This window comes from Theropithecus gelada, chromosome 5, assembly GCF_003255815.1.
Source record: "Theropithecus gelada isolate Dixy chromosome 5, Tgel_1.0, whole genome shotgun sequence".
NCBI lineage: Eukaryota > Metazoa > Chordata > Mammalia > Primates > Cercopithecidae > Theropithecus > Theropithecus gelada.
In genome coordinates this window covers 91,187,998-91,260,086 of record NC_037672.1, presented here as the reverse complement: position 1 = coordinate 91,260,086, position 72,089 = coordinate 91,187,998, and the positions used below count along the sequence as shown (strand labels likewise).

The window sequence follows — 72,089 nt, the reverse complement described above, 5'->3', positions numbered from 1 at the left end:
ACATGGAACTGTGAGTCCATCAAACCTCTCTTTCTTTATAAATTTCCTAGTCTCAGGTATGTCTTTATCAGCAGCATGAGAACAGACTAATACAGGTAAACTCAGGTAACAGTGAGGTGGAAAGAGGAGGCAAGAAGATATGAAGAAGTTGGGCTCTGTGGGACCAGAGGCTTGACTCAGACCCTAGTCCATGATCTTTTCCAAGGTTTATCTTCTAAATTTAGCTTTACTCATCAGCACTTTCCAGGTAGCTCCTAGATATTGCAAAAGCCACATAAAGGTATACAGACATAGTAATCTTGCTAGCCAATTAGCATAATAACTCAACAAAGACTTATAAATAAATATATCTGTGATGTCATCTATCACAGATATAGTGACAAAGATAATTTGGTCATCCAGATACTCCTCTTAAAAACAGCTTTACCATAATTATCTGAAAATTATTAATAATAGATTCATCCATTGAGTAGTGTTTGGGTGCTTTTTCATTTGTTCGAACCATTCAAATAAAAGCCTTAATGTTTTACTACCTTTCTGCAAGTATAAATCTGGCCTGAATTTTAGGCCGGACTTTGGGAAAACATGTATGTATGATACTAATTTATTAATTATGTAAACGATAAGCAGATTAGTAATAAAGTAGCCAGACTGGCAAAATGATAATGGAGAAGTCATTTTTTCCTGATGTTTATCACACCAGAAATTTTTTATCTGCTACATGTAATAAAGGGCCAACATACTAAAACAAACTAAAAAAAAGAAAATCCTCTTTCAGTAAATTAGCCTTTTAACATAGAAAAAAATCCACAATAACTGAACAATAATCTAAATTGTCCTTCAAAGAGACACCTTGCCTTTAAATCTAATTCAGAATTAAAGCTGATTACACTTTTCAAGGTCAAGAAAGAAGGGTTTGGTAAACATGCCATAATTTGTTATAGCTGAAAGCATCACTTGATCTTTTTAGAAAAAAAAAAGAAGAAGAATGAAAAGTGCTATTTGGTAAACTCAGGTAACAGTGAAGAGGAAAGACGAGGCAGGAGGATATGTTTCTAGAGAATTTTGCTCTTTCACTCAATCAATGAAGCAATATAAATCTTTATCTGTGAGGGGCCAACCCCACACAGGAAAATTGTCAGCTTTGCATGCCTCAGTATTTTGGCAGGTCACATTTTCCATAGACAAGTTTTACAAACCATATGTACATATCTGGTGGCTGTTGTGAAATCCCACTTAACACAATTTAGTATTTTGGATCTATTTATAGAAGTCCTGCTATGTGAACATTTTTAGCCTGTACAAATGTCAGCCTGGTAATTTTCATGCAAGTAAGGAAACAATTTGTTCTAGGCTCCAAAATGGTACTGACATCAAAAATGTCCTTCATATTGGGGAGCTTATGACTGAAGAATTTCCACAAAATCAGTAAAAATGGTGGCAATAGCACGTAAGTGGCAGTGCCAGTGAGACAGCAGTAACACATGGCCAAGATAGCAGAGGCAGAAGTCATTGTTGAGTGATTGTGAGAGAGAAAGTATCTGGGTTTCAAGTTCATCTCTTTCTCCCTGGATATGAAAGTTTTTCTTTTTTTTTTTGGAGATAAATTCATCTTGCTCTGTCACCCAGGCTGCAGTGCAATGGTGCAATCTTGGCTTACTGCAACCTCTGCCTCCCTGGTTCAAGTGATTCTCGTGTCTTAGCCTCCTGATTAGCTGGGATTACAGGTGCCTGCCACCATGCCCAGCTAATTTTTGTATTTTTAGTAGAGATGGGATTTCCCCATGTTGGCCAGTCTGATCTCAAACTCCTGAGCTCAGGTAATCCGCCCACCTTGGCCTCCCAAAGTGTTGGGATTACAGGCATGAGCCACCGTGCCCATCTATAGATGAAGGCTCTGCCAGTCTCAGAGAATCTGGGTGGTTGTTGTGATTATTGGTTTGTTTGTTTGCTTTAATGACAATTACATTACAGAACCCAAACTGTTTTTCTAGTGCCATCTCCCACTATTCTCTGATATTTTAATCAAACTGGCCTATATACTATTCTCGAGATTTGTTCACTGCCCTTGTCTACATCACAGAGAAAGGTCTTGGGAGACTGCCATCTAAGAAAGTTAACAGAAAATTGGAGAAAGCAAGAGTATAATATTTTATCATTGGCATTCTAGTTTGTACATCATTGTTACAAGTTTGAATAATGTCAGTGCAGTCCACTGAGAGCAGCTGGGGAGATAGAACAGTCTGGCTGTGTCCCCTACGAGTGGCCCTAAGAAACCTGTAAGTGAAGGCTGGGCGCGGTGGCTCATGCCTATAATCCCAGCACTTTTGGAGGCCAAGGCGGGTGGATCACCTGAGGCCAGAAGTTCGAGACCAGCCTGGCCAACATGGTGAAACCCTGTCTCTACTAAAAATACAAAAATTAGCCAGGTGAGATGGTGGATGCCAGTACTCCCAGTTCCTCGGGATGCTGAGGCAGGATAATTGCTTGAACCCAGGAGGCGGAGGTTGCAGTGAGCCGAGATCACGCCACTGCACTCCAGTCTGGGTGACAGAGCGAGACTCTGTCTCAAAAGAAACCTGTTAATGAATCTGAGGTGGGTGAGACTAGTACAGACAACAGAGTCCTCTTAATGTATTCGGTATCTATCAATGGGCAGGCCCACAGGGGCACAAACTATTATCAGTATTTATGGACCACACATAAGCATCCTTAAGGATTCTGGAAATAAGAGAGGTCTAAAGGTCATCTTGGAATTCATTTTAAAGCCAACACATAATGAATCAGAGAAGCCCAGAATCACCATAAAAAGACAGAATGGCTCCCAACCCTACACGGCTTATCAGGAAAGGATAATATGTGCCATTGTATCTAAAAAGATATGCATGTCCATCAGAATGGGAATGGTTAGCTACAGATGTATACAAATGGGAGAGTCATAGAAAATTGCTGGCAGCCTTTATTCAAGCCCTTATGGAGAGAGGATGCCACGATTGAAGGCCTCAGTTTGTCAATCCTAGTGGTAAGAATGTTATTATTACATGTGCTTTACATGTGTTCACTTGCTGACTTCTTAAAAATATCATGTAGTGCTGTATTGGTCCAGGTTCCTTTTTTTTTTTTTTTTTTGAGACAGAATCTTGTTCTGTTGCCCAGGCTGGAGTGCAGTGGCATGATCTCAGCTCACTGCAACCTCCGACTCCCAGGTTCAAGCAATTCTCATGCCTCAGCCTCCCAAACAGCTGGGATTACAGGCACACACCACCACGACTGCCTAATTTTTGTAATTTTAGTAGAGATGGGGTTTCACCGCATTGGCCAGGCTGGTCTCAAAGCCTCAAGTGATCCTCCTGCCTCGGCCTCCCTCACACTGGGATTACAGGTGTGAGCCACCATGCCTAGCTGGTCAAGGTTCTTCTGTTGCAAATGAGAAAAGCCAACCCTGACTAGCTAAAGCAAGAAGGGGAGCATTAGGAGAGGACACACGGACTTCTTAAGATAGGGGAAGACTGCTGAGCCTCAGAAGGGCCTGGAATAGGGAGGTGGCAGGCAATACTCCAGGCTCTCTCTCCAGTGCTTATGGTCCCAGTCTCTGCTTCTCTGGGCAAGCCTGCTTCCTTCCCCTCTCCCATTTTTCTTCAGACCTAGACTCAACTAACTCTAGCCGCATGTGAACAAGCATCATTAACTCCACAGAGGCAGCCTCCAATCCCAAGTTTACATGACTTCATTCAAGCAAACAGACCAGACTGGATATAATCTCTGGGTCCAAATTGCAAATTCCTATGAAAGGGAACCTGATTGGCCCTACCTAAATAAGGAGTCCACCCCTTATTTATTTCCCTGTGAACAGTGGTGCAAGGTCACAACATAAAAATAGCGTTACTAGAGGGCCACATAGAGGGAGGAAGTGAGAAAGGGGGGGAAAGTGTTTATTATTAGAGAAGTAAACCAGGGTGTCCTGTGAAGACATCCCAAAAAGTATCTAGTACAGGTAGGGACTATTCTTTTTTTTTTTTGGGGATGGAGTCTCACTCTGTTGCCCAGGCTAGAGTGCAGTGGCACAACCTCAGCTCACTGCAGCCTCCACCTCCCAGATTCAAGTCATTTTTCTGCCTCAGCCTACCAAGTAGCTGGGACTACAGGCATGCATCATCACACCTGGCTAACTTTTATATTTTTAGTAGAGACGAGGGTTTCACCATGTTGGCCAGGCTGGTCTCCAACTCCTGACCTCAAGTGATCCGCCCACCTCGGCCTCCCAAAGTGCTGGGATTACTGGCATGAGCCACTACTCTGGTTTGCTGGGCACTATTATTATTCCCACTTTACAGATAAGAAAATGAAGGCATTCAGAAAATAAGTAACTTGCCCAAGGCCACAGAGCTAGTCAGTGGCCAACTCAGGATCTAAAAGCAAGTCTGTCTGAGTCCTAATCTTTATGCTACAATGCGTCTCCAAATTTCTGCTCACCAGGAAACCTTCTTAGTTGATATGGCTTTTTATAAAGGTCTACCTACAGGCATGAACTGATTATACAGACTTCATATATTCCAATTCCTATAGTCATTATAGTTCTCATTATAAAGTAATAAATTGGCATTCCGGTTTATACACCATTATTACAAGTTTGGATAATGCCAGTCCAGTCCTAAAGAGTGGATCTCTTCTTAGAATGTTGACAACATTGGATTCCAGAGCCTGCAAGGCTACGCTAAGGCTAAAATTTAATAGTTGTAAATTTCACCATCATGGCCATTTCGAAGGTCTCGGCCTTAGCCTTACAGGAGTAATGTATGCTCCTAGGAATTTTCTTAAAGGACAGTTGCTGGACTTTCTGACATGACAATACCTGTCTTCAGGAAACATTTTGATTTCTACAAAGATGAGATCTTTTTTACTATTAGCTCCTAAGGTTGTCTGCAGCCTTAGCAATTTCCATTTTCCATTCACATGCTCATTCCACAATTATTTTTAGTGCCAAGTATATGCAAAGCAATGTGGTAGGTACTATGAAGGCAGCAAACAACACAAGCACAGTCTTTGCCCTCAGATTGTTTATTGCCTAATCTAGTTTAGATTAGGCAGGTACTGTGAATGCAGGAAACAACACAAGCACAGTCTCTGCCCTCAGGTTGTTTATTGCCTAATCTAGCTTAGAATTAGAGGCAAGTTGAATTCTCCTAACAGGTTTTGAGAGGAGAATGAGAATAAAGGGAAGAGAAAAGAAGGGGGAAAAGTGATTTGTGGGCATTTTTCCACAGGAGGAATGAAGAAAAAGGGAGCAGAGACGAAGCAGAGCCTTGAGTTTTTAAAAAAATAACCCCGAGATAGATTTCATGAATGCTTATTAATATATTAATCATGACAGCAATATCTTCCTTCTCATATCCCACGAGAAAAAAAAAGTAGTGCATTGTGACATGAATAACCCAAATCAAGGTGGACTTGGCTAAAGAGCAACTAGCGTCAGCAACAACCAAAGTACTATATGATTATGAGTCTTCTGACATGTCCATGGAGTTCATTGTCTCATCACCTTAACAATCAATCCACAAATATATATGAGATTATAAATGCAATTTGCATCAACTGATAGATTAATTTGGGCCACAGCATGCTTAATTAACCCAAACACTGCTAAGTTTTTGTCTATCCTAAAAGCAAAATCAGATTTTTTTACAAGCCTTGTTTTTCCTCTGTGACAGGAATAAGTTTGGCATGTTCAAAGAAGAGCAGTAGAAGAGGGAGAGTCATAAGGATGAGGTCAGAGAGGTGGATCAAAACATTAGGACCTTGTAAACATGGGTAAAGACTGGATGTGGGCTGAGTACAGTGGTTCAGACCTGTAATCCCAGCATTTTGGGAGGACAAGGCAGGAGGAACGCTTTAGTCCAGGAGTTTGAGACCAGCCTGGACAACAAAGTGAGAGCCTGTCTCTATAAAAAATAGAAAAAATTATCTAGGTGTGGTGATGTGTGCCTGTGGGCCCAGATACTCAGGAGGTTGAGGTGAGAGCATCATTCGAGCCCTAGGTGGTTGAGGATAAAGCGAGCTATGATGATGCCATTGTACTCCAGCCTGAGAGACAGAGCACAATCTTGTCTCAAAAAGAAAGAAAAAAAGAAAGAAAGAAGGAGAAGAAAGGAGAGAGAGAGGGAGGGAGGGAAGAAAGAAGGGAGGGAGGGAGGGAGGAAGGGAGGAAGGAAGGAAGGAAGGAAGGAAGGAAGGAAGGAAGGAAGGAAGGAAGGAATTAAGGAAAAGACAGAAGAGAAAGAAAGAAAGAAAGAAAGAAAGAAAGAAAGAAAGAAAGAAAGAAAGAAAGAAAGAAAGGAAGAAAAGGAAGGAAAAGAAAGAATGAAAAGACAGTCTTTAGAAGGAGTGACCAGTGAAGTAGAAAAAGCAAGAAGAATGGAGACTCTGGAAGCCAAGTAAAGATATGTTTAAGGAGGGAATTAATGATCGTCAAATCAAATACTGTTAAGAGGCCAAGCCGAATGAGAACTGACACGCCACTGCTGGATTTAGCAAGATAGAGGTCACTGGTGGAATTTTTTTTTCTTTTCTTTTTAGAGACAGTGTCTTGTTGTGTTGCCCAGGTTGAGCCTTGAACCCCTGGGCTCAAGCAGTCCTCTCATACTCAAGTAGCTAGGATTATAGGCATGAGCCATTGTGCCCAGCTTGCTGTTGAATCTGGAAAAGGGTAGGCTTGGAGAAATAGTCCATTCCAGCTTTCTAGGGTAATGCTGGAATGGATGCTGTAATACTGGAAAAGAAGTGAATCAAGTTGAAAATGCAAGGTGACAAAGTAAAGACAGTAAAAATAGACATTTTGAATGGACTATTTCTATAAAAGGAAGTAGGAAAACGTGCCATATTTGAAGAAAGTTGTGCCACATAGTTGAAAAAAGATGAAGACACTAGAGAAAATTTATATCCTGCTGTATCCTGATGGGAGTGGTCAAGAACAGAAGAAAAAATTGTGGATGCAGGGGATATTGAAATCGTTGGTGGGCCAAAGGGATGGGATCTAATGTGGAAATGTTGGCTTCAGATGGGAGCACTGATGGTTTATGCAAGGTAGCAGAAGGGAAGGCAAAGTGCATATCTACAGATCCTGGCAGGCTGATAGATTTAGTGAAGAAAAAATGAGGTGGTTTTTATTCTTATTGCTTCTATTTTCTCCAATTCAAAGGGTGGTCATTATCTAAAAGTTAGAAATGGAGTAAGTATGTTTGAGGTTTGAAGAAAGAAGAGAAGGTGTGAAATAATTATCTGGGAGGGTGGAAAAGGCCAGGGAAAATGTAGCAAGGTTGTTAAACAGAGTCAGGGCTGATCTGAGATGTATGGTTAAAACATTTTTGAAGGAAGACCAGTCAACATAGTTACCATTTTTTTTTTTTTTTTTTGAGACGGAGTCTCGCTCTGCAGCCCAGGCTGGAGTGCAGTGGCACGATCTCGGCTCACTGCAAGCTCCACCTCCTGGGTTCACACCATTCTCCTGCCTCAGCCTCCCGAGTAGCTGAGACTACAGGCGGCTACTATGCCCAGCTAATTTTTTTGTATTTTTAGTAGAGACGGGGTTTCACTGTGTTAGCCAGGATGGAGTTACATATTTTTTCTAGCAATGTTCAACTGCTCAGTGCTAGTGTGAAGTAGACAGAGAATTACATTTAAGACAGAGTTAGGTTTCTCCAGAAAGAAAAGAAAGTAATGTGCATGGAATGGATAGTGAAGAAGTGGTAGGTCACTGGATTGGCTACTCCAAAGGGTATGGTTGAGTGTGGTGATAAGGGTAGAGCTAGAAAGAGCTCCACCCTTTTAGAGACAGGGTCTTCTTATGTTGCCCAGGCTGAGCCTCGAACTCCTAGGCTCAAGCAATCCTCTCATACTCAAGTAGCTAGGATTATAGGCATGAGCCATTGTGCCCTGCTTGCTGTTGAATCTGGACAAGAGTAGGCTTGGAGAAATAGTCCATTCCAGTTTTCTAGGGTAATGCTGGAATGGAGTTGTTGGGACGCTGTAATACTGGAAAAGAAGTGAATCAAGTTGAAAATGCAAGGTGACAAAGACAGTAAAAATAGACATTTTGAATGGACTATTTCTATAAAGGAAAGTAGGAAAACATGCCACATTTGAAGAAAGTTGTGCCACACAGTTGAAAAAAGATGAGGACACTAGAGAGAATTTATATCCTGCTATATCCTATATCATGCTGTATGCTATATGGATATATTGCATAGTGAAGTCTGGGCTTTTAGTGTAACCATCAACCGAATAGTGTACACTGTACACATGACGTATAATTTTTCATCCCCCACTTCCTCCCACTCTTTCACCCTTCTGAATCTCCATTGTCTATTATTTCACTCTCTAGATCCATGTGAACACATTATTGATCATAAGAGTATAGGATTCTAGAAGTTAAGATTTTTGTTCTTGCCCATTAGGTCATGAACAATAAAAGAGAAAAATAAATAAATAAACAATATTTTGGGGGTGATATAGTGATATGGTAATAATAAATTCCCATTTATCAAGATATGTGACCATGATGGTGTTTTGTTGAAATGGAGTGGAGGAAAATAATATTGGAAATGAGAAGACTATATGTGGTAGCTCACACCTGTAATCCCAGCACTTTCAGAGGCTGAGGCAGGAGGATTGCTTGAGCTCAGGAGTTTGAGACCAGCCTGGGCAACAAAGTGAGACTCTGTCTCTACAAAAAAATAGAAAAAATTAGCTGGGTGTGGTGGTGTACACCTGTGGCCCCAGTTACTCAGGAGGCTGAGGTAACAGGATCACTTGAGCCTAGGAGGTCAAGGCTGCAGTAAGCTGTGATCATACCACTGTACTTCAGCCTGGGTGACAGAGCAACATCCTGTGAGAGAGAGAGAGAGAGAGAGAAGAGAGAAAAAGGGAGAAATAAAAAGAGAGAGGGAAAGAGCAAGAGAAGGAAGGAAGAGGAAGGGAGGAAGGGAGGAAGGGAGGAAGGAAGAAAGGAAGGAGAGAGAAGATTAAGGAACTGAGAGGGTAGGGTGTTTACAAGGATTGTTTTTTTGTGGATGCTAAAGTCACCAATCATAGCAGTATGGGATAGTGATGGACAGAGAGAGAGAAAACTCAATGCTAAAATATTTGTTGAATAAGCAAGAGTTAGTAAGTGGCTGGTAGATGACTCAATAAAGAAGAATAGTGGTCTGTTGACATGTGCTTCAAAAAAGTTAAGGGGTTTTATTTATTTTGTTTTCTTTTGTTCTATTTTTAGGGAGAGAAATCATAAAAATACCTAAAAGCAACGACAAGAAACAAGGATATCACCTCTAGGTCCTACAAAAATAGGATGTAGGAGAAAACACAGTGACCACTGAGAGAGCTGAGAATGTAGTTTCTTCAAAGGTGAGTCAAACTTCAGTTAGAGAAAGAGGAACCATGAATTCCAAAGCACACAGTGGAAGAATTTGTTTGGTTGGGGAGGAGTGGGAAATTGGCTCAGATCTATGAATATACTAAACTGTCTGAATGATAATGAATGAAGCAGCTGGTTTGGACTTCTGTTTGCTCTGAAGTTTATGACATTTGGCATAATGGGATTAATTCTGGTGGTCACCTAAGGGAAGGTGGGTATCAGTCTTCTTTTCTTAAAAAATTACAACATGTGGCCCCGTGCGGTGGCTCACAACTGTAATCCCAGCACTTTGGGAGGCCAAGGCAGGCAAATCACAAAGTCAAGAGAGCAAGACCATCCTGGTGAACATGATGAAACCCCGTCTCTACTAAAAATACAAAAATTAGTTAGGCGTAGTGGTGCACATCTGTAGTCCCAGCTACTCAGGAGGCTGAGGCAGAAGAATCGCTTTAACCTGGGAGATGGAGGTTGCAGTCAGCTGAGGTCATGCCATTGCACTCCAGTCTGGTGACAAGAGCAAGACTGTCACTAAAAAAAAAAAAAAAAAATGTTTCTTCTTTGGTTCATATTACATGAGTTTACAGCCATAAAAGACAAATGTAAGCATGCTTTCTTTATTTTTAGTTTTATACAGATTAAAGGGCTACAAGTGCAGTTTTGCTATATGGATATATTGCATAGTGAAGTCTGGGCTTTTAGTGTAACCGTCACCCGAACAGTGTACACTGTACACATTATGTAATTCTTCATCCCCCACTCCCTTCCACTCTTTCACCCTTCTGAGTCTCCATTGTCTATTATTTCACTCTCTACGTCCATGTGAACACATTATTTAGCTCTCACTTACAAGTGAGAACGTGGTATTTGACTTTCTAAGTTATTTCACTTAAGATAATGGCCTCCAGTTCCACTTGTGTTGCTGCAAAAGATGTGAATTCAATATTTTATATGGCTGAGTAGTATTCCATGGTGTGTATGTACCTTTTTTTTTTTTTTTTTTTTTGAGATGGAGTCTTGCTCTGTCACCCAGGCTAGAGTGCAGTGGCACAATCTCAGCTCACTGCAACCTCTGCCTCCCAGCTTCGGGTGATTCTCCTGCCTCAGCCTCCCGAGTAGCTGGGATTACAGGTGCCCACCACCATGCCAGGCTAATTTTTTGTATTTTTAGTAGAGACAGGGTTTCACCATGTTGGCCAGTCTGGTCTCGAACTACTGACCTCAGGTGATCCACCCATCTTGGCCTCCCAAAGTGCTGGGATTATAGGCATGAGCCACTGCGCCTGGCCTAATCCTAGCATTTGGGGAGGCTGAAGCGAGGGGATGGCTTGAGGCCAGGAGTTTGAGATCAGCATAGGCAACATAGGGAGATACCCCATCTCTACAAAAAAATTTAAAAATTAGCCATGTATGGTTGCACACGCTTGTGGTCCCAGCTACACTAGAGGCTGAGGTAGGAGGATTGCTTGAGTCTAGGAGTTTGAAGCTGCAGTGTGCGATGATCACGCCACTATACTCTAGCCTGGGTGACAAAGCAAGACCCTGCCTCTAAAAAAAGAGAAAAAGAGAAAAAAATAGTTGTTGTTATTATATTATTTCCTTTTTGGCAGTTGCAATATTAATTCCTAACTGTTAAACATTTATTAACATTCACCATTTATCTGGATATTGTTTAAAAATTCAAAGCAGCTCAGAGCAAATGAAATTAGCAACGATTTAAAACAAAACCAAACCGAGTGAAAACTTACAGGCTGCTAAGTGTTTATCCAACAATGAACTGTGCTGGATAAATAGAAGAAGGACTACAGTTCAAAGAATTTAAACTCATGTCCCAACAAGCTAAAAGGTATTAAAAGTCTGAGTCTAACAGCCTTTTACCCACCCTCCAATACTCTTAACATAAATTAATGACACAGAATGATATTTGAAACAATGGGTGTTTTAACATTTCAAGTCCAAGGTGTTAACGTTTATTATTGGAGTTTGGAATGCCCAGATGGCTGCACTAGGATACTGATCAAACCTCCTTGAGTCTTGTTGGAATGCTACATACGGTTAATATATATAGCCCCAGCTTTGTACCTGATTTCTTAGTCCTAAGTAGGAGAGAGGCAGGTAGCAGCCTTGCCAGCTGTGTGGCCTTCCCTTCTATCCTGCTAAAAGTGGTATGATAGTAGGAAGAGAGCTGATTTTACCAGTGCAGGTGGTCCAAGCAATTTTATAATATGCTATTATTATAGTGATTTTGAGTAAGTCTTAATGAAAGCTATATTCAAAGTATAGTGGAGAGATAGATGACAAATAAGATTTAATTAAAATGATTTAAAAACCAGAACATTTCTATAAAAGTTTGAAATAGGTGGCTCTTTTGTGCTCAATCTTTTCCATCTTTATAACTTCACCTATGTGCATTGTATAGTCATTACTCCCCTTGAGAAAAGCCTTGTTTCCAGATTTTTTTCCTCCTCAAGTCCTTTCCCAAAGCAGCTGCCAAAATCAACTTCCTCTGTTGCCATTCTGACAATGTCACTCCCTTCCTAAAATTCCCTTTAATGGCCCCTGTTGGTCTTTGTGTGAGAGGCAGACTTCTTGCACTGCCTTTAGGACAAACACACTATTTATTTATTTAAGGCTCAGATTTATTTAAGGCTCCTGCCTATTTTTACAAATCCACATGTCATTTCCCTCTCTATGTAGACTGATTACCTTTCAATGCCTTGACTTCTTTATGTTCATTAATGTTTACATTGTAAATATTTTCTCCAGTTTTGGCCAATAAGAGTTCCTTATTTTACTGCTATTTTCCTTTCTCATCTCTATCCCAGCGCAAATCCACACACACTAAAAACCTCTGGAGCTATTCCAAAATTTGATTATTTTTGAAAAACTATACAAGAAATCATGCAATAAAAATTTTTTTCTGATTAAAAACTAAACAACATCAAAAACAAAGTACTTTTAAAGGATAAAAGTAATAGTGTGGAATTTCCCTAAGGCATGAAAAGACCTTTCAAAATGAATCACACGGCTGGCTGGGTGTGGTGGCTCACGCCTGTAATCCCAGCACTTTGGGAGGCCAAGGCAGGTGGATCACCTGAAGTCAGGAGTTCAAAACCAGCCTGGCCAACATGGTGGGACCCCGTCTCTATTAAAAAAAAATACAAAAATAAGCCGAGTGTGGTGGCAGATGCCTGTAATCCCAGCTACCTTGGGAGGCTGAGGCAGGAGAATTGCTTGAACCTGGGAGGCAGAGTTTGCAGGGAGCCAAGATTGTGCCATTGCACTCCAGCGTGGGTGACAAGAGTGAAACTTCACATCAAATAAATAAGTAAGTCACAGGAAAAAATATCGAATGTTATGATCATGGGCAACTTCTAGGAAAAGGTTCTCCAGATTCTGAAACATACTAATGCTATGTTCTTTTTTTTCATCTTTTTTTTTTCTTTTTAACCTAGAAAACCTGAATTCAAGACCCACCTTTGTTATTTGCAAATTGTGTGATTTTTGTCATTTAATCTCTTTGAGCATCAGCTTCTTGTTGGTAAAGCAGAAATAACAATACCTATATGGGCTTTTTGGACAATTCAATGGCGTTTGTAAAGTAAAAAGCGCTGTACGAATACAAGAGATTATTATTACTTCCTTCAAGTGTTTTCTTTTGATTGTGAACTTTCCCAGGATTTCCCTCCTCATACACTTTTATTTATTTTATTTTTTAGAGACAAAGTCTCGCTCAAAGGCTGGAGTGCAGTGCTGCTGCAATAGCTCCCTGAATCCTCAAATTCCTGGGCTCAAGTGATCCTCCTGCCTCAGCCCCTGGAGGAGCTAGGACTGCAGGTGTGCACCACCATGCCTGGCTAATTTTTTGTTTTTTATTTTATATAGGTGGGAGTCTCACTATGTTGTCCAGGCTGGTCTCGCATTCCTGGCTTCAAGTAGTCCTCTTGCTTTGGCCTCCCAAAGTCCTGGAATTAGAGGCATGAGCCACCCCACCTGGCCCCACACATTTTTATCTGGGTGTAAATCTAGTAGTGCTGTTACAGACCTACCATCTAAATGGGAAATTGTGCTAAAGTTCTCTGAGATACTGATATTATTGCTAACATTTTTTTCTCTCAACCATTATTGCATTTTATAGGAAACCAGACATACTAATTTCATTTTTTCATTATAATTTTAAAAATATAGAAAGCTTATAGGATAAAATAAAATGTATTGGTAACTTCACCATCCCTTCCCCCCACCTCCCCCAAAAAAACCAACTATTACAATTTTGGTGTATTTTTTTCATATTTTTTCCAGGCACCTTAAAGGAATTATCTAATTTATTCTTCAAAACAACCTTGTGACCTAGGTGCTATTACCATGTTCTACTTTTCACAGAAGAAAAAAAGTCAGTTCAGAGACATGAACTTGCTCAAAGTCATATAGGTCAGGTGATCAGGTTAGGAATTGAGTCCTGGCCGCCTGCTGCTATATATATGTTCAATATAAAAAAAAAGTTTAAATAAGAAAATATATAGAAAGCAAAAATCCCCTGTATGCCATTCTCCAAAGAGAAACTCCATCCACTTTCTCTCTTTCTCTCTATTTTTGAGTTGAACACTCGTAATAGTTTGGTATAGATTCTTCCAGGATTATTATTTTTATTTTATTTTATTAGAAGTGTTTTTACCTTAATTTTAGGGGGTACATACTAGGTACAATTTTTAGGTTTTTTTTTTGACAAAAAAATGAATTCATCTATATGTGTCTTGTATCTTGCCTTTTTGGCTTTGCCGTATTTCACAGACACCTTTTCATGTTGGTCCATGTATTAATCAGGACTCTTTATAGCAAAAATTAGACACCAGTTCAAACTACGTTAGATTAAAAAAGGATTTCTTTTCTGCAAAGTCCAGAGGTATATCTGTACTCCATGTGCAGCTAGATCCAACTATTCTAAAGACAGCATCAAGAAACCTCTTTCTTCCATTCTGGTCTCTGCTTTCCTCTGTAGTGACTTCCTTCCCAGGCTCAACTAACAGTTGAGCAATCCCAGTGGAAGCAGTATGCCTTTTGCCAATACTGTCAGCTCAAATCTCAGTGTGGACAAGAGCCTAGCTTGAGTCGTGAGCCCATAGGTAGAACCAAGGGGTGGAATCAGCCTCAACATCACCACACTAACTGAAAGTGAGGAACACTTTGTTTTGCAAAAGAAAATCAAGGCATTGCTACCAAAAGAAGGAAGAGAGCCATCTGGGAAGCTGCAGCAATAAGCATTTGCTATGGTACATATCGATCTGCTTATGATGTGAGCTAGTTGTTTTTGGCAATTGGATTACAGTTTAGTTCAACTATTCTTTTTAGAGATGGGGTCTTGCTCTGCTGCTCAAGCTGGAGTACGGGGGTGTGACTGTAGCCCACTGCAAATAAATATGGAGGAAGTGACAGCGTGTGACCTCTGACACTAGGTCATAAAGGCATTGCAGCTTCCTCCTCTCTTTCTCAGATCACTCACTCTGCAGAAGCCTGATGCCTGATCATGAGGACACTCAATCAGCACTAAGGAGATGAACTGAGACCCCTGCTAGCAATCATGTTAGTAAGCTGCCTTGGAAGTGGATACTGCAGCCCCAAGAGAGCCTTCAGATGATTGTAACCCCAGCCTACATCTTGATCACAGCCTGGTAAGAGACCCTGAGCCAGAACCACACAGCTAAGCCACTCCCAAATTTCTGAGACACAAAAACTATGAGATAATAAACATATGTTGTTTTGAGCTGCTAAATCTTGGGATATTCTATTACACAGCAATGGATAACTAATATAGGGACTATACAGATGGTAAGCAATTTGAATCCTTGTTTGGTCAATTCTATAACTTACTTTAGATAAATGTGAAAAAAAACATAAGATTGATAATGTGGTAATAATCCCAGCTACTCAGGGGAGAATCACTTGAGCCTAGGAGTTCAAGGCTGCAGTGAACTGTGATTGTGCCATCGTACTCCAGCCTGGGTGACAGAGCAAGACTCCCATCTCTTAAAAAAAAGAAAAAAAATTATCAGAAATCTCTCTTGTCCCTTTTATGCAAATTTTCCTTTGTATTGTATATTCCAGTCTGTTTAGTTAACAGTTGTTTAGAAAAAAAAAATTGTTTAATGCTGAGCAATTTTATTTTTGTATTTTGGGGGTATATGAATTATACAGTTGTGTGCTGGCTTTATAAACTAATGATCTCTAGAAAAGATAATATTCATACTCTTGCTTTCTAAAATTAAATCCATCTCAATTTTCCTCATTCAGTTTCATGTCTGGCTTCTTTAGCATTTGTCATTTAAATTTGGAAAAACAGGCCAGGCATGGTGGTGGCTCATGCCTGTAATCCCAACACTTTGGGAGGCCGAGGCAGGCAGGTCACCTGAGGTCAGGAGTTCGAGACCAGCCTGGCCAACATGGTGAAACCCTGTCTCTACTAAAAATACAAAAATTAGCCACACGCGGTGGCAGGCGCCTGTAGTCCCAGCTACTAGGGAGGCTGAGGCAGGAGAATCGCTTGAACCCGGGAGGTGGAGGTTGCAGTGAACCGAGATCATGCCCCCGTGTTCCAGCTTGGGTGACACTGACACTGTCTCAAAAAATAAATAAATAAATAAATTTGGAAAAACATTTTAAAGAAAATATTACAGTTTTTTGCTTTATTAGAACAGTTTTTTGGACAACTTTGGAAAAGGACTTTGCATTTGTTAGTTTTCATTCTTAAATCACTTTTATGATTTTTTTTCCTTTTTCTCTTTTCTACTCAGGAACACTCTACCGTTTTAAATTTATAAAGAATGTTTACAACTCACTTCAAATTCTGGATTTTTAAATTAGACCACAGATACACAGCATAAGATTGATTGGGCTCATCACACTCTGTTTGATAGCACAGAATTATCACTGCCCTTGCCTTTTTAAATTAACTTTTTTTTCTTTTTTTTCTTTTTTTGAGACGGAGTCTCGCTCTGTTGCCAGGCTGGAGTGCAGTGGCGTGATCTTGGCTCACTGAAACGTCTGCCTCCCAGGTTCAAGAGATTCCCCTGCCTCAGCCTCCCGAGTAGCTGGGACTACAGGTGTGTGCCACCACGCCCGGCTAATTTTTTTGTATTTTTAGTAGAGATGGGGTTTCACCATCTTAGCCAGGATCGTCTCAATCTCTTGACCTCATGATCTGCCCACCTCGGCCTCCCAAAGTGCTGGGATTACGGGCCTGAGCTACTGCACCTAGCCCATTTCTTTCTTTTTTGAGGTAGGATCTTGCTCTGTTGCCCAGACTGCAGTGCAGTGGTGCCATCATAGTTCACTGCAGCCTCAAACTCCTGGGCTCAAGCGACTCTCCTGCCTTAGCTCTGGGGTAGCTGGGACCACAGGCACACATCACCAACAGGTGGCTATTTTTTTCAATTTTTTTGTAGAGACAGGCTCTTGATATGTTACCCACACTGGTCTCAAACTTCTAGCCTCAAGTGATCCTCCCACCTCAACCTCCTGAGTAGCTGAGACTATGGTGCTTATGAATTTGTTTAAAATGCAGATTCTGATTGAGTAGGCCTGAGCGGGAGCTCAGGAGGAGTTCAGGTTTATAGTGAGCTATGATTGAGCCACTGCACTCCAGCCTGGGTGAAGAGCAAGCTCCTGTCTCCAAAAAGAAAAAGAAAAGAAAAATATCCGAGAGGCACTGGTCTAGAGCAGGGACTAGATCTAAATTCTGGATCTACCACTTATTAGCAATATGAACTACAGTAAATTATATGCCACCCTTGTATCTCAACTTCCTCATCTATAGAGTGAGGATAATACTACCAAGTATCTATCAGGTTGTTATAAGGATTCATATTATATTGCTCTAAAGTGTTTAGAACAGTACCTGACTCATACTAAGTGTGTAATAAATGTTAGGCATTATTATTAATTCCCTTTCTTGCCTCTTTTTAAAAGTATGTTTCTAGATCTCTTCTTTCCATCATTTTAATCACTGGTTTCCAGTTGCAGGCTGGCCCAAGCAAAATCAACTGAGAGCACTTAAAAATTTAGATTCCTCCTTCTCATCTCTGATGATTCTGCTTCAGTAGATTTGGGGAGAGGCTCAAGAGAATCTGTATTTTAAAAACTTCCCAAGGTGATTGGATGCTCAAAGCCACTGTTTTAAACGTGGGTGTTTCCCAGGGTTCATTTTACTCTTTTGCTACTACGACATCAGCTTCATCTGTGGCCTGATGTCTGTAGCCTGGATGTTTTCCTGAGCCCCAGATCAGGCACTGTCGCTTTGTATCAGAATAATTTTACACGTGTCATTTTATTTAGTTCTCAAAATAAGAGGTGGATACTATTAAAATACTATTTTTACAAACAAGGGGACCAAAGCACACTCAGTGTCATAGAGCTAGTAGCTCCAGACCAATACATCCAACTGTTCACTACAGCTCTTCACTTGGGTATTCTGCTATGTTTTGTGCATGCTCTCTCCAAAACCCAGGTATTGCAAATATGATGATATTAAGAGGTGAGGCTAGCTGAGGGCAGTGGCTCAAGCCTGTAAGCCCAGCATTTTGGGAGGCCAAGGCAGGAGGATCACTTGAGCCCAGGAATTCAAGACCAGACTAGACAAGTTGGTGAAACTTCATCTCTACAAAAAATACAAAAAAAATTAGCTGAGTGTGGTGGCATGCATCTGTAATCCCAGCTACTCAGGAAGCTGAGGTGGTTCAATTACCTGAGCCTGAGAGTTTGAGGCTACGGTGAATGGTGATTGCACCACTGCACTCCAGCCTGGGTGACAGGGTGAGACCTATCTCCAAAAAATAAAAAAATAAATAAAGAAAAAAGAAAAAAGATGGTGCCTCAAGGGATGATCCCTTGAGGGCTGCTCCCTTATTAATGGGATTAAGGACCTTATAGAAGAGGCATCGCAGCATTTGACTGGCTTGCCCTAACCCCTTCCTCCACATGAAAACATAGTGTTCCTCCCCTCTGAAGAATGCAGCCCTCATCATACAATTGAACCTGCTGGTGCACTGATCTTGGACTTCTCAGCCTCCTACAAGATATACATTTCTGTTTTTGGTAAATTACCCAGCCTGCGGCATTCGGTTATAGCAGCACAAAGGAACTAAGACAATTGTAAACTCAGCACATCCAACACTCAGCTGATATACTTCTCTCCCTCAATCAAAGTTTTCTCCCTCTAGTATTCTCTAGGGCAGTCAGGGGTTCTACCACCCAGTACTGTTACCAAACCTGAGAGTCATTCTTGTCCTCTTCCTCTTTAACAACCCTCCTTAGTTGGTAACCACATCCTTTTGATTATATGTTTTTATTATTTCTTAAATCTGTGAACCCATCTTTATCACCACTTCAACCATCTTAGTTCAAGCCTTTTTTATTCTTTTTCCTTGTATTACTAAAACAGCCTTAATTAATATAGCTGTTCTCCTTTCCTTTAATTTAATCTGTTACCTACACAGCTCATAGTGATTTTTCTACAATTCAAATCTTATTTTTATTTATTTATTTATTTTTGAGATGGAGTAGCTGGGACTACAGGCACACGCCGCCACGCCCGGCTAATTTTTTTGTATTTTTAGTAGAGACGGGGTTTCACCGTATTAGCCAGGATGGTCTCGATCTCCTGACCTCATGATCCGCCCACCTCGGCCTCCCAAAGTGCTGGGATTACAGGCGTGAGCCACGGTGCCTGGCCCAAAGCTTATTTTATTTCCATTTCCTTGTTTAAAATCCATCTGTGGCTTCCCTATTGCCTTCAAGATAAAATGTAAAGGCGAGGCGTGGTGGCTCATGCCTGTAATCCCAGCACTTTGGGAGGCCAAGGTGGGCAGATCACCTGAGGTCAGGAATTCGAGACTAGCCCGGCCAACATGGCTAAACCCCATCTCTACTACAAATACAAAAAAATTAACTGGGAGCGGTGGTGGTCACCTATAATCCCAGCTACTTAGGGAGGCTGAGGTAGGGAGTATTGCTTGAACCTGGCAGGTGGAGGTTGCAGTGAGTAGATTGTGCCACTGCACTCTAGCCTGGGTGACAGAGTGAGACTCCATCTCAAAAAATAAATAAATAAATAAATAAATAAATAAATAAATAAAAATTTTAAAAGTTAAAAAAAGTTAAAATGTAAAATCCTAATTATGACATTTGAGGCCCTTCATGATATGGCCTCTGTCTACCTTATCAGCTCTTATCATCTTCTCTCTGCCACCTTATTCTCTAGCTATTACTAATAACATTTGTAGGATGCCCAAGCACCCCACTCTTTCACCTGTTTGTGCATATGCTGCACTTTCTGCCCTAAGCACCCATTCCTTTATTCTTCCCTTGGCTAACTAACTGCAGTCCCTCAAAATCACCTCTCCCAGAAAGTTTGCCCTGCTATGTTTTCCTCTAATGACCTAGGTTCCCTTTAATCACAGTAGTGACTTTATTGTATTATAAATTGCAGAATCAGACTGTTTGGAGTTGAATGCTAGTATCACTGGTTACTAGCTCTGTGACATTGAGTGTTCTTTTTAATTTCAGTGCTTTGGTCCCCTTGTTTGTAAAATATTATTTAATAGTATCTACCTCTTATTTTGAGAACTAAATGAAATGATACATGTAAAATTCTTAGAACAGTGCCTGGTGCTTGGGAAATATTAGGTATTATTATTATCTCTGCCAAAAATATCTAGATTTTTAGGAGCAGAGTGCGTTAGCTTTTTAGGAACTGGGTGTGTGTGTGTGTGTTTAAGAGAGGAGATCTTACCACATTGTCTAGGCAGACCTCGAACTTCCTGGGCTCAAGGGATACTCTTATCTGTCCCTGGCATATGATATATACTCACTAATGACTATAATTTATTTATTTATTTAGACTTTTAAGAAATATTAGTTGAGCACCTGAGTGTCAGGCACTGTTCTAGGCACTAGGGATGCCTCAGTGAAAAAAAATTAAAATCCTGCCTCCTGGGGTTTACCTAGAGACGGACAAGGAATAAGTAAAATGAGAGGTTAGATTGTAGTAAGTGCTACCAAAGTGGAGCAATAAAAAAAAGGCAGGGAATAGAAGTGGGACAGGAAATGTCTGCAATGGGTAGTGATTGAGGATGGGAGAAAAAGAAGAGAGGAGTTGCAGTTTTCTTTTTTTTTTTTTTTTTTTTTTTTTTTTGAGACGGAGTCTTGCTCTGTCGCTTAGGCTGGAGTGCAGTGGTGTGATCCTCCCACCTCAGCCTTACAAGTAGTTGGGACCACAGGCACACACCACCATGCCTGGCTAATTTTTTGTGTTTTTAATAGAGAGAGAGTTTTGCCATGTTGTCCAGGCTGGTCTCAAACTCTTGAGCTCAGGCCATCCAACTGCCTTGGACTCCCAAAGTGCTGGCATTGCAGGTGTGAACCACTGCACCTGGCCTGATCCCTTCTCATTAGATCTCCCACTACCACCTTGATTCACATCACCATGATCTCTTGCCTAACTTATTGCAGAAGTCCCCTAACTGGCCTCCACGTCTTGCTTCACTTTACTCTTAACACAGTAGCCAGAGTGATTTTGTTAAAAGTCAGATAGCCACTCCTTTACTCAGAATGCTCCAAATGGCTTCCATTTCTCCAATAAAAGCCAAAGTCCTTACAATAGCATAGGAGGCCCTGCAGTCTTTCTCCTCCTTTCCTCCAGACCTTATACTCCACCATTCTTTCCCTCATTAATTACACTCCAGCAGCACTGCTCTTGCATTTTCTCAGACATGCCAAGCACGTACCCATCTTAGGCTCTGTGTAATTGCCCTCAGATATCTACATAATACAGTTCACCATTCCTGAGCCTGGGAGGTGGAGGTTCCAGTGAGCCAAGATCGTGCCACTGCACTATACTCTGGGCAACAGAGCGAGATCCTATCTCAAAATAATAATAATGATGATAATAATAATAATAATAATGAGAAGGGATCAGATTATGGATATACTTTGAAGATAAGTCCAATAGGAGTCACAAAGAAATTTTATGTAGAGTGAGAGAGAAAGAAGAGTCAAGGATGCTTCCACAGATTTTTAGTCAAATGAAATGGAAACAGGAACAGCCTTCAAATGAGATGAAGAAGATGAAGAAGACTGAAAAGAAGAGTTTCATTCTTTTTTTTTTTTTCTGTTGTGGTGTTAAAGACCAGGAATTTGGTTTGAGGTACGTAAAGTTTGAGATTCAAATTAGATACATGTAGGCAGACATATGCATCTGAAGATACATGTAGGCAGACATATGCATCTGAAGTTCCAGAGAGAGGTCTACACTAGAAAACTAAATTTGGGGCTGGGCACAGTGGTTCATGCCTGTAATCCCAGCACTTTGGGAGGCCAAGGCAGGTGGATCATTGAGGTCAGGAGTTCAAGACCAGCCTGGCCAAGGGTGAAACCCTATCTCTACTAAAAATACAAAAAAAAAAAAAAAATTAGCCAGGCTTGGTGGCACATGCCTGTATTCCCAGCTACTTGGGAGGCTGAGGCAGGAGAATAGCTTGAACCCAGGAGGCGGAGGTTGCAGTGAGCCGAAATCATGCCACTGCACTCCAGTCTGGGCAACAGAGTGAGACTTGGTCTCAAAAACAAAACAAAACGAAACTAAACGAAACTAAACTAAATTTGGCATTTATCGTATGGTATTTAAAGCCTTGAAACCAGAGGTTACCAAGAAAGTGACTACCGAGATGTCCAAGGTCTATCTGAGTCAAAGTGCACCCCAAAATTTGGAAATCAGAAAGACAAGAAAGAACCAGCGAAGGAAACTGAAAAAGAGTGGTCAGTGAGATAGAGGGATAAAAGAAAAGGGGGCCAAATTTTGGAACAAGAAAAGAGAATAAAGGAGTGATTGACTGTGTCAAACGCTTTAGAATAGGTCACATAATACAAGGATAGAGAATTGAAAGATTGATTTAATAACACAAAGGTCATGGAGACTTTGACAAGGACATTTGCCTATGGTAAAAGTGTTTGGAGTGAGTCCAAGAGACTGGGAAGATAGGAATTGGACACAGGAAGTAGAGACAATTCTTTCAAGGAGTTTTGCCATAAAAGAGCAAATAAATGAGGATGTGAGGTCAGGAAAAGCTTTGGGATTTTTGTTGCTGTTAAAGGTGAGAATCATAACTCATTTATAAGCTGATGGGAATTTTCTTATAGTGAAGAGAAATCAAGGATGGGAGACAGAATGGGTAGAACTGCTGGAGATGAGTACCTTGAGTAGGTGCTCAACCTTGAGTAGGTGAATACCTTGAGTAGGTGAGAGAGGATGGAATCTACCTCACAAGTACAGGGCTGGTCTTGGATAAGAGCACAGGCAGAAGAGCTGTGTGTGCCATGGAAGAAAAGATACTATATGGGTACAGGTGCAGAAGAATTCCACAGGCTCTTGTCATGACCTCTATCCGGCATGATGCAGGATGGGTGTCAAGTTAAGAGCCTGTGGAATTCCAATTGCATCTTTCAAGAACTATCACAACACTTTTTCTATTACATATTATAATTTTTCATTTAATGAAACATTTTCGAAAGAGCCTGGTATACGTGATACTGTTGATACGGTGGGGGGTCCCTTTACTTGTAAGAGTTGGTATTGTGGGCAAAACAGGTAAACACACAACTGTGATGCGGTAAGTGTTATCTTACAGGCATATGAAAATGCTGCAGGAACTGGTTGGGGGTGGTGGTTCACGCCTGTAATCCCAGCTCCTTGGGAGGCAGAGGTGGGTGGATCACCTGAGCCCAAGAGTTCGAAACCAGCCTGGGCAGCATGGTGAAATCTCATCTCTACAAAAAATAAAAAATTAGTTGGGAGTAGTGGCATGTGCCTGTAGTCCCAGCTACTTGGGAGGCTGAGGTGGGAGGCTCACTTGAGCTGGGGAGGTAGAGGTTGCAGTGAGCCAACGATCAGCTACACTGTGCTCCAGCCTGGGTGACAGAGTGAGACCCTGTCCCAAAGCGGGAACAAACAAACAAAAACTGGCCTAAAGCTGCTAATATTTCAGCTTTGTGGCCTGGAAACTTCTAGCATTCCTATAACCGGCATCAAACTTGCTTCTATATCAGAAAGTATTTGGCTCTTGAGTCAAAGTTGTAAAAACATTTTTTTTCATGTGACACTTTTTCTTAAGAGGAGCTCGTGAATAACTATAATAACTATTTAAATGTTACAGTTGACTTGAATTTTGAACATTTGATGAGAGTTGTAAAAATATATATTTTAAACTTTCAGAGAACAAAAATTTAAGACCCACTTTCTTAGAAGTTACTATTATAAATAAATTATTTTGTAGTTCTAATCTCATTAAAAATTTTTTTTTTAAGACTGAGATTGATGTGTAGGACCCAGCTGCAAAATTCAAACCAGTTACATGCAGCTGCACTCTGGTTCCCCTAATTCATCTAACAGCTCTTAGTGCATTCTATAAGTGGCAATAGAAAAGGCACAGCAGATGTGCAAGATGGCTCCTGAAATCTAAAGTAGGACAGATGATTCTCGGTTTGATTGACAGCATGAGGAGCACTGTAGTAAGGGTCCCCTCCTGTGGAGGGTTTTTTTTTTTAAATCCTTGCTTCTGCCTGAAAATGAAACTATCCAAGAAAGAGAAGTAGGGGATGGCTATTCAGAAAGCCTTTTTTTTTTTCCTTCAAATATTTGTTGTAGTGAATTTATAAAGTCACCTAGATGTGGAAAAAACTGTCCTTCTCTAACTTTTAACTAAGAGCTGACTCTGCATATTTATAACAAAGTAGAGAGATTGGTGTTTGAATGCAATACTCAGAATATTGGAGATACAGCTGGAATTAAGGCAAAACCAAAAATAATATAATTTATACAACAGCATTGATTAGAGCTAGAATAGTGATCATTGGAAGCCCTATTTTCCCTTTAAAAATGAACTATTTGTTTTAAATTTTAATCACAAAGTTAGACAAACTATTTGCAATAGTTTACCAGGAATGGTTCTAAATTAACAGTCTAGGGTGTGTCACTTTTATGCTTACCTCTGTCTCTCTCTTTTCCAGACTCCTTTCTAGTACTTTAAGTCTTCAAGAAAAACAAAAAAGAACTCACATTTTCTGCATGCAAACCAAGTCCTGGATGCTGTGTTAGGTACTTTATAACTTTATATGATTTAGTATCTCAGAGATATTAATAGATTCTTCTTAGGTTCATATAAATACTGACACACGGGCTCCATGATTTTATTGATGCTTCTCTTCATCTTCTGCCGAAAAAAGGAAAACAAGAACAAAATATACCTCAAAAGAATAGTCCATATATTCAGATACATTCTGGGAGTGCAGGATTTCTGAAGTCCTCTTAAACCATTTCTAGAAGAGGCTGGGTGTGGTGGCTCACACCTGTAATCTCAGCACCTTGGGAGGCTGAGACAGGCAGATCATGAGGTCAGGAATTCGAGACCAGTCTGGCCAACACAGTGAAACCCCATCTGTACTAAAAATACAAAAAATTACCTGGATATGGTGGTGTGCACCTGTAATCCCAGCTACTTGGGAGGCTGAGGCAGGAGAATTGCTTGAAACCAGAAGGCGGAGGTTGCAGTGAGCTGAGATCATGCCATTGCACTCCAGTATGGGCAACAGTGTGAGACTCCATCTCAAAAAAAAAAAAAAAAAAAGCAAAGCAAAGAAAAAATTTTTTCTAGAAGAAATTCACACAGTGGCAGATGCAAGATTTCTCTCTAGACAACACTTGGGATTGACAATGTATTTGCAAGAAATATCTGGGAGGTAATTGTCTTGAAACTTCATTTGCATGAAACTATGCTTTTTTGGAATGACCTGCAAAACTTGCCAGGGAATTTACATTTCTTCATAAGCCTGCTTTTTGGAGTGTCTTTAAGAAGTGCTGCACTTTGATAAAGAGTCTGAAAACTATAGTGGATCTTACATATGAACAAATCTTTACTTCCGTGGCTCAAGAACTAAACTAGGTTCTGACAATGTGGACAGGGCTGCCTCAGTTCTTGTAAAATTCTCAAATCTCTACTTCATTGGCTTGGAGGAAATCAAACTGTTGAACTAGCCAGCAGCTCAGAACCCCCAGGGTCCCAACATTACTTTCCCTTTCACTTCCCATTACCTCTGCTTTAATGACAACAAAGCTTTTCGTGGCCAAGGTGTAAATTCATTGAATATGAAATATTTACATTCCACCATCTAGTCAACAAAATATTCTTTCAGCTTTCCCACATAGGTAATCCCACACATACCTGTTCTTTGGCATCATACTGACTACCAGATCTTTGATACTTTTAACTTTATCCCTATCTGGTTATCTTCCTTTCATCCCTACTCAGCTTCAATTCCATTGCCCATAATTTCAACCATTCTCTTGCCAATATCCTCAACTACTTTGTCTTTCTATCACAAATGTATAAAGTAGCCTGTATTCTGTAACTTTCATTACCTTCTTCCTCCTAGTCACACAGGATGGGTCAGCCCTTCTCCCATTTATGTCTATTTATCCACCTGTGCATCTCTCTCTCTCTGTTTAGACATTCTATGCCAATATGTCCCAATATCTTTTATATCCTGGCACACATAGAAAAACGATAATCTTTGTGCAGTTCACTAGAATAAACTGGAGGTGATCGGGACATCTATATGGCGTTTAGTTGATATACGCTAATTGCAATTAAAAATACAAAATACAGTCAAGAGATTGAGACCATCCTGGCCAATATGGTGAAACTCCATTTCTACTAAAAAATACAAAAAATTAGCTGGCCATGGTGGCACATGTCTGTAGTTCCATCTACTCAAGAGGCTGAGGCAGGGGAATTGCTTGAACCTGGGAGGTGGAGGTTGTAGTGAGCCGAGATCACGCCACTGCACTCCAGCCTGGCAACACAGCAAGAGTCTGTTTAAAAGAAAAGAAAAAGGAAGATAATAAAAGATAATAAATACTGGCCTTTTATGAATAAATATGGAATTTTATAAAACTTTGAAATAATATCTTTTAAAACTTGGGCTTGCTTCTCAAAATACAACTTCTTACTATTTACTATTAGGCTTAAATTTGAAATGGTGGCAAGGCACGGTGGCTCACGCCTGTAATCCCAGCACTTTGGGAGGCCGAAGCAGGAGGATCATCTGAGATCAGGAGTTTGAGACCACCCTGACCAACACGGCAACACCCTGTCTCTACTAAAAATACAAAAATTATCTGGGCATGGTTGTGCACCTCTGTGATCCTGCTACTCGGGAGGCTGAGGCAAGATAACCACTTGAACCTGGGAGGTGGAGGTTGCAGTGAGCGGAGATTGGGCCAGTGCACTCTAGACTGGGTGACAGAGCGAGACTCCCTCCTCACCCAAAAAAGGGGTGGGAGAGGGGCCAAGATGGCTGAATAGGAACAGCTGCGGTCTGCAGCTCCCAGCAAGACCAACGCAGAAGGTAGGTGATTTCTGTATTTCCAACTGAGGCACCCAGTTCATCTCACTGGGGCTGGTTAGACAGTGGGTCCAACTAATGGAGAGTGAGCAGAAGCAGGGTGGTGTGTCGCTTCACCCGGGAAGTGTAAGGAGCCAGGAACCTCCCTACCCTAGCCAAGGCAAGCCATGAGGGACTGTAATACCCAGCTAGGTTACTACACTTTCTCCATGGTTTTTGCAATCTGCAGATCAGGAGATTCCTACCAGGGCCCTGGGTTTCAAGTACAAAACTGGGTGGCTGTTTGGGCAGACACCAAGTGAGCTGTAGAAGTATTTTTTCATACCCCAGTGGCACCTGGGACTGTGCTACCCAGCCGGGTTACTACACTTTTTCCAAGGTTTTTTCAATCTGCAGATCAGGAGATTCCCACCAGGGCCCTGGGTTTCAAGCACAAAACTGGGGGGCTGTTTGGGCAGACACCAAGCTAGCTGCAGAAGTATGTTTTGATAACCCAGTGGGGCCTGGAACACCAGCGAGACAGAACCGTTTACTTCCCTGGAAAGGGGGCTGAAGCCAGGAAGCCAAGTGGTCTAGCTCAGTGGGTCCCACTTCCACAGAGCCCAGCAAGCTAAGAACCACTGGCTTGAAATTCTTGTTGCCAGCACAGCAGTCTGAAGTCGACTTGGGATGATCAAGCTTGGTGTGGGGAGGGGCATCCGCCATTACTGAGGTTTTAGTAGGCAGTTTTCTCATAACAGAGCTAAGGAGACTGGGAGGTCTGGGCTGGGTGTGGCAAAGCAGCTGTGGCCAGACTGCTTCTCTAGATTTCTCCTCACTGGGCAGGGCATCTCTGAAGGAAAGGTGACAGTCCCAGTCAGGTGCTTACAGACAAAAACCCCCAGCTCCCTGGGACAGAGCACCTTGGGGAAGGGGCAGTTTTGGGTGCAGCTTTAGCGGATTTAATCATTCCTGCTTACTGGCTCTGAAGAGAGCAGCTGATCCTGACAAGAGGGATTCTCCCAGCACAGCACACCAGCTCTTCTAAGGGACAGACTGCCTCCTCAAGTGGGTCCCCGACCTCTATGCCTCCTGACTGGGAGAAACCTCCCAACAAGGGTTGACAAACACCTCATACAGGAGAGCGCCAGCTGACATCAGGCCAGTGCCCCTCTGGGATGAAACTTCCAGAGAAAGTAGCTGGCAGAAATCTTTGTTGTTCTGCAGCCTCCCCTGGTGATATGCAGGTGAACAGGGTCTGGAGTGGATCTCCAGCAAACTGCAGCAGACCTGCAGAAGAGGGGCCTGACTGCTAGAAGAAAAACTGATCAATATCAGCATAAAGGATCCCCACATAAAGACCCCATCCAGAGGTCATCAGCCTCAAAGATCAGGTAGATAAATCCATGAAGATGAGGAAAAAACAGTGCAAAAATGCAGAAAAATCCAAAAACCAGAATGATCTCCAAATGATCTTAACTCCTCTCCAGCAAGGGCACAAAACTGGACAGAGAATGAGTTTGATGAATTGACAGAAGTGGGCTTCAGAAGGTGGCCAATAACAAACTCCTCTGAACTAAAGGAGCATGTTCCAACCCAATGCAAGGAAGCTAAGAACCTTGATAAAAGGTTACAGGAACTGCTAACTAGAATAACCAGTTTAGAGAGGAACATAACTGACCTTATGGAGCTGAAAAACACAGGAGGAGAACTTCATGAAGCATATACAAGTATCAATAGCTGAATTGATCAAGAGGAAGAAAGGATATCAGAGATTGAAGGTCAACTTAATGAAATAAGGCATGAAGACAAGATTAGAGAAAAAAAATGAAAAGGAATGAAAAAAACCTTCAATAAATATGGGAATATGTGAAAAGACCAAACCTACAATTGATTGGTGTACCTGAAAGTGATGGGGAGAATGGAACCAAGTTGAAAAACACACTTCAAGATATTATCCAGGAGACTTCCCCAACCTAGCAAGACAGGCCAACATTCAAATTCAGGAAATACAGAGAACACCACTAAGACATTCCTAAAGAAGAGCAACCCCAAGACACATAATGGTCAGATTCTCCAAGGTGGAAATGAAGGAAAAAAATGTTAAGGGCAGCCAGAGAGAAAGGTCAGGTCACCTACAAATGGAAGCCCATCAGACTAATAGTGAATCTCTCTGCAGAAACTCTACAAGCCAGAAGAGAGTGGGGGCCAACATTCAGCATCCTTAATAGCTAGCCAAACTAAGCTTCATAAGTGAAGGAGTAATACAATCCTATACAGACAAGCAAATACTGAGGGATTTTGTCACCACCAGGTCTGCCTTACAAGAGCTCCTGAAGGAAGCACTAAATATGGAAAGAAAAACCTGGTACCAGCGACTGCAAAAACAACCCAAAATATAAAGACCAATGACACTATGAAGAAACTGCATCAACTAATATGCAAAATAACCAGCTAACATCATGATGGCAGGATCAAATTCACATATAGCAATGTTAGCCTTAAATGTAAATGGGATAAATGCCCCAATTAAAAGACACAGACTGGCAAATTGGATGAAGAGTCAAGATCCCTCAGTGTGCTGTATTCAGGAGACCTATCTCACATGCAAAGACACACATGGGCTCAAAATAAAGGGATGGAGGAAGATCTACCAAGCAAAAAAAAAAAAAAAAGGAGGGCTTGCAATCCTAGTCTCTGATAAACAGACTTTAAACCAACAAAGATCAAAAAAGACAAAGAAGGGCATTATACTATGATAAAGAGATCAATGCATCAAGAAGAGCTCAGTACCCTAAATATGTACGCACCCAATACAGAAGCACCCAGATTCATAAAACAAGTTCTTAGAGACCTACAAATAGACTTAGATTCCCACACAATAATAATGGGAGACTTTAACACTCCACTGTCAATATTAGACAGATCAATGAGACAGAAAATTAACAAGGACTTGAATATTCAGGACTTGAATTCAGCTCTGGACCAAGCGAACCTAACAGACATCTGCAGAACTCTCCACCCCAAATCAGCAGAATATACATTCTTCTCAGCATCACATAGCATGTATTCTAAAATCGATCACATAATTGGAAGTAAAACACTCCTTAGCAAATGCAAAAGAATGGAAATCATAACAAACAAGTCTCTCAGACAACAGTGCAATCAAATTGGAACTCTGGATTAAGAAACTCACTCAAATCCACACGACTACATGGAAATTGAACAACCTGCTCCTGAATGACTACTGAGTAAATAACAAAATTAAGGCAGAAATAAATAAGTTCTCTGAAACCAATGAGGACAAAGAAACAACATACCAGAATCTCTGGGACACAGCTAAAGCAGTGTTAAGAGGGAAATTTATAGCACTAAATGCCCACAACAGAAAGCTGGAAAGATCTAAAATCAATACCCTAACATCACAATTAAAAGAACTAAAGAAGTAAAAGGAAACAAATTCAAAAGCTAGCAGAAAACAAGAAATAACTAAGATCAGAGCAGAACTGAAGGAGATAGAGACATGAAAAACCCTTCAAAAATTCAATGAATCCAGGAGCTGGTTTTTTGAAAAGATTAACAAAACAGATGGACTACTAGCTAGACTAATAAAGAAAAGAGAGAAGAATCAAACAGACACAATATAAATGATAAAGGTGATATCACCACTGATCCCACAGAAATACAAACTACCATTAGAGAATACTATAAACACCGCTATGCAAATAAACCTAGAAAATCTAGAAGAAATGGATACATTCCTGGACACATACACACTCTCAAGACTAACCCAGGGAGAAGTAGACTCTTTGAATAGACCAATAGCAGGCTCTGAAATTGAGGCAATAATTAATAGCCTACCAACCAAAAAAAGTCCAGGACCAGATGAATTCACAGCTGAATTCTACCAGAGGTACAAGGAGGAGCTGGTACCATTTGTTCTGAAACTATTCCAAACAATAGAAAAAGAAGGACTCCTCCCTAACTCATTTTATGAGGCCAGCATCACCCTGATATGAAAACCTGCAGAGACACAACAAAAAAAAGAAAATTTCTGGCCAATATCCCTGATGAATATTGATGCGAAAATCCTCAATAAAATACTGGCAAACCAAATTGAGCAGCACGTTAAAAATCTTATCCGCCATGATTGAGTCAGCTTTATGCCTGGGATGCAAGGCTAGTTCAACATACGCAAATTGATAAATGTAATCCATCACATAAACAGAACCAATTACAAAAACCACATGATTATCTCAATGGATGCAGGAAAGGCCTTTGACAAAATTCAACATCTCTTCATGTTAAAAACTCTCAATAAACTAGGTGTTGATGGAACATATCTCAAAATAATAAGAGCTATTTATGACAATCCCATAGCCAATATCATACTGAATGGGCAAAAGCTGGAAGCATTTCCTTTGAAAACCAGCACAAGGATGTCCTCTCTCATCACTCCTATTTAACATAGTATTGGAAGTTCTGGCCAGGGCAATCAGGCAAGATAAAGAAATAAAGTTATTCAAATAGGAAGAGAGGAAGTCAAATTGTCTCTGTTTGCAGATGACATAGTTGTATATTGAGAAAACTCCATGTCTCAGCCCAAAAACTTCTTAAACTGATAAGCAACTTCAGCATAGTCTCAGGATACAAAGTCAATGTGCAAAAATCATAAGCATCCCTATACACCAACAATAGACAAGCAGAGAGCTAAATCATGAGTGAACTCCCATTCACAATTGCTACAAAGAGAATAAAATACCTAGGAATACAACTTACAAGGGATGTGAAGGACCTCTTCAAGGAGAACTATGTACCACTGCTCAAGGAAATAAGAGAGGACACAAACAAATGGAAAAACATTCAATGCTCTTGTATAGGAAGAATCAATATTGTGATAATGGCCCCACTGCCCAAGGTAATTTATAGATTCAATGTTGTTCCCATCAAGCTACCAGTGACTTTCTTCACAGAAATAGAAAAACTACTTTAAATTTCATATGGAATCAAGAAAGAGCCCATATAGCCAGGACAATCCTAAGCAAAAAGAACAAAGCTGGAGGCATCATGCTACCTGACTCCAAACTATACTACAAGGATACAGTAACCAAAACAGCATGGTACTTGTACCAAAACAGATGTATAGACCAATGGAACAGAACAGAGACCTCAGAAATAACACCATGCATCACAACCATCTGATCTTCAACAAACCTGACAAAAACAAACAATGGGGAAAGGATTCCCTATTTAATAAATGGTGCTGGGAAAACTGGCTTAGCCATATGCAGAAAACAGAAACTGGACCACTTCCTTACACCTTACATAAAAATTAACTCAAGATGCATTAAAGACTTAAATGTAAAACACAAAATCATAAAAACCTTAGAAGAAAACCTAGGCAGTACCATTCAGGACACAGGCATGGGCAAAGACTTCATGACTAAGACACCAAAAGTAATTGCAACAAAAGCCAAAATTGACAAATGGGATCTAATTAAACTAAAGAGCTTCTGCACAGCAAAGAAAACTATCATCAGAGTGAACAGGCAACCTACAGAATGGGAGAAATTTTTTGCAAGCTACCCATCTGACAAACATCTAATATTCTGAATGTATAAGGAACTTAAACAAATTTACAAGAAAAAACAACCCCATCAAAAAGTGGGCAAAGGATATGAACAGACACTTCTCAAAAGAAGACATTTATGTGGCCAAGAAACATTAAAAAAAAAAAAAAAGCTCGTTATCACTGGTCATTAGGGAAATGCAAATCAAAACCACAATGCGATACCATCTTACACCAGTCAGAATGGCGATTATTAAAAAGTCAGGAAACAACAGATGCTGGTGAGGCTGTGGAGAAATCAGAACGCTTTTACACTATTGGTGGGAGTGTAAATTAGTTCAACCATTGTGGAAGACAGTGTGGCAATTCCTCAAGGATCTAGAACCAGAAATATCATTTGACCCAGCAATCCCATTATTGGGTATATACCCAAAGGACTATAAATCATTTTACTATGAAGACACATGCACATGTATGTTTATTGCAGCACTGTTTACAATAGCCAAGTCATGGAACCAACCCAAATATCCATCAATGATAGACTGGATAGAGAAAATGTGGCACATATATACCATGCAATACTATGGAGCCATAAAAAGAATGAGTTCATGTCCTTTGCAGGTACATGGTTGAAGCTGGAAACCATCATTCTCAGCAAACTAACACAGGACCAGAAAACCAAACACCACATGTTCTTACTCATAAGTGGGAGTTGAACAGTGAGAACACATGGACACAGGGAGGGGAACATCACACACCAGGACCTGTTGGGGGGTAGGGAGGAAAGGGAGTGAGAGCATTAGGGCAAATACCTAATGCATGCGGGGCTTAAAACCTAGATGGCAGGTTGATAGGTGCAGCAAGCCACCATGGCACCTGTATGCCTATATAACAAACCTGCACGTTCTCCACATGTACCTCAGAACTTAAAGTAAAATTTTTAAAAAAGACATATTATCATACTTAAAAAATTTTGAAATGGCTATACAGATTTCCTTTTTTAAATGACGATCTCTTTGAATTTTCTTTTATTTTTATTTACTTTTAATTTTTTTTAGAGAAGGTCTTGTTCTGTTGCCCAGGCTGGAATGCAGTGGCATTATCATAGCTCACTGGAACCTTAAATCCCTGGGCATAAGTGATGCTTCTGCTTCATGCTCTCGATTATCTATGACTGCAGGGGTGCCACAATGCCTCACTTTTTTTTTTTTTTTTTTGTAGAGATGGAGTCTTGCTATGTTGCCCAGGCTGGTCTCAAACTCCTGGCCTCATGTGATCTGCTCTGGCTTCCCAAAGTATTCAGATTACAGGAGTGAGCCACTACACCTGGATTTCTTTGAATTTTTGTTTTGTTTTTAAGACAGGGCCTCACTGTTTTGCCCAGGCTGGAGTGTAGTGGCACGATCTTGGCTTACTGCAACCTCTGTCTCCCAGGCTCAAGTGATTCTCCAACCTCAGCCTCCTGAGTAGCTGGGACTACAGATGAGCACCATCATGCCCGGCTAATTTTTTGTATTTTTTTGTAGAGATGGGGTTTTTCTATGTTGCCCACACTAGCCTTGAACTCCTAAGCTCAGGGTGATCCACCTGACTTGGCCTCCCAAGGTGCTGGGATTACAGGTGTGAGCCACTGCGCCCGGCCTGAATTTTTAATAGTTTCCATTAACAAGAAATTTGGAATGCTATAACCATTTAGTATTATAAATACTAATGTATTTGATGTAATTCAAATACATTACATCAAATTACATCAAAGACTCTAAAATTGTTTTTTTTTTTTTTCCTTTTTCTTTTTTTGAGATGGGATCTCATTCTGTTGCTCAGGCTGGAGTGCACGGGCACAATCATAGCTCATTGCAACCTTGAACTCCTGGGCTCAAGTGATCCTGTCGACTCCACCTCCTGGGTAGCTAGGACTACAGGCATGCACTACCACACACAGCTTATTATTATTATTATTTTAGAGATAGGGTTTTGTTTTGTTGCCCAGGCTGGTCTCAAACTCCTGGTCTCAAGCGATCCTCCTGCCTTGGCCAGGTGTGAACCGCTCACTGCACTGGCCTCTTTTCTTTCATTAAGAAATGTAACAGAAATGTCATGAATGACAATTCAGGTGAATTTTGAATTCAAATGAACTTTTTGTTTTAGACAGAGTCTTGCTCTGTTGCTCAGGCTGGAGTGCAGTGGCGCAATCATAGCTCACTGCAGCCTTGATCTCCTGGGCTGAAGTGGTCCTCCCACCTCAGCCTCCCGAGTAGCTGGGATTACAGGCTTGCACCACTGCATCTGGTTAATTTTTGTATTTTTAGTAGAGACAGGGTTTCACAATGTTGCCCAGGTGGGTCTGGAACTCCTGGGCTCAAATGATCAGCCCATCTTGGCCTCCCAAAGTACTGGGACTTACAGGTATGAGCCACTGTGCCTGGCTGGAGTTTTTAATTTCAAGTAAGTCAAAATAATGATAGAACTTTAATTTGCATTATGAGATCCCCTGCAGCTGGGTGGACACCACAAAAACGACATTTCAAACCGAAAAGTCCAGACATGCCCAATTAATATGAAGACTGAGATATGGGGTTGCTCCTTGGGGTTACTCCCTGGAGCTGCACCTGCCTGGGGACCCTATCCTGACTCCTTGTGCCCTCACTCTACTAGCTGCACCTTGGGATGCCCGCCATCCCATGCATCCAGGGTATCTAGGGTATGCATCCAGGGTATCTAGGGTATGCATCCAGGGTATCTAGGGTATGCATCCAGGGTATCTGACACATGAATATCTCCAGCAGCCCCATAGACCCCTTGCCCATGCTGGGCAGCAACGTGCCCTTTGGCTGATTTTTCTGAGATTTAGTATGGAGAAAGAAGAGCTGAATTTTGCTTATCATTCTCATCACTTGTGGGGTACATAGGAATGCCATTAGACTTTGTTTTCCTCTAACTCACCTCAGAGGACCCTCAAAGAAGGTTGCTTATAATGCAGGAAACTGGCCCAAGGTCTCTGCCCAAAGACTTCTGCAAAGGCTGAATGAGTGGATCAATAGCTTGTGGCATACCTATAACACATCCTTGGGAATATTAGTTAAGAAATTCGCCCTATGCTGTTAATTATCCCTTATCGCTCTTGTATTTTATCTTTCTTTTCCTTCCTTCCTCCCTTCCTCCTTTCCTTCCTTCCTTCCCTCCCTCCCTTTCTCTCTGTCTTTTTCTTTCCTTCCTTCCTTCATTCCTTCCTTCCTCCTTCCTTCCTTTCCTTCCTTCCTCTTTCTTTTCTTTTCCTTTCTTTTTTCTTTTCCCTCCCTCCCTCCCTCCCTCCTTCTCCCTCCCTCCTTCTCCCTCTCTCTCTTTCTTTCTTTCTTTCTTTCTTTCTTTCTTTCTTTCTTTCTTTCTTTCTTTCTTTCTTTCTTTCTTTCTTTCTCTTTTCTCTCTCTCTCCTCTCCCTCCCTCCCTCCCTTCTCTCTTTCTCTTTTTCCTTCTTACAAGAGCCTTACTCTGTTGCCCAGGCTGGAGTGAAGCAGTGCAATCTTGGCTCACTGTAACCTCCACCTCCTGGGTTCAAGCAGTTCTTCTGCCTCAGCCTCTCTGTAGCTGCAATTACAGACATGCACCACCACGCCTGGCTAATTTTTGTACTTTTAGGTAGAGACGGGGTTTCACCATGTTGGCCAGGCTGGTCTTGAACTCCTGACATCTCAGCCTCCCAAAGTGCTGGGATTACAGGCATGAGCTACCATGCTTGGCCTCTCTCCTATATTTTCAACTCTTCTCTTTACTGGTTCTTTCCCTTTGTGAATTACAATTAAAAGTCTATGGAATTAAAAAACAAAAACTATTGAGGTAATGTTTAAATGTATAATGTATAAATGTATAATGTATACATTATAAATTATAATGTTTAAATGTATATGTATTTTATGCAATGTATAAAATTGTATACGTATTTCAAAATATCACACTGTACCCCATAAATATGTACAATTATGTCAATTAAAAATCATAAAAGCAAAAACCCCAAAACAAAAAATAACCTTCATCCATTTTTATTTTTTCCTCCAGCTACCACTCTGTCTTGCTTTCTCCAAACAGCTAAACTTCTAGAAAGAGTAATGTACACTTTTCCTCACATTATCTCCAATCACTCTTTTCTCAACCCATTGTAATCCAGATTTTAATAAAACTACACTTGCAAAAGTTATAAAAACCTTCTTATTACTGCATGTAATGGATAGCTCTCCATCCTTACCAGCATTTGATATAATTGACCATTTCTTCCTTCTTATAAGATTCTTTTCCTTTGGCTTCTATGACGCTACATTTTGAACAATAAATATGTGTTAAACTAGATAGTCTGGTGAACTAATAAAACACTTTCTCTGCTCTAATGGAACATAGAAATATACTGAATAATAATTTATTGAATAATGATTGCTTGAATAATCACTGAATAGTTATCAGTTATGGAAGTTCAAGAGTTCATTTGAAAAGAAATTTTTTATTGACACTGAAATCAAGTAGAAATTCACTACATTGATTTCATTTGTATAATTTAATGAGTATAAATTATCCTTTTATAATTAATTTTTAAAAAGTGATGTCTAATAAGTGGAAATTTCTTATGGTACATTTCATTAGATCTTAACTCAAGGGAGGTATCATGAATTGTGTTGATTTAATTTAATCCAGGTAGATTGATTTCTGGTGATCTCACCATTCCAGATTAGAATATATTAGTTTGAGTTGGCTAATAAATCCTACAGCCCATCTCTAGCAAATATGTATCAACTTCCAGTAAGTCTTTGGATCTTGCCCAATTTATATTTGAATTCTCTGATTGTTGCATTATCCAAATTACTGAAGGACTCAATAACCTCTAAATGCCAGCACAAATGCAAAATGACAGTTTACTTGAATGTTTTAGAATCCTATTTGTTCCCACAGAAAGAGCTCATACCCTATTATCAACAGAAACCCAACTTATTGATTAATTGCTGAGAAATTAGGGGGCGGCAGAAAATAGACTTATCAATCTACCATGTGCTATGTGTTAGGCCTGGCTCAGTAAGTATAAAGAATATGATAAAACTGGATTCTGGAATCTAGTCAGGAAGCAAAGAAAAATACTTTGCTTTAAGGTTGGGTGCAGTGGGTCATGCCTATAACCCCAGCACTTTGGGAGGCCAAAGTGGGCAGGTCACTTGAGGCCAGGAATTGGAGACCAGCCTGGTAAAGTGGTGAAACTCTGTCTCTTCTACAAATAAAAAAATTAGCGGGGTGTGGTGGTGTACACCTGTGGTCCCAGCTACTCGGGAGGCTGAGGCACAAGAATTGCTTGAATCCAGGAGGTGAAGGTTGCAATGAGCAGAGATGGCACCACTGTATGGTCTGGGCAATAGACCAAGGACCTGTCCAAAAAAAAAAAGACTTTGCTTTAACATAAAGCTCACCACCCAGAATGTCTTTTAATTTTCTTATTTTTGTTTCTTCTCATAAAAATGCGTTCAACAAATTTATTTAAGAAGTACTTGTTGACTTCATATGATCATGTGCCAATAATTTTGATGCTAGGCAAATGCGACTCCTACTGTCATAGACCTTCTTAGTGAAGAGAGAGAGACACTACACAAACAAATCATTGTTTTAGATCATAAAAAGTACTATGAAAACAATAAGCAAGGTAACATGGAGAGTGACTGGGGTGCCATGTTAATTGGGTGGTCAAGGAATGCCTCTCTGATGTGGTGACATCAATTGAAGTCTGAGGCAAGAAGCCATGTTGAACATCTGGAAGAACAGTGTTCTAGAAGAGGGAACAGCAATTGCAAAGGCCCTGGGCCCGGAAGGAACTTAGCATGTCCCAAGAACAAAATGAGTATTAGTTACTAATACTGATTATCTCAGGGATTTATTTGGTTCTACAAAGACTTACAAGCCAAAGTCTCTGCCCTAAAGGAGCTCTGTAACAGAGACAGACATACATAAAAAAGATCACTATATAGTGCAAAAGTACACTGCAGTGACAGCAATATGGACAAGCTAAGGACTAAAAAGGAAGAGTGATTAATTCTTTGGGGTGTGTTTCAGGGAAGGCATCACAAAGGTGGTGATGCAAAAGCAGAATTTTGAAATAGCAATAGAATTGACAAAGCAGGGAGTACAGTTGTGCTGGGGGAACAGTGCACAGAGAACACTGAGGGCAAAGACCTCCAGGCTGTTTCTTGTTAGTGAACACTGCAATAAAAGAAAGTGACGCTCAAAAGGCACAGGGGCCAGACCATGATGGGCCTTATATTCAGTGCATGACTGGAGCTATCAAGAGACTCCAAGGAAGGAAACACAGGGTTGGATTAATTTTACATGACTGTCTCTCTTAAATATGTCTTCAGGAGGGTAAATGTTAAATGATAAAATGGCAAAGGGGCTCAGAAAGAGATGAGAAACCTGAGAGGTTTGAGGGGTTAATAAAATGAGTAGGGCTGGGATTGCTCACTGTTTAGTCACTAATAACTTCCAGTACCTGGCACTAATAAATACTTAAGGAAGGAATGTATGAAAATGAGTAAACAGTGATTGGCTGGGTGTGGCAGCACCACGTCTGATGAGCAGAAGTCATGAACCCCACATTAATAGACATTGACAGAGCACGTAAGAACATTTTTAGATGTGTTGTTTTAATTCTAACAACCCTATATGTAATTCCACTTTTCAGGTGAGAAAAACTATAGGCTCAGAGAGATCACGGTACCCTGCCAGAGGTTGTAGAACTCGTTGGAAACTTGGCTCAAGAAGGTGTGACAGATAACTAGGTATGCATGCTTAAACATTACTTTCTACAGCTTTGTTTTTTTGGCTCAGGATTATCTTGGCAATGCGGGCTGTTTTTTGGTTCCATATGAACTTTAAAGTAGTTTTTTCCAATTATGTGAAGAAAGTCATTGGTAGCTTGATGGGGATGGCATTGAATCTATAAATTACCTTGGGCAGTATGGCCATTTTCACGATATTGATTCTTCCTATCCATGAGCATGGAATGTTCTTCCATTTGTTTGTGTCCTCTTTTATTTCGTTGAGCAGTGGTTTGATTCTCCTTGAAGAGGCCCTTCACATCTCTTGTAAGTTGTATTCCTAGGTATTTAATTCTCTTTGAAGCAATTATGAATGGGAGTTCACTCATGATTTGGCTCTCTGTCTGTTAATGGTGTATAGGAATGCTTGTGATTTTTGCACATTGATTTTGTATCCTGAGACTTTGCTGAAGTTGCTTATCAGCTTTAAGGAGATTTTGGCATCACGCTACCTGACTTTAAACTACACTACAAGGCTACAGTAACCAAAACAGCATGGTATTGGTACCAAAACAGAGATATAGACCAATGGAACAGAACAGAGCCCTCAGAAATAATATCACACATCTACAACCATCTGATCTTTGACAAACCTGAGAAAAACAAGAAATGGGGAAAGGATTCCCTATTTAATAAATGGTGCTGGGAAAACTGGCTAGCCATATGTAGAAAGCTGAAACTGGATCCCTTCCTTACATCTTATACAAAAATTAACTCAAGATGGATTAAAGACTTAAATGTTAGACCTAAAACCATAAAAACCCTACAAGAAAACCTAGGCAATACCATTCAGGACATAGGCACAGGCAAGGACTTCATGACTAAAACACCAAAAGCAATGGCAACAAAAGCCAAAATTGATAAATGGTATCTAATTAAACTAAAGAGCTTATGCATAGCAAAAGAAACTACCATCAGAGTGAACAGGCAATCTGCAGAATGGGAGAAAATTTTTGCAATCTACTCATCTGACAAAGGGCTAATATCCAGAATCTACAAAGAACTTAAACAAATTTACAAGAAAAAATCAACCCCATCAAAAAGTGGGCAAAGGATACGAACAGACATTTCTCAAAAGAAGACATTTATGCAGCCAACAGACACATGAAAAAAGCTCATCATCACTAGCCATCAGAGAAATGCAAATCAAAACCACAATGAGATACCATCTCACACCAGTTAGAATGGTGATCATTAAAAGGTCAGGAGGCCCGGCGCGGTGGCTCAAGCCTGTAATCCCAGCACTTTGGGAGGCCCAGACGGGCGGATCACGAGGTCAGGAGATCGAAATCATCCTGGCTAACATGGTGAAACCCCGTCTCTACTAAAAAATACGAAAAACTAGCCGGGCGAGGTGGTGGGTGCCCGTAGTCCCAGCTACTCGGGAGGCTGAGGCAGGAGAATGGCGTAAACCCGGGAGGCGGAGCTTGCAGTGAGCCGAGATCGCGCCACTGCACTCCAGGCTGGGTGACAGAGCGAGACTCTGTCTCAAGAAAAAAAAAAAAAAAGGGTCAGGAAACAGGTGCTGGAGAGGATGTGGAGAAATAGGAACACTTTTACATTGTTGGTGGGAGTGTAAATAAGTTCAACCATTGTGGAAGACAGTGTGGCAATTCCTCAAGGATCTAGAACTAGAAATACCATTTGATCCAGCCATCCCATTACTGGGTATATACCCAAAGGATTATAAATCATGCTACTATAAAGACCCATGCACACATATGTTTATTGTGGCACTATTCACAATAGCAAAGACTTGGAACCAACCCAAATGTCCATCAGTGATAGACTGGATTAAGAAAATGTGGCACATATATGCTATGGAATACTATGCAGCCATACAAAAGATGTGTTTATGTCCTTTGTAGGGACATAGATAAAGCTGGAAACCATCATTCTCAGCAAACTGTTGCAAGAACAGAAAACCAAACACTGCATGTTGTCACTCATAGGTGGGAAACGAACAATGAGAACACTTGGACACAGGAAGGGGAACATCACACACCAGGGCCTGTGGTGGGGTGGGGGGATGGGGGAGGGTTAGCTTTAGGATATATGCCTAATGTAAATGACCAGTTAACGGGTGCAGCACACCAACATGGCACATGTATACATATGTAACAAAACTGCACGTTGTGCACATGTACCCTAGAACTTAAAGGATAATAAAAAATAAAAAAATTACTTTCTACTACGTAGCCTCCAGGCTCGAAGAATGAAATTATCTCATAAAAGAGATAATTTATAAAGTCACTAACTCTGAAAAAAGGGACAACAGGGGGTTCCAGAACGTCCCCGCCAGCCTGCCAGGAGAAGACTAGAGACGTGCGTCACAACAGTCCAAAGTGAAGCCTCCCCCCAACGCCCTTCCCCGCCATCCAGCGAACTGGCGGGGCGCGGTTCTTGGTCCACCGCTGTCGCCTGCGCAGTCGTAGTAAGGCTCGTGAGCGCCACGGCCTGAAAGAGAAGGGCGGAGGGACGAGTATACGCATGCGTCTGTTCCTTGGCGGCTAGCTCTTAGACCCCGCAGTGAGGTCTGACGTCATTTCCTGCCGTAAGTAGACTGTGCCTCCGGGTCGCGGTCATTTTGAGCCGCTGTCTGGGTGACTTCTTGCGGCTGTCCGCCCCCTCCCCCTCCCCGCGGTACCTTGCACTTTTCTCTCTCCCTGCCCCCTCTGGAGTCCCCCCTCCGGGCCTTCTGTCCCAGATCGCTTGGGTTCGCCTTGCCATCGCCTGCTGCTGTGGTCGGAAGGTAGGTGAGGTGCCCCAGACAGCCCCGTTGTTGCTCTCCGCGTATCCCCTCACCACCTTCGCGGCCATCCACGACTTTCGCACCTTCCGCCATTTTCCAGCCTGTGAGGGTGGACAGATCGCGCTCGGGTCTCGGCCTCCTGAGTGCCCGTGACCGCAGGAAGCGACGGAGTGCTTCTGGGGGTGTGAGCTGGGGAAGTTCGTGGTCACGGATGCATGTGGGGTTGTTGCTCAGTCTGTAACAGCAGGTGGGAGACGGACACAGTAGTGGAGGATGGAGTGCGGGAATCAGCGGTTATAGGCCGCTTAGGCTTTAATCCAGCTTTCTTTTGTGTTGAGAACTTAAAATGGTATTGTCTCAAGGGCCTTGTCAGCCCTGACAGTCTTCCTGGTGTTTCTGGGAAGGATGCTGTTATGGGAAGTAAGAGGGTTTCATTTTTTCTCATACGATTGTAGGGTAAAAGTAGTTAATTCAGCAGGCTCCATCCATCCATGAATTCAGCTGACCCTTTTTATTCCTTTTCTCTATTTAAGGGATTGGCATGTAGTAGGCCCTCATGGCTTATTGACTAAATGAATTATGGAAGAGCTCACTTGCTATCCTCATTGTGTATGCCATTCCTGTTTCCATGCAAATTGTTTTTAAAATGAGAATAATCATGATCCGACGTAAACATTCTGTAAAATGCAGTTACTTGATCTGTTGATCTAAGTCCTAATATATGAGTTTTAAAAAACGAGCCAAATAAAAAAGATGTATATTCTTGGAATTTTTGCATTTTTTTCTTAATATTCTTGGGGAGGAAGGAAATTTGGAGATACAGAATTTGCTGTTAGTTTTACATCACAGAGAGAAGGATATGATATCCTTGTTATTCCGTAATTTTTGAGTGCCCATTTGTAGGAGAGGTTGAATGTTTCTCATTATTATTTCATTTTTTAATATGGAAACTCACAAATGACTTGAAATTTTTTTCTCTTCTATTTTGGGGAATTACCCTAATCATTGGGCATAGATTTGAGAAACAACCAAAACATACTATGTGAAAGAACCCATTTTCAGGAGGAAAAGATACGTCTGTTATTTTATTGATATCTAGATAGTAAAAAACATTATTAACTTATAAAACGCTTATGCTTTTTCAATTAAGGGACTTAACCTGAATAGTGAGTTCCAAATTAATCAGTAGGTCTGTTATTTTTTCATCTAGCTATTTATATGTGAAGTACTTAAGATATAGTAGTGTTTAGTAAATATTTGTTGATTGGTTGCTGTATAGACTAGTAGTTTTACTATATCATATGTCTTGATTTACTTTGACCTATCTAGTGATGGTTTCTAATACTTAATATGTAATGTTTTTGATACAGGAAAAATGAATGGGAGGGCTGATTTTCGAGAGCCGAATGCAGAGGTTCCAAGACCAATTCCCCGTAACTATCTATTAAGTATTTATAATTAGAAGCACTTCCTATGTAAAGGAAATTTCACTGCCTTGAGTAACAGTGGCAGGTGGGCTGGCTTCATGGGCATGTGCAGACAGTGCCCCATACTTGGTTTCATGTTCTAGTCTTGTTATCTTGAAATTTGTAATCATTTGGACAAGGAGTCCCACGTTTTTATTTTGCACTGGACCCAGCACATTAGGTAGCCAGTCCTGACTAGCAGATAGTAGCATTAATTCTATTTGAAGTCAAAGTTTGTTAAAAGTGTATAAGTGGCCTGGCCCGGTGGCTCATAGTAATCCCAGCACTTTGGGAGGCCAAGGTGGGTGAATCACCTGAGGTCAGGAGTTTGCGACTAGCCTGGCCAACATGGCGAAACCCCGTGTCTACTAAAATACAAAAAATTAGCCTGGTGTGGTGATGGGTACCTGTAATCCCAGCCACTCGGGAGTCTGAGGCAGGAGAATTGCTTGAACCCGGGAGGTGGAGGTTGCAGTGAGCCGAGATCGTGCCATTGCACTCCAGCTTGGGCAACAAGAGTGAAACTTTGTCTCAAAAAAAAAAAAAATGCATAAGCCAGTTGTTTTATTATTTGAGTTTAAAAAAAAGTGGGTGCCTCTTGTTAATATTTAGGCTAAGATAATTTTTCAGACTTAGTTTTATTGTGGATAATTTAATGTTTCCTGATTTTTCTCTGATAAAAAGACATAGGACCTGATTACATTCCAACAGAGGAAGAAAGGAGAGTCTTCGCAGAATGCAATGATGAAAGCTTCTGGTTCAGATGTGAGTTCAATTTTCTAATTAATATAATTTGATCCAAAATTTGTACCTGAAATTTTGACCTGAATTTGAACCTGAAATTATAATAACTCCGTATAGAACAAATTAGCAAACTTTTTGCATAGTGTGGTTGTTATTAAAAGAGATTGATTAAGGAAATAAAGGAATTGCACACATTTTAAAGTAATTATTTTCAGATTTTTTGTTTAACAAAACCATGAGGTAAGTTTGTTGATAATAGTAATAGTTAGCATTTACTGTATGTACATGGATTATATAAAAACAATAAGCTTGATAACTATTATTACCCTCACTTTACAGGTGAAGGAATTGAGGTTTAGAGATGTTAAATGGCAACACTTAGTGTTACATAGGTGATAAATTACGATGTTTGGAGTTGAAACCAAGTCTGTCTGAAACAGATTTTACTCTTAATGCTTTTAACCATTACATAATAACAGGTTAGTTCCCATTTTATCATTGTGAAATGTTGTTATACTACCAGCTCTTGATTTCTGACTAGAAAAACGTATATATTTTTGTGTATATCAAGATTTTATTTTTTAAATACAGAGATTGTTGGAAGCAGTACCTAAAATATACTCTCACTATTGAACAAAAAATTGGTATTGTTTTACTTGGAAACTGTAGTCCTTTCAGGTAAAAAGGAGGATGAATTTTTTTGTTGTTGTTTTTTGTTTTTTTGAGGCGGAGCTTCGTTCTTTTCGCCCAGGCTGGAGTGCAATGGCGTGATCTCTGCTCACTGCAACTTCTGCCTCCTCGGTTCAAGCGATTCTCCTTCCTCAGCCTTCCGAGTAGCTGGGATTACAGGCATGTGCAGCCACGCCCAGCAAATTTTTGTACTTTTAGTAGAGGTAGGATTTCACCATGTTGGCCAGGCTGGTCTTGAACTCCTGACCTTAGGTGATCCACCTTGGTCTCCCAGAGTGCTGGGATTATAGGCATGAGCCACTGCACCCAGCAAATTTTTTTTGAAAAAGGCAACTTGGCTGGGCACGGAGCCTCATGCCTATAATCGCAGCACTTTGGGAGGCAAAGGCAGGAGGATTGCTTGAGTCCAGGAGTTCAAGACCAGCCTGGGAAACATAGAGAGGCCTTGTCTCTACCAAAAATGAAAGAAATTAGCTGGGTGTAGTGGCAGGTAGCTGTAGTTGCAACCACTTGGGAGGCTGGGACTAAGGCAGGAGGATCCCTTGAGCTGGGTAGATAGAGACCGCTGCAGTGAGCTATGATTACATCACTGCATTCCACCCTGGGTGACAGAGCCAGACCCTGTCTCAAAGAAAAAAAGGTCAACTTAAGCCATTAAGGATGATGATATGTATGCTTAAAATGTGCAAGCTGTGCAAGGTACCTGTTGGGAAGATAAGTTTTATGAAAGACAGTCTTTGTCCTGAAGTAGTTTTCTTTATTTGTTTTTGTTTTTGAGACGGAGTCTCACTCTCTTTCCCAGGCTGAAGTGCAGTGGTGTGATCTCTGCTCATGTCAACATCCTCCTGGGTTCAAGTGATTATCCCACCACAGTGTCCCGAGTACCTGGGACTACAGGTGTGCGCCACCATGCCTGGCTAATTTTTGTGTTTTTAGTAGAGATGGTGTTTCACCATGTTGGCCAGGCTGATCTCGAACTCCTGATCTCAGTTGATTCACCCCCGTTGGCCTCCGAAAGTGCTGGGATTACAGGTGTGAGCCACAGTGCCCAGCCCTGAAGTAGTTTTATATGTGGTGAGACAAAACTAATATGTAAAACACTTAGAGATTAAGTGTGTAACTGTAGAAGACTTTTTAAAGAGATAAATTAATTAGAATTGACTTACTGAAATTGAAAAATTTGAATAACTTTTCACATTTTAAAACTCAAAATTTTCTCAAAATTTTACCAAATTTCAATTTGGTAAAAACTGAAGCCTCTTTCAGTTTTTCAGTTGTGTTTTTCTGTAACATAAGGTAGCATACCTGAGTTGGAAAAAGACCTTTATTTGTTAAGCAAACAATACTTTAACAACTTTATAGTAATACTATAGGCCAGGTATGGTGGCTGTAATCCCAGCACCTTGGTTTTGTTTTGTTTTTTATTTTTGTAGATACTAGGTTTTGCCATGTTGCCCAGGCTGATCTTGAACCCCTGAGCTCAAGCGATCTGCCTGCCTTGGCCTCTCCAAAAGGTGGAATTTCAAGCATGAGCCAGTGAACCTGGCCCTAGCACGTTGGGTGACTGAGGCAGGAGGATCGCCTGAGACCAGCAGTTTGAGACCAGCCTTGGCAACATAGTGAGACCCTGTCCCTAACCCCCCGCAAAAAATTAAAAAAATATAAAAAAATTGATAGTAGAGAAGTGGAGAGGAAAGGTAGAGTAGCATTTGGATGAAAGGAGTAGTGAACAAAGGCAGAGTTTGCAATAACTTTATCTCTACTAGAGCCATGAGCCTGAATTGATTGGAACAGAGGTCTTTCATTGAGGATAGAACATAAAACATAATAATGAGTTAAAGATTTGATCCATTATATCGTTTAGGTTCTTGAGCAGAGGGGGATGATGTGTAAGGTTTTTTTAAGGAAGGTTAGTTAACAGTGTGCAAGATGGGTAGAAGGGTGAGAAGTTGTACTAGGTAAAATCTGTTTTGAGCTTTTGGCAGTAACTTAGGCATATATATGTAGTCATCGATGAGATATAGTTGATTATTGTGTCATTTGGACTGGAAAAGATGAGCTGGCAACGAAAGATTTTTTAAAGGACAAATAACAGGATTTTTTAAAAAGTTCGACTAAGGGGGAATGAAGGAATGGTAAGAGGGAGGTAACAACTTTAAGATAACCAGCTTAGGACACTCAGTAATGATACTACTGAATAAAAGGTTCAGTTAGAAGGAGTTCTTGTTTGAAGATGAGTTTAGTTCAGACATTTTGAGTTCATGCTGCAACATTCGATTGTGGAAGATTTCTAAGCAACTAGAGATAGAAACAAAAGTATACTTGAAAAATTAGTTTATTGTGGAGTTGTGTTGGTGAATTCGCCTATAAATTAAGTGTAGAGATACAAGTGTGAAACTGATAATAGTTTCTGCCATGTGATTAATACTTAGGATTGATAGAATAAAGGATAAAGTTTGGATAGTCATGGATAAGGGAACAAGTGATAATGAAAGAATCAACAAAGACCAAGAGCAGTTAGGAAGATATAGGAGCTCTGATAGAATCTTTGTCATTTTATCCTCCAATATTCAGAGACTTGCAGATGTTTCAAACTAGAAAGAACCTGAATAAGAATTAGGTGATGGTGTCCATCTTAATTTATGATGACTATGCATCTAAAACAGTTATTCTCAACTGGAAGCATAATTGGAACAAGTTGAGAATAATTGTTTTAGATGCATAGTCATCATACATTAAGGACTTCTATAAAATTTTCATGGCTCATAGAATGGGAATAGTTTTTTTTTTTTTGTTCCCGAGAAGGAGTCTCGCTCTATTGCCCAGGCTGGAGTGCAGTGGTGTGATCTCGACTCATTGCAACCTCTGCCTCCCGAGTTCAAGCAATTCTCCTGCCTCAGCTTCCCAAGTAGCTGGGATTATAGGCGCACACCACCATGCCCAGCTAAATTTTTGTATTTTTAGTAGAGACCAGGTTTCACCATGTTAGCCAAGCTGGTCTTGAACTCCTGACCTTGTGATCTGCCCACCTTGACCTCCCAAAGTTCTGGGATTACAGGCATGAGCCACTGTGCCTGGCCAGAATGGGAAGAATTTCTTAGAGAACGTGGCTATATACTGTAGCAACAGTTTTGTTGTTTTTTTTTTTAAATCTTTGAAGATTATATAGAGTAGATAGGATAAAATGATCTATTTTCAAGTCTTGATGACACAGGATTAAGAAAAAGACAAGTCCGATAGAGGGAGTTTGGGATTATTTTAGTGTTGGGCTAATGGTTAAATAGATGCTAAGGTGTCCAGATTTATTTCTGGCTGATAAATGTATGCTGTTGCACATGTTTAATATTCTAAATAACTGTGACGGGGTTATGCCAAAAATACATTAAAGGGTAGTGAACAATGTCAGGATGCTCATGTATACCAGACTCTTAATAGTGGGACATGTGGTATATGAATAGTACAAAGCTAAGTAATTTCTGTGTATTAAAACAGATAAATCACAGATTGAAAAGACGAAAAGTGGCCAGGTGCTGTGGCTCACACCTGTAATCCCAGCATTTTGGGAGGCTGAGGCGGGCAGATCAGTTGAGGTCAGGAGTTCGAGACTAGCCTGACCTATATGGTGAAACCCTGTGTCTACTAAAAATACAAAAGTTAGCTGGGCATGGTGGCAGGTGCCTTTAATTCCAGCTACTTGGGAAGCTGAGATAGGAGAATTGCTTGAACGCGGGAGGCGGAGGTTGCAGTGAGCCGAGATCGTGCCACTGCACTCCAGCCTGGATGACAGAGTGAGACTCCATCTCAAAAAACAAACAAACAAAAAGACAAAAAGCATGTAATAAGGACAGGCTGAAAGACAGCTTGTTAATTTTATACCATATCTACATTACTGAGAAATTACAGCAGCCAAAAAATTACTGTATTAATAGGTAGCATTTGACTCTTAGATAACCAAGGTGTTGCATATTATAGCATCAAACATTGAAATGTAGAAGCTTGGTTGTAACCAGATGATAGGAAGTTCAATGTGTAATTATCAGAAGGATGATAATCATGCATTATGAAATTTTGTACTTTAACATTTGTACTTTCAAATTAGATAGTCTGTGCTGTATGTGACATATTTATGCAAACAAATAATGGCATCTGTCCTACTTTGGAGAGTATCACCTCGTGACTTGATTAGAAAAAGGTGGTAAAAGCATTTACAAATTTATAAAAAAGCACTTACTAAGGTAATTTTTAATACATTTTTTAGGTCGGTTAAATATACTTATCCTGTTTTAAAATTAGACTTGTTGATCTAGGGACCGTTCTCTTTCCTTAAGATAACTTTGTTTCTGTACTGACCTACGTTCCATTAATCTGAAATACAACTATGAAGGCATCTTATTTCTAGGTGCTTAAAATCATGACCCTATGCACTGACCTAAAATCACTATGTCTGTGCCCAAACACACGGGTAGGGAAGACCCTGTACATATAGGGTCAGTTTATTGCACATTCATGTTAAAATAGTTCTCAACTTCCAGAATTACTGAAAAGATGTATCATTTCCTATTTGTATCAGCTGGAGTCTATGAATAATATTTCATACATGTGTACTATTAGTTTTCAAATGATACGGTATAAGAGTGATAAGAGTATGGGCCAGGCATGGTAGCTTAAACCTGTAATCTCAGCATTTTGAGAGGCTGAGGTGGGCGGATCACTTGAAGTCAGGAGTCTAAGACCAGCCTGGCTAACATGGTGAAACCCTGTCTGTACTAAAAATACAAAAATTAGCCAGGTGTGGTGGCACATGCCTGTAGTCGCAGCTTCTTGGGATGCTGAGGCAGGAGAATGGCTTGAACTTGGGAGGCAGAGGTTGCATTGAGCCGAGATCGTGACATTGCACTCTAGCCTGGGTGACAGAGCGAGACTTCATCTCAAAAAAAATAAAAGAAAGAAAAAAAGAGTATGGACTCTGGGGCCTGATTGGCTGGATTCAAATCCCAGCTCCACTCACAGTAGCTGTGAGATTTTGGGCAAGTTCCTGAGGTCTGTGTGCTACAGTTTCCTTATCTATAAAATGGGGATAACTGCCTAGCTCATGAAATTATTATAGGGATTAATGCAATTTAATTAAGTGTTGGCTATCTTTATTAAATAGCTATCAGTGTTATTGTGATTAATGAAATAAAAATTTTTATTGACTATAGTTAGGAATATAGAGTAGCTTTTTGTTACTGTGAGGGGAGAAGAGTTTAAAGAACTGTAGGAATTCTTGTACATATTGAATATAGTTCGGGACTGTGGTAATAATGTGCACTAGGTTTTGGTCAGCAGTATTATTGATTTGCCTATAGAAACAGATTATTTAACAAAACAGAAATTACATAATGTAGTGGAAAAGGCCACTGACTGGGGAGTCAGGAGACTTGGGTTCTGATCTCAGCATTACCACAAACTAACCAGCTGTGTTGCTTTGAGCAAATGACGTGTCTTTTCTGGATGTCAGTGTACTCTGATTAGAATGAGGACTAGATAATCTCTGAAGCCTCTTTCAGTCTTACCATCGTCTTTTTCTGTGACATAAAGTAGAATACCTGAGTTGGAATGAGACCTTAGGTTTACTTCATTATCCCTTATAGCATGAGAAGAAGCTATGTAAAGACATTGTGGTGAATGACAGAACTAGTACTAGAATTTCCTCGAACAGACAATTACTCTGCATTAAATGGGGAAAGCATTATCCATTGTATAATGGATACAACTAACTCATTGCCTTTTATTCTTATATGATTCTTCAGTGCTTCATGTTGCAATCCTTGAGTCAAGCTGGAGAAAAATGATTGCAAATTGTACTGGTGCTGTAATTAAAAGGGATTTGTCCTTTGCAAAACTTTAAATGATAATACATGAAGGCATTCTAACCAGCCAACATTAAAGAAACCGTATTTCCAGCAAAGGTAAAATCTGTTAGTAAGTAGGATAGCATGAATTCAAACCTTAGCGTTTGTGCAATTTGTGTCTGGTGGCAAAGTTAATGCCCTATTCCAAAGTGATGGATTTTAATCATGAAATCTGTGTAATAATTCAAATGTCTTAATTACTTTGGTTCTTAAATTGTCCATGTATGGTTTAGACCAGAGTTGAACAAACTAGACCATGGACCAAATCTGTTTTTGTATGCATGAGCTAAGAATTGTTTTTACATTTTTAAATGGTTAAGAGGCTGGGTGCAGTGACTCAAGCCTGTAATCCCAGGACTTTGGGAGGCCGAGGTGGGCTGATTACTTGAACCCAGGAGATCGAGACCAGCCTGGGCAACATGGCGCAACCTCATCTCTACAAAAAAAAAAAAAAAAAAAAGACAAAAAATTAGCCGGGCATGGTGGTGCATGCCTGTTGTCCCAGCCACTTGGGAGGCTGAAGCAGGAGGATCATCTGAGCCAGCAGGTTGAGGCTGCAGTGAGATGAGATTGTACCACTGCATTCCAGCCCTGGTGATAGAGTGAGACCCTGTCTAAAAAAATAAAATAAGATAAAATGGTTAAGAAATCAAAGGAGAAGAATATTTCATTACCTGTGAAAATTACATGAAATTCGTATTTTTGCATCTAAAAATAAAGTTTTGTTGGAACACAGCTATGTTCATGTGTTTTTGGATTGTCTCTGGGTGCTTTTGCTTTAAAATGGCAGTTGAGTAACTGGGACAGAGATTGGCCCACAAAACCCAAAATATTTACCATCTGGCTCTTCATAGAATGTGTTTGCCAGCCTCAGGTCTGGAACAGCACCCTCCAGTGTGGCAGCCAGTAGCCACATGTAGTGATTTAACTTTAAAATAACTTACAGTGAAAGGATATAAAGCAAAATCATAAAAGGAGAGGGAGCATGGAGGGAAGTCCAGCGGAAACCAGGTCCCAAGAGTTCTCTCCCCAGGGAGAGACTTCCCAGGAAGTGTAAATTTCTCCAACAGCTGGTCATAACAATGTGTGAAGTTTTATCTACCAGGGGAACTCATTAGGGACTCAGTGCCCATGGTTTTTATTGGGGGCTGGTCACTTATGCACCCTCTGCCTAACAGGTACCAAAATTCCAGACTCCCAGAATGAAAGCAGGTGTTTGGCATGAACTGTATTTGTTCAGACAGTTTGGGCACAGTGAGCCAACACACATATCAATGGGGGGAACTGTTTATAAGTCAAGTACCAAGACCAAGTTGATCACAGGATTGGTCACTCAAAGACCAACTTTCATTATCACAAAAAATTCTGTTAGACAGTGCTGTTGTCCAGAACAGTGATTCATAGCTGTTTTTAAGTTATAATCCCCTTCAAGATTATGAGTTTTGGATTTTTCACTCTTGGTTTTAGGCATATATACAGATGTAATATTTTCATATAGTTTAAGGCGTTCACTAGTTTAGAAGAAAGAACATTAGTGTTTAAAATATATGCTTTTTAATTTTTGCCCCAGCCACCGTATGATTACGGTCAAATATATTTTGTATTTTGGTTTAGACGGTGTAATACAGAGCTTAAAAGCTTGAGATCTGGTATCAGACAGATTTTATTAGAATCTGTGACCAACCATTCAACTAGTTGTTTGGCCTTGAGCAAATTACTTAACATCTCTAAGCTTCAGTTTCCTTATCTTTAAAAGGGTGGTAATAACATTATCTACCTTATAGAAATATGATAAAAAGTGTAATAAATGAGATAATGCACATAAGGCGCTTAGCATGATGCACAAAATTTAGTCATTATTCAGTAGTGGTTCTTGTTTGTAACTTGTTTCTTACCTCTCCCTCATTAACTTTTTCCGCTTCTGTAACTTCAGAAGTAACTTTTAGTCATTTTTACTATGTTGTCTTAATTGATGCTGTTAATGAACAGCTGGCTATTTGGAACCTAAGCCTAGATGGTTAATGAATTATATTGTTTAATATTTTGTGATGTTTTCTTAAATTTAAAATGCTCCTTTATTTTTTCCACTATGTATGCAGTACAGCTTTTAAAAATGGAAGTCTTTTTTAAAGATCTTAGTTTTGCAGTATAATTCCTAGATGGTTTTACTGATACTCATTTATCTAATGAACTTTAGACAAAATCTTTTACTTTTGTTGACGTTAACAAGGTCTTTTTCCTCCTATAGCTGTGCCTTTGGCTGCAACAAGTATGTTGATTACTCAAGGATTAATTAGTAAAGGTAAATATTTAAAATTTGAATTTATTTAGCGTTTTGGATACCATGTTTGTTTTGTGGTATTTTCCAGATCTTTAGAAAAAGTAAAGGTAACAATGTATCATACTAAACACTATGTAGTAATTCATTGATGAATTTCTACAATATTAAATATTTTGTCTCTATGGACCCACTGGCTCAAATATCATGACTTGAGAATTTCTCCTGCACTAATAGCATCATTAACAACCTTCAAGAGCAAGGAAGTAACTAAACACCAGTATTAGCAGGGCAAATCTGGTCTAGGTGGGCCAATCGCAACATTATTGCCTAGGAGCTTGTTAGAATGCACATTCATGGGGACCAGGAGTCTGTGTTTTAACAAACTCCAAGTGATTCTTATATAATGATTTAAAGATCAGTAGCTCTCTAAACCAGCTTTGTCTGACCACTTGGTGGGGATGAGTGAAGGTGAGTTAGCATTATTCAAAAAATTAGAATCTCAGGGGTCTGGCAGGTAATCTATTTTTAACAAGCCACCGAGGAGACTTTCTTGTCCTAAAGTCTATTGGCTCAAATAGTACAGTGTATTCATGTGGAATTGAGTTTAGATTGAGTATTAAATGTCTTGAGTCCTGCATTTAAAATTTAGTGGAGTAAGCAGTAGAGTTGCTTATTTCATTTACTTCATGAACTATCCATCTGGTAATGGGAAGTGTCCTGGAAAAGGATGGTGACCTTAGGATGACCTAGAGGCCTATTGCTTTAATTAACTGGCACCTTCAAAAATGTGACTTAATGATTGGAATATTTGGCCTTTTTACATTAGGATATGATGTACGATACTTAGTTTTGACACAATTAGTTGATAAAAGTAGTTTTGGAGGCAAATGAGAGGATTTTTTTGGGTAAAAATTTGTTTAAGGAACTTCTGAAGAACTTTATTACAATATAGTACCATGACAAAAATCTTAAACATAGAAGCAAGTCAAGATATATGCATTTATATGTCCTTAAGACTAAGCTGTTTTATAGACTGAGATTGGTTCTGTATTGTGAGAGAGAAAAAAACACTTGAATTACATTTCTTTGTAGGAAAAAGTGGCACAGGGATGAAATTACAGTGTTTATTATTGTTCTGCTTCTTTTATCTGTTTTAATCCAGTGTGTCTTTTAATAATGATTGGAGCTAAGTATGCAGAAGGTTATACAAAAGAAATGTAATAGCTGCTAGTAGTTCACTGGAGGAAACAAGTAGATGTGAACATACGTTGAAGCAAATAGAAAATTTAATTACATACTTAATACGCTACTAAATTGTATAGTAGAGACTCAAGAGTTGTAGGTGTTCAAAGAAGAAAAATCTTTGTAGGGCTGTTGTAATCAAGGAAAGTTTCTTGAAAGAAGTAAATTTTGAAGGATGGGCAGGATTTAGATTAAAAGAGAAGAAAGAACATACCAGGAAGGAGGGACCTGATGATCAAGACAAATAGGCATGACTATTAGGAGAGGCAATCAGGACTGAACTGAAAAGACAGAATCATTCAGGGAGGAGTGAAAACTCCATTAAATAGCTGAAGTAGAGCCAGGAGAAATTATAATTTGGATTAGGTTATGAAGAGGAGAAAGTTTTTTAGAGATTTTGGGTTTAGGTGCAGTTGAAGACTTTGGGGTACTTGAAGGTATGGTAGAAGTGACATTGGGAGGCTGAGTCAGGTGTATCACGAGGTTAGGAAATCGAGACCATCGTGGCCAACATGATGAAACCCCATCTCTACTAAAAATACAAAAACATTAGCCAGGTGTGGTCACGTGTGCCTGTAGTCCCAGCTACTCAGGAGGCCGAGGCAGGAGAATCGCTTGAACCCAGGAGGCGGAGGCTGCAGTGAGTCGTGATGGGGCCACTGCACTCCAGCCTGGGCAACAGAGTGATACTCTGTCTCAAAAAAAAAAGGTAAAAATTGGGAGAGACTTTAAGAAAAGAATTTGGAACCCACCAAGGCATTTTGCATTTAATCATAATCCCTGACATTTTGTACAGTGGTTCTTTTGTATCTGTGTGAATTGGTTCCAGGACCCTCCAGAGGATACCAAAATCCACGATAGCTTAAGTCTCATATAAAATGGCCTAGTAAAGTTTACATGCATATCTGCCTGTATACTTTAAATCATCTCTAGATTACTTACAATACCTAAGACTCTGTAAACACTATGTAAACAGTTATATTGTATTGTTTAGGGAATAATGACAAGATAAAAGTCTGTACATGTTTAGTATAGATGCAGTTTTTTTTTCCTGAATATTTTCTATCCGCAGTTGGTTGCAGAACGTGTGCATACAGAGGGCTGCCTGTATCTCCTTTCATTCACAGTTTGTCATACTCCACGTGGTCTTAGATGTTCCCTCTGTTTCTTCCTGATCTACCAAAACCATTTAAACATGCTCAGGTCTCCTCTAACTTGAGAACATTAAAAAAAAAAAAAAAATTCCTCCCTCATTTCTTTTTCCACCTACTCCCAACTGCCTCATATTTGAAGCCAGAGCCAGACTTCATGAATGAGCACTTCACTTTTTACTTCATTTAACCCATTGCAGTCAGTGTGAGACTATCCATATATTCTACGATTTATAAGTTCAAAAGTTCAAAAACAAACAACCTGTTTGTTGCTTACATATGATGGACAGTTTTTGTTCTTGACCAACATTATATAACTTTAACCAGTTTTTCTTGAAATAGTCTATTCTGTTGGCTTCCATGATGGCATATTCCTAAGATTTTTCTCCTACCTCAGGCGATTCCTCCATTGTTTCATGTTTTTTGAGTGTCTGATATGTACTATACATTGTTGTATAGAACTAAACAACAAAAATTCATGACCTCTTGGTGCTTACATTCTTGTATGGGTTTTTTTGTCTACTTGTTTTGGAAATGTTGGTATTATTATATTCTGGATATAATATATAATATGGATGACCCTTCTATAGGCTCCTCAAACAGAACTCATCATTTTTCACAAAACCAATTCCTCCTTTCCCTTCATGACTGAGTGGCATTAGTACTACCCAGGAGACTGGGACATTATCCTTCACATCTATCCCTTATCTGCCTTGTCCAATTAATGTCTTTTAGCTCTTAAATGTCTTTATTAACTATCTACCTTCATCTGTACTGCTACTATAATTAACACAACCATATGTCACAAAGAGTATTGCATTAACCTTCAACAAATCTGTTTGCTTCCATTCTTGCTACTTCTCCTTAGGAAAATAAGCTATTTCTAGCACCTGACTGAGGGCATACATAGTGCACATAGTACTCAAATATTTGAGGGGATGGATAGCAACTGTGACACTATTCTCTTTGTCTTAACTCTCTCTCTAGATTGTAAATTCCATGAGAGTAAAGAGTGTGTCTTGTTTCCTGTTAATATCCAATATTTAGTGCCTGTATGTTGGAAGTGGTCTATATGGTGACAGTATGAAGGAACAACTTTTTAATGTAAAAATAGAGATATATTCTTACCATCTTCCTTTTCCTGTTATCATCCCAGTGGTATAAATGAAGAAACTGAGGCTAAAGGCACAGATTAGTTGTCTGTTTTTGTACTTTAATTACATGAAATCACACACTGAAGTATTCTTTTATGTAAGTTCTTTCAACATAGTGAGATTTATCTAGTAGTGTGCTGAAACTGGTTTGTACTGGCTCCTGAGAATTGGTTGTTAAATTTTCAGGAACTTTGGCAAGCTGATTTTTAAAGTGTTGGTAGTTGGCCGGGTACAGTGGCTTATGCCTGTAATCCCAGCACTTTGGGAGGCCAAGGCAGGCGGATCATGAGGGCAGGTGATTGAGACCATCCTGGCCAACATGGTGAAACGTTGTCTCTACTAAAAATATAAAAAATCAGCTGGCATGGTGGCGCGTGCCTGTAGTCCCAGCTACTTGGGAGGCTGAGGCAGGAGAATTGCTTGAACCCAGGAGGCGGAGGTTCCTGTGAGCTGAGATGGCGCCACTGCACTCCAGCCTGGCGACAGAGCGAGACTCATCTGAAAAAAAAAAAAGAATTGGTAGCTTTACACCATGGAAACTGACAAACATTAAAATTAGAGCTTTTTATAGGGAGTGCTGGTTTACCAGCACATCATTGCACTTAACCACGTTGTTGCATGTAGTTGCCATATAGTTTTCCTCTGTGTGAATACACCAGTTTATCTGTCTGAACTGTACATTGATAATCGGTAGTTTTCAGTTTTCACTGTTACAATTAGTTCTGCCAAGAATATGGTACCTTTTGATAGACATTTTGCTGGGTCATAGCTTTTGTATATATTTATTTAGCTTTAGTAGATATTACCAAACTGTAGACCAATTTATACTCCTACATTCTCACCAACACTAGCTATTTTTATGTCTTATGTTTTAGCCGTTGTGGTAAATGAACACAAATATTGATTGCATTGTGGCTTGAATTTGTAGTTCCCTGTGACCAATTAAGTTGAAGACCTTTTCATTTGTTTATACTTCATTTCAGCATATCTGTTTTTGTGAAGTATCTGTTTAAGTCTCTTAACCATTTTTCCATTGTATTGTCTTTTTTCCTATTGGTTTTGTGAGACTTTTCTGTATATTTTGGAACTGAGTCTTTTCTCAGATATAGATATGGTGATTATTTTTTCCCCACTGTGTTTAACTGTAGTTTTCAGTGTTAATAGAGTCCAATTTATCAGGTTTCTTCTTTCTAATGAGTGCTTTTTGTTGACTCTTTAAGATCTTTGTCTACTCCGAGGACACAAAGATGGTCTCATGCTTTCTTCTGTAAAATTTTTTTAAAAAATCTTTCATATTTAAATTTTTAAGCCATCTGGATTATTGTTCGATGTAGGATCAAGGTACATTTTCCCCTGTTAATGGATATTAATTGACCCAGCACTGTATTTGAAAAAACTATGCTGCAGTGTTGTCTTTCTCATAAATCAGGTGTGCAGGTGTGGATCTGTTTCTGGACTCTTGGTTTTGGTCAGTTTACCTGTTCTTGTACTTAATACCAGACTGTCTTAATTACTACAGCTTTATCATGTAGATATTGCTATCTGGTGGTAGTCAGTTCTATAATATGATTCTTCAGTGTTGCCTTGGCCCTTTGTGTTCCACATGACTCTTAGAATAAACTCTTCAAATTTTGTGAAACTTTGATTTTAACTGGAATTGCATTGTATTTATAGGTGAAGTTATGGAGAATTGCCATCTTTAGAATATTGAGTCTTTCAATTCTCAGTAAGTTTTATAACTTTCAGTGTAGAGATCTTTCATATCTTTCATTAGATTTGTTCCTAGGCTTCGAGTGTTTTTTTTTGGTGCTATAATTAATTCTGTCTTGTAAAAAACATTTGTTTTTTTGGTTTGTTGTTGTTATAAATGGTTTTTCATACACACACACACACACACACACACACACACACACATTTGGTCTATTGACCTTATATCAAGTGATCTTTCTAAATTTACCTGTTCTAATACTTTGTAGAGTCTTTTGGATTTTTGTCATATTTCTGTTGATACTGAATTCATTTGGTTTTCCCTATTAAACAGTCTAGGATTCTCTAGGGTCATGGAAGAAGCTAATGTTGTAAGATTATATTTAAAGATAGCCTTTACTGATTTTTCTTTCTCTAACAATGTTACTAAGAAATACTTAACTCTTTTCTTTAGGAATACTTTCAAGTCATCCCAAATATGGTTCCATCCCTAAACTTATATGTAAGTATAAACAACATTGTAGTTTTCATAGCTTTTTAAAACTTAAATAAAATTATTTTATCAAATATTTTATCATGTCTTACTCATATTAGTTATGTGGTTACGTGCTGTGATAAATCAGTTTGTTAAAGCATTTCATTAAGTGGATTACTTGGATATTTTATTGTTAGCATAAAAAATCATTAGTTGAAATAGGCAATTTTTGTGTCTTTATAATGTAATAGAGCTATTAATTTAAATTTATTTTGTAAGGATAAAGTATTTGAAAATAAATTTTTGGTCTGTCTATGGGGAAAGAAAGTTGTGCACATATTCTGATTAATCAAAGTATATTTAAAATTAAGCTTAATTTTAAAAAGAAATCTCTCTAATTTACATTTTAATATGTAAATAAGCATAACTTATTTACACATTGCAATCAAGTTAATAGAAAAAGAAGCTACATTGCTCTTCAAAAGAAGTACCTGAGGCTTTTCATGAGTCTTTGAGGTTAGCCTTTCTTTTGTATTGGAAACTCATGTGATGCAGTAATTGCCACGTTTAGGTTATGGTTAGTAATTTATTACTTTAAGGGATTTGTTGCACCTAATTTTATTTTAAAACAATCTTGTGAAAATGGCTGTGCACATGATTTTCTGTTTTATAGGAAAATAATGGCCTAAATCCTTGTGATCTAGTTCTGTTTATTTAGAACTAGAAATAAATAAATGTTTGGATGCTTTTATTTCTTATCCATTCCTCTTCTCATTATACCTTTACTAAATCTTTCCTATATATTTTACAAAGTAATTAGTATACCATATTCGATTTATTTATAGCAACTTTATTTTGGCACACTTTTTTTTGGAAACTGAATTATATCCATAGACTCTGTCTATGAACTCTGATCTGATTTAGTTTTGGTTTCCTCTACCATTATTTCAGGAAATCTCAGTCTTTCTAAACCAAAGACATATTTAGAATCACACTCAATTTTTGTTTTAGAAAATACTTTTGTCTGAAAGGCACATTCAGTTACACTTTTTGTTTGATTTTACAAATAAGTTGCTTGTATCATGGGATACTTTGCTGGAAAACTTTCTTATGTGAAAACTTGCCAAGAGAAATTCAAGAACCTTGAAAATTCCCCCCTTGGAGAAGCTTTACGATCAGGACAAGGACGACGATCTTCACCACCTGGGTAGGCCAGATTCTGATCTTTACTTAAGATTTTTAATTTTTAAGAAACAACTAGATGTTGTTATAACTCACGGCCCAAAAACATTGCCTGAAGGACCACTGGATACTTACCATTTGCTGTAGGCTAAAAGTAGTTTGTTTCAAAAATTGGAGCAAGACATGCCACCATTTATTTATTTATGAATGAATGAATGAATGAATGAATGATGAGGCCTCCTTCTGTTGTGCAGGCTGGAGTACAATGGCATTATCCTAGCTCACTGCAGCCTCGAACTCCTGGGTTCACAAGGCCCTGCTGCCTCAAGCTCCCGGAGTAGCTAGGAATACAGGTGTGAGCCCCTGCACCCAGCTAATTAAAAAAAATTTTTTTTATAAAGATGGGGGTCTCACTATGTTGCCCAGGCTGGTCTTGAACTACTGGGCTCAACTGATCCTCCTGCTTCGGCTTCCCAAATTGTTGAGATTAAAGGTTTGAGCCACTGTGCCTGGTTCTTCATTTTTGTTTTGTTTGGTTTTGAGACAGTTTCACTCTGGCTCCCAGGCTGTGAGTACAGTGGCGTGATCTCGGCTCACTGTGACCTCTGCCTCCTGGGCTCAAGTGATCCTCCTCCCTCAGCCTCTGGAGTAGCTGAGACCACAGGCATACACCACCACACCTAGCCAATTTTTTGTATTTTTTATAGAGACAGGGTTTTACTGTTTTTCCCAGGCTGATCTCAAACTCCTGCGCTCAAGCAATCTGCCCCACTTGACCTCCCAAAGTGCTGGGATTACAGGCGTAGTGAGCCACTGCATCTGGCCTTCATTGTTTTAAATATAGAGTTGTATCCTACTGGGAGTACATGTTCTAGAATAAAGGATTTTATCTTGATTCAATTTGGCAGACCTTTGGTAACTATAGTTTGGACTTTTATTTTGAATTCCCAAATCTTATCAATCCCATCCATCTCTTAACAGATTTCAACTTTTCATTTTAGTGCTTCTTAAACAGATAGGCAGGCAATGTAATCCCCATGAGAGAGAATTACTTGTATCTGCTTTAGCAAATTAGTGTTTATATAGATTCTTAGCTGTGACATTACCTTCTCAATTGACATGGGAAATGAACATGGTTATTGAAATTAGACCTGATTTAAAGTGCTTTTTCTTTCCAAGAACTTTCAAACATATTAAAATTATCTTGAAAGGCTAATAGTTAGAAAGTTGAGTATACATTTCCTATTTTTCTATATTAACAGCGACCGCTTTTAAGATGTATAAGTGGGTCAGGACTTTTTAAAAGTATTTTGTTGGCAGAAAGACCAGACCTCATTTTACTGTTTATAAATAACTGTGTTAAAAGTTATTTCGAAGCCAGATGCGTGGCTCATGCCAGTAATCCCAGCACTTTGGAAAGTTGAGGCAGGAGGGTTGCTTGAGCCCAGGAGTTTGAGACCAGCCAGGGCAATATAGTGAGACCTCATCTCTACAAACGACCAAGTAGTGACGCATGCCTATAGTCCCTCCTACTTGGGAAGCTGAGGTAGGAGGATCACTTGAGCCTAGGAAGTGGAGATTGCAATAAGCCAAGACTGCACCACTGCACTGTAGCCTGGGTGACAGAGTGAGACCCTGTCTCAAAAAAAAAAAAAAAATGTATATGTATATATAGTTATGGAAATAAGATATATGAAAGAAGTTATTTTAACACTTCTTTAAGATATAGGCAGTGACTCATATTTCTTAATATGATTTTCATTTACAGGCACTATTACCAGAAGTCAAAATATGACTCAAATGTGAGTGGTCAATCATTTGTGACATCCTCAGCAGCAGACAACATAGAAATGCTTCCTCATTATGAGCCAATTCCATTCAGTTCTTCTATGAATGAATCTGCGCCCACTGGTATTACTGATCATATTGTCCAAGGTAGAAACTTCTCTTGAAATGAATTTCAACATTTTATGGTCCAACGTATGTATAAACTTTATTTGATGACCTTTTCTGCTGGATATCACCTGTGTGTTCTACCATCAATCATCAACCTAACCTCAGCATGTTTGTTCATTTGTTTCTTCATTCATTCAACTTTTCTTGAGGACCAGTAGATGTTGAGGACTCTGCTAGTCGTGGAAGAAGATGAATAACGCTTGGTTCTTGTGCCTGAAAAACTCTCAGTCTGTTAGAAGATACAGAAATACAAGGATAAATTACTAGTATGTCCCAGTAATTGAAAATACTAAGGCAAGCTTAGTGGAATAGTGAAGAAGAAATGATAAATCATGTCCAGGAAGTAGAGGCTCCAGGAACGATTTAAAAAGGTTACATTTGATAGGCAACTTTCTTGTCTATAATATAAGAAAGAGCTGTTGTCAAGTGAGAAAATCCATGTGAAAATGTTTTGTGAAGTTTGTAAATACTAGCTTTGAAGATCACACATATAAGTGCAACAACATCAATTTTGGATTAAGGCTTGGATTTGAATCATGATTGACATTTGCTAGCTATGTGACCTTGTAAAACTACTACTACATTATAATAATATAGTAATATTATTATAACTACTTTATAATCCTTTCAGTTTCTTGATCAGTTGAATGGAGATGATAATAACCTCTCTTAATGAACTGTTGGAATTAAATGAAATAATCAGAGGCAATGCCTGGCAAATAATAGACTCAAAAAACATTAGTTTTTTTCCTTCAGTCTAGTCTGTAGTGTAAGATGAGGAATTAGAAACAGGAAATAAGGTCTATAATTCTTTATCTAAAATCCTGAAATTCAAAAAGGTTTAAGCCAAGTTTTCTTTTTTTTTTTCTTTGAGACAGAGTCTTGCCCCGTCGCCCAGTCTGGGCTGCAGAGGTGCGATCTTGGCTCACTGCAGCCTTCGTCCCCCGGCTTCATGCCATTCTCCTGCCTCTGCTTCCTGAGTAGCTGGGACTACAGGTGCCTGCCACCATGCTTGGCTAATTTTTTGTATTTTTAGTAGAGACGGGGTTTCACCGTGTTAGCCAGGATGGTCTTGGTCTCCCGACCTCGTGATCCACCCACCTTGGCCTCCCAAAGTACTAGGATTACAGGCGTGAGCCACCGCACCCAGCCTGTTTTTGTTTTTTAATAATTAAACTGATAATAAAATCTGACCTGAATTCATTTAGCAGAATACCTTGACCTAAATTCATATAAGTTATATAAATGTAGACTTTATTTACTTTGCCAGATAAGATTTTTCCATTAATGTGTTTGCTTACTCATTTCTGTCCTAAACCTCTGAATGGATGGATATTAAGTAATATAAGGGGTATTTACTATAGTATTTTTCTAAAATCTCAAACTGAATTGTGAAACATATTGGACCCCAAGGTTTGGATAAGGGATTATGGACCTTCGTAGAGTATACTCTTTAAATTTTAAAACATTAGAGGGAAAGAAGTTAAAGGGAGGGGAGGGTATACAGTGGAAAGGGAGAAGTTGATTATAGGTCAGAGAAGGTTCTAGAGAATGCAGAAGGGGTTCTAGGTAGGTCAGAATATAGAGTAGCCACTAGCCATATGTGGCTATTTAAATTAATTAAAAATAAATGAAATTTAAAGTTCAATTTCTCAATTGCTGTGGTAGCATTTCACTTGCTCAACAGTCGTATGTGCTAGTGGCTACCATGTTAGTGCCAATATAGAACATTTTCATCATTGCAGAAAGTTATGTTGGACAGCACTACTTAAGAGCAAAAGTCGGGGCAAAGGGGTGAGTATTACCCTTGTATTAAGGAAGAGACAGGAAAGAATGGAAGTTCAGATGATTAAAGAGTTTGGATGAAAGTTACTGAGAGCTTCTTAATCCTCAACTCTGATTTTTTATTTTTTTCTTTAATGGTTGGAAGCAAAGGCATCAAATTAGTCAGAAAAGGAAGGAAGGGAATGGGCAGATTGGGAGAGAATGGCTAAAGTCACTATCTTATCTCCAAAGGCAGCTGTCCTTGTTCCTCACTGTGTCTCATTTAACCAGTCTGAAGTTCAAATCCATTATTCTTGTACAATAGTCCCCCCTTATCCATGGGGGATAAGTTCGAAGACCCCTCAGGATGCCTGAAACCTCAGATATTACCAAATCCTTTATGTTCTATGTTTTTTTTTATCTAGATGGCTACCAAGTTACTAATAGGCAATATAGTGTAGACAGTGTGGATATGCTGGATAAAGGGATGATTCAAGTCCTGGATGGACCAGAGTGGAACCTCACAAGATTTTATCACACTACTCAGAACAGGGTGTAATTTAAAACTTATGAATTGTTTATTTCTGGAATGTTCCAGTTAATATTTTCAGACTGTGGTTGACTGCAGGTAACTGAAACCCTGGAAAGCAAAACCACAGATAAGGGGGCACTACTGTATTCTAGACATGCACTAACTCCTTGTAATGACTTGCATCCTTCCCACCATTTGCATTAGGAAATTCTGTTATATAGTTTCTTTTCCATACAAAAGCCAACAAACAAAAAGCCCTTTGGTATCTACCCACAGACTACTTAGCAAGGCTATGTCTTAATATTATTTTATGCCTTCCACAGCAGCCATCCATCCATCCACTGCTCTGTCTTCTGACCCACTTTTCTAGAGAAAATCAAAGTGGCTACTTTTTTACTGCTCTCCACATGGGCCAGCAGTGGCCTGCTTTTGCTTTGTCCCAGATGCTGTCCTCCCCTACCATGGCATCTTCTTTGGTTTAAGTCCTACTTTAGTTCTGCTTTTTTTTTTCCAGGAATTCAGAGAGTTATTAATCTTTTAAAATAGCAAGCACTTCTTCGTTGCTGTTAGGAGACTTAGAGTTTATTACAGTTACATTTAAATCAGTGCTACTTTACATTTTTCATTTTTTAGTCCTTCCAGTTCTTTATAACCTTCTCAAAATAGTAAATCATATTCTCTCCACAATGTGGAAAATTCTCTTCTGTCTTCTTCTGTCTGATTTATATTTTCATTATTTGTTCCAGAATTTTATAACAGTAAAATATTTTTTATAAGAAAAAGTATTAGACCTGGAAGGAACTTCAGAGATCATCTACTCAAACTACCATATTAAACAATTGAGAAAACCAGGATTCAAAGAAGCTTAGTGATTTGCCCAAGGAGATTTCCTAATTGTCAGCAGAGTGGGGTTAAGAACCCAAGGTTCCTGAAGTACCCACGATTTCCTTCAGAATTAATATAACATATATGGTGAAGGGAAATGAGTTCAGTAATTACTTATTACTGAATAAGTAATAAGTAATACTTATGCACTTATGCGAAGTGTTTTAATCCCAATATAAGGTTGCAATATTTTTCTTTACATTCTTTTTTTAGTAAGAAAAATTTAGTTTTGAACCATCATATAATAATACAAGAACTAATTAGGAGAAATTTAAATCCTCTTTGCTTTATATCAGTACAGTATATATTTGTTTAGCAGAATAAAAGTTTATGGTTGAAAACGGCTGAGTGCAGTGGCTCATGCCTGTAATCCCAGCACTTTGGGAGGCCGAGGCAGGTGGATCCCCTGAGGTCAGAGTTCAAGACCAGCCTGACCAATATGGCGAAACCCCGTCTCTACTAAAAATACAAAGTTAGCTGGGCATAGTGGCACATGCCTGTAATCCCAGCTACTCAGGAGGCTCAGGCAGAAGAATCACTGGAACCTAGCAGGCGGAGGTTTTGGTGAGTCAAGATCGCGCCACTGCACTCCAGCCTAGGCAACAGAGTGAGACTCTGTCTTAAAAAGAAAAAAAAGAAAGCTTATGGTTGAAAACATTATTTAATGTATAGTTATGTTGCTTAGAAAATTCTAATTATTCACTGGAATCTTACCTTTGAGTTCTAAATAAGTATCACAAAAATTATTTTTTAAAAAATTAATATTAAAATTATATGCCCAATTTATATGTCTCATTGAAAACATCTTTGAAAAATAGCACTTTTGGTGTGGTATGTGGTATGTAAGACTTTGTAAGTTAAATAGTTGTTCACTGAATGTTAGCAGCTTTTTTTTTTAAATGTTCATATGGCCTTTGTTGCTGTTTATAAACTTTACAAACTGTGTTCACTATTTGATCCTGTCAACCAATATTAGGAGGAACCACTGCATTATATTTACATTTGACTCTATGATAATATGTAATATTCACATTTTGACTCTCTGGGAGAAATAAAGAATAAATGTTAGTTCCCAGGCCAAAATAACAGTTGATACTTTCTTCTGCATTAATGTTGCATCTTTTAGACCAGAATGAAAACAATACATATTCTGATTAAAGGCTATGTTTTATACTTTTCAAGTAATTATTTTCAACTTTTTTTTTTTTTTTGGAGACAGATTTTTGCTCTTGTTGCCCAGGCTGGAGTGCAATGGCGCGATCTCGGCTCACTGCAACCTCCTCGTCTCTGGTTCAAGTGGTTCTACTGCCTCACCCTCCTTAGTCTAGGATTACAGGCGTGTGCCACGACACCCAACTAATTTTGTGTTTTTAGTAGAGTTGGGGTTTTTTCGTTGGCCAGGCTGGTCTTGAACTCCTGATCTCAGGTGACCTGCCCGCCTCAGCCTCACAAAGTGCTGGGATTATAGGCGTGAGCCATTGTGCCTGGCCTGTTTTCAAGTATTTTTGTTTAAATTTCATAAAATGGTAAAATAAATGATTTTTGAAAATAGCTGGAGTTGTTTTCATAGAGTCTGTGGTTATAGGACTATTTAAGTATATATTGAGTAAAATCTGTACTATGTCAAGTGTTATTCAGTTGTGACTAGTAGAATATCTTTCTCTTTTAATTCTGTATACAGTATGACTAACTCCAGTTTAAAACACTGGTATTTTAATGAGTTTAAATTGTGCGGTTATATATTATGATACCTATTTTTCTTCTGGCTGTGGTTTAGTTTTTAAAATCTTTGATGTCCATTTTAATTTTTAGAAATAAAAGCTTAAAAATATAGGTGGAAGTAGATTTCAGTTTGATAATTATCTTGGTGAAAGTATAGTACCTGTGAAATGGTGGTAATAATTTGATTCTTTATACTATTTTGATTGTAGGTAAGGAGCATTTGTAAAATTTAGTTGCTTTAGAGTTATACAAATCCTTTTATTACCATTTATTAACTGTTTGTTGTTTTAGGACCTGATCCCAACCTTGAAGAAAGTCCTAAAAGAAAAAATATTACATATGAGGAATTAAGGAATAAGAACAGAGAGTCATATGAAGTATCTTTAACACAAAAGACTGACCCCTCAGTCAGGCCTATGCATGAAAGAGTGCCAAAAAAAGAAGGTATGATAGTTTAGTCTGAATCACTTTACTGTTTAGGATTGGAAACTAAAACATTACTTTAAAACAGTACTATAAAAAATTAATTAATATGTGATTTAACTCTTCAAGCAGTTAACTAAAGTAAAATATTTTTAAAATAGTACTTTACAGTTATCTGTTCTTCCTCTTTTTTTTTTTTTTTTTTTGAGACGGAGTCTTGCTCTTGCTCTGTCGCCAGACTGGAGTGCAGTGGCACGATCTTGGCTCACTGCATCCTCTGCCTCCTGGGTTCAAATAATCCTCCTGCCTCAGCCTCCCAAATAGCTGGGACTACAGGCGCCTGCCACCACGCCCAGCTAATTTTTTGTATTTTTAGTAGAGACGGGTTTTCACCATGTTGGCCAGGATGGTCTCGATCTTTTGACCTCATGATCCACCTGCCTCAACCTCTCAAAATGCTGGGATTACAGGCGTGAGCCACTGCACCTGGCCAGTTCTTCCATTTTTAAGGTGTTCCAAAAGCCATTTTGTGTTAGAAAATACTGAAGTCAAGGCCAGGGGCAGTTTCTCATGACTGGAATCCTAGCACTTTGGGAGGCCAAGTTGGGTGTATCACTTGAGGCCAGGAATTGGAGATCAGCATGGCCAGCATGATTGAAACGCTGTCTCTACTAAAAAAAAAAACAAAAAAAAAAAACAAAAAAAGGTATGGTGGTGCATGCCTGTAATCCTAGCTACTCGGGAGGCTGAGGCAGGAAAACTGCATGAACCCAGGAGGCAGAGGTTGCAGTGACTGACAGCATGCCACTGCGCTCCAACCTGGATGATGGAGAGAGGCTCTGTGTCCAAAAAAAAAAAAAAAGAAAATAATGAACTCCAAATAGTAAGACTTAAGACAGCAAGATTAGTTTTGTAACACAAGGTAGAGATTATATACCCATTTGACTGTTTTTCTCTTATAAAAAATCTCCTTGGAGATCTGATAGTCTTATTTTCCTATTGATACACCTATCACATAAGTTGCTGTAGTGACCTGAGGTTGGCATTGTGCTGTAATACCACTTGTGGCCTAACCACAGAATGATTGAGTAATGAGATTGATTTTCTTTGTACGTTTGGGTTTTTCTCTTGTTTATTTTTTTGTTCTGTGTTTTTTTGTTTGTTTGTTTTTTCTTTTTGAGATGGTTTTATTCTGTCACCCAGGCTGGAGTGCAGTGTTGTAATCATGGCTTACTGCAGCATTGACCTCCTGGGTTCAAGCAGTTCTCCTACCTCAGCTTCCCGAGTAGCTGGGACTACAGGTGTATGCCACCATCCCTGGCTGTTAAAATTTTTTTTTGGTACAGTGGGTTTTTCCCTGTGTTGCCAAGGCTGGTCTCAAACTCCTGGGCTCAAGTGAGTCCTTTCACCTTGACCTTCCAGGATGCTGAGATTATAGGTGGGAGCCACTGTGCCTGACCTTTCTGGTACATTTGTGAAATTGAAAGACTTATATACTATATACACCAGCTTCTAAGGCATTTCTTAAAGAGGAAAAAAGCAAAAAAAACTACTTTTGAAAAATAATTGTGAATTTTTAAATGCTGATTTCTTTTAAGTCTCTTTGAAATAGCTGTACATCAGCCAAAGTAAATTTTTTGATACAAGTTTACCTCTAAAGGAAGAGGGCATTTGAATAGGGTTTTGTAGCTATTTCAGTATAGGATTTTATGATTTTCTCTTAAGGAATTTCAGAGTGTGTGTCATTGTTTCAAGGTTTTCTGTTTACTACTTTTTTTTTTTTTTTTTTTTTGAGACGGAGTCTGGCTCTGTTGCCCAGGCTGGAGTGCAGTGGCTGGATCTCAGCTCACTGCAAGCTCTGCCTCCTGGGTTTACGCCATTCTCCTGCCTCAGCCTCCGGAGTAGCTGGGACTACAGGCGCCCGCCACCTCGCCCAGCTAGTTTTTTTGTATTTTTTAGTAGAGACGGAGTTTCACCCTGTTAGCCAGTTTGGTCTCGATCTCCCGACCTTGTGATCTGCCTGTCTCGGCCTCCCAAAATGCTGGGATTACAGGTTTGAGCCACTGCGCCCGGCTATTTACTACTTTAAAAATGGAAAGAATAGGTCTTTGGTACCTTCTTGAAGGTCATATGCCACAGATAATGCAAAAATACATGGAAGTCCTTCGTATTTGTTGTTATGGTCATTTTTTAGAGCTAATTTTATTTTTAATCATTAGTGGTTGCTTCATTTGGAGTTCTGTTTTTATAACAATGGTAGATAATATCTGCATCATATTATTAATGTAAAAAAATCAACCTTTGAAATAAATTAGGGATCTACCATACTTTTGAATGTTTGTCATCAAACAACATTTAGCATAAACTATGCATCTAGTGGCCATTGCTCTGTAATAAGTAAAGACTCGTTAGTACTTTGTTCTGCTAATTAATTTGAGGATTTAGATTGTAAGCTCTGTGAGGGCAGAAAGTAATATTTTTCTTATTTTTGTAATCTTTTCTATTATTGTCTGCATAGCATAGTACCTTACACTGTATCAGAAATTGAGTATTTTGGTTTAGGCTTCTATAGTAATAGAGGTTAAGAAAGGAAATTTTGTAGACCTTTAGTATTTGCTGGATTTTGACATTTGTGATTTTTAACTGAAGTCTTCAAGTTCTGTTACATGACACAAGAATGTGAAATGAGTTTTTTTTTTTTTTGGTAAAAGGTTTTTTGTGTGCTTTATATAATTTAAAGAAAAGACTTGTTATGAAATAGTTTCAGTGATTTCTAAAATATTATTGAAATTAGTACAGGGTAGATTCACAGGGTCAGAAAGTGTCACTTAAAGTTTTCACCTTTAGCTTATGTGGTTGATATTTATCTAATTAGGAATTAAGTCTCAGAAATTTTAAAAATTCAAGCACGTATTCTATTAACTGCCAGAGCAATGTCACCACACATCCTGTAGCTTCTAGAAAACCGTGTAACATATACTCATGAGGGAATGAGAGCAAGGGGAAAAGGCAAAATGTGAAGGATAAGGATGTATAATGTCAATATAATAATGAAATAATTTTGACTTCATGTATTCCCTGAAAAGAGTCCACACTGTGATAACTGCTGCTTTATATTGTTATGATTACTCATAGACAGAGGCTGTGTTGAAGAGGAGCAAAAAAGTAAAGGAGTAGAATAGACAGTGAAGCATGTTTCAAAATGTAAAATGTAGAGTACCTGTGAAATGTAGTAGTATTTTCTTCTTATAGTAGTATTTACAGCCCTGAGAGAGAAGATTGAATTAATTACAACTTGAACTCTTGACAATTTCTACTGCTGTATTTTTTGTGAAAAACGAAAATTCAAATGTTTGTTTTATTATTTCCCACTAATTTTTTTTTTATATGACTTAATATGTGCCACACTTACTTAGGTAGTACAGTAAAGATGTAAAAGTACCCAGGCTTTGGATCTAAACAGACCTGTACTAAAATCTCAGTTCTTGTTAGGGCTTGTACCTTGGGCAAGTTACTAATCTGTTCTCTCACCATTAAAATGAGAATTTTAATTGTGTTTAGAAGTTTGTTATGAGGACTAACTATTTATGTAAAATTCTAGATACAATGCATTTGTCCAACCCCAAGTTCACAAAAGTCTGGCCATTCCCTTTTTGTAATTATAATTTGACTCTCATGTGCTTTTATTCAAATGAGAGAGAAACATAACTTTTCATCATAGCAACAAACTTGAAATAATCTTTTACTTATTATTGCTTGGAATCATCAATTATTTGTGCTTTTTTCCTAGTCAAAGTAAACAAATATGGAGATACTTGGGATGAGTGAAAAATTACATCATTGGACCTACTGAAGGAGTTTCAACATCCAGCTTCATCTAGGTGGTCATGATTACCTGCATGCTTTCAGATCAGCAGCAGTCTTCATAAACACATTTAAAACAAGATCCTGAGTTTTTGTGGTTTGACTTCTCTGGCGTGTTAAAAAAAAAACGCAGATTTTTAGTGTTAATATTGTGTAAATGTCCTTACCTTGGGGATTCATTTGAATGATGGTATTATACCATGACTGTATACAGTTTGTGAAATTGTTGCAAGGGCAAAGACACTCTCATAAAACCAGCAAGAGATTACAGTGCTCTAGAATCAGCATATATGAAAATAAATGATATCTGCATGTTGAATTGGGGTGGGTGGGGGGAGCAAGCATAATTTTTAAGTGTGAAGCTTTACATTAAGAAATTATTAAAAAGCTTTTTTCCTCCGGTATTTGCTGTATTATCTTAATGTTTATGGCAAATAAAATGTAAAGGAACATGCAGCAGCCCTCATCTTCCTTGATTTTATGGTTTTATTGTTTGTAATTTATTGATTTATTTTTAAGCTAGTTATAATCATGTAGGTAAAGGAAATAAAGTCATCTATAATATTTAATAATATATGGCTGGAGGCAGTGGGCAGTGGTTGATGCCTGTAATCCCAGCACTTTGGGAGGCTGAAGTGGGAGGATTGCTTGAGTCCAGGAGTTTGAGACCAACCTGGGCAACAAAGTGAGACCCCATCTTTACAAAAAAATAAAAATTAGCTGGCGATGGTGTCGTGTGCCTGTAGTCCTAGTTACTTGAGAGACTGAGTTGGGAGGATCAGTTGAACCCAGTGGTTCTAGGTTGCAGTGAGCTGTGATCACACCACTGTACTCCAGCCTGTGCAACTGAGTGAGACCCTGTGTCTAAAAAAAGTAAAAATATAATGAATATGATTTATGTAGATAAATTGAGTAATAAGGAATTGCCTTACAAGAGCAAGTTGTCATTTTTAAAGAATTTGTA

General features: G+C 39.3%; 1 protein-coding gene and 1 long non-coding RNA gene across 8 annotated transcripts; one reads left to right on the top strand and one right to left on the bottom strand.

The window, feature by feature from the left end:
* Positions 1–41,785: 41,785 nt before the first annotated feature.
* On the top strand, positions 41,786–71,581 carry OCIAD1 (OCIA domain containing 1). 7 transcript variants are annotated; one of them, XM_025385086.1, is made up of 9 exons: positions 41,786–41,993; positions 43,364–43,426; positions 44,144–44,224; positions 53,036–53,089; positions 58,777–58,824; positions 59,869–60,004; positions 61,748–61,914; positions 67,130–67,282; positions 71,052–71,581. In XM_025385086.1, the coding sequence occupies exons 2-9, from the start codon at positions 43,369–43,371 to the stop codon at positions 71,087–71,089; spliced, it is 735 nt and encodes a 244-aa protein (XP_025240871.1). In that variant the 5' UTR covers positions 41,786–41,993; positions 43,364–43,368; the 3' UTR covers positions 71,090–71,581. The 7 variants fall into 7 exon arrangements, with proteins under 7 accessions (XP_025240871.1, XP_025240875.1, XP_025240878.1 ...); XM_025385088.1 differs by having other exon boundaries at positions 41,806–42,142; XM_025385089.1 differs by having other exon boundaries at positions 41,806–42,240; positions 67,151–67,282.
* LOC112624489 lies at positions 61,947–70,779 on the bottom strand. Its single transcript, XR_003119406.1, has 2 exons — positions 70,482–70,779; positions 61,947–62,164 (listed from the first exon to the last, which is right to left on the bottom strand). It is a non-coding gene; the product is annotated as an uncharacterized LOC112624489 (long non-coding RNA).
* Positions 71,582–72,089: the final 508 nt, after the last annotated feature.

Coding starts and splice junctions, on each gene's coding strand:
- OCIAD1 (XM_025385086.1), top strand. CDS start 43,369: ATGAATGGGAGGGCTGATTTTCGAGAGCCGAATGCAGAGGTTCCAAGA. Junction 58,825..59,868: donor TTCCATCCCTAAACTTATAT/GTAAGTATAAAC, acceptor TTTACAAATAAG/TTGCTTGTATCATGGGATAC. Junction 60,005..61,747: donor CGACGATCTTCACCACCTGG/GTAGGCCAGATT, acceptor TTTCATTTACAG/GCACTATTACCAGAAGTCAA.